The 71,746-nt window shown below is 44.0% G+C and overlaps 2 protein-coding genes across 5 annotated transcripts in view; one reads left to right on the plus strand and one right to left on the minus strand.

The window, feature by feature from the left end:
- Positions 1 to 47,223: 47,223 nt before the first annotated feature.
- C12H17orf67 (chromosome 12 C17orf67 homolog) lies at positions 47,224 to 60,076 on the minus strand. Of its 2 annotated transcripts, none has more exons than XM_050921434.1 (5): positions 59,540 to 60,076; positions 55,653 to 55,732; positions 54,634 to 54,734; positions 49,190 to 49,332; positions 47,224 to 47,611 (listed from the first exon to the last, which is right to left on the minus strand). In XM_050921434.1, the coding sequence occupies exons 2-4, from the start codon at positions 55,675 to 55,677 to the stop codon at positions 49,216 to 49,218; spliced, it is 243 nt and encodes an 80-aa protein (XP_050777391.1). In that variant the 5' UTR covers positions 55,678 to 55,732; positions 59,540 to 60,076; the 3' UTR covers positions 47,224 to 47,611; positions 49,190 to 49,215. The 2 variants fall into 2 exon arrangements, with proteins under 2 accessions (XP_050777391.1, XP_050777390.1); XM_050921433.1 differs by lacking the exon at positions 59,540 to 60,076 and adding an exon at positions 57,643 to 57,706.
- Positions 60,077 to 61,415: 1,339 nt separating this feature from the next.
- DGKE (diacylglycerol kinase epsilon) overlaps positions 61,416 to 71,746 on the plus strand; it is a 25,654-nt gene continuing 15,323 nt past the window's right edge. The window contains exons 1-4 of one of the 3 annotated variants that reach the window (XM_050920728.1): positions 61,416 to 61,488; positions 62,291 to 62,774; positions 69,311 to 69,470; positions 71,695 to 71,746. The exon at positions 71,695 to 71,746 is cut by the window's right edge and continues 68 nt beyond it. In XM_050920728.1, the coding sequence (XP_050776685.1) occupies positions 62,317 to 62,774; positions 69,311 to 69,470; positions 71,695 to 71,746 (670 nt within the window). In that variant the 5' untranslated portion in view covers positions 61,416 to 61,488; positions 62,291 to 62,316. Of the gene's footprint in view, positions 61,518 to 61,826; positions 62,775 to 69,310; positions 69,471 to 71,694 lie in introns of those variants that run through there. The other 2 variants (XM_050920727.1, XM_050920729.1) reach the window with 2 other exon arrangements.

The following is a 71,746-nucleotide window of genomic DNA, read 5'->3' on the forward strand; positions in this document are numbered from 1 at the left end:
CAGCATGAGCCTGAATGCCTACACCGCAATCAAACAGCCCTTGAGCCCTGCAAGCCTGAATCAGCTGTCATGGGCTAGCCATGGGTGTCTAACTGCAGTGTAGACACACCCTAAGAGCTTCCCCCATAGCACAGGGGAATTGCAGACACATTCTCATTATAGCCAAAAACTGCTGAACATCGAGGAAAAGACTCTCAGTTCAGCGTCAGCAATCAGACAGCGCAAACTCCGAGCCCCATGCCATGCCACAGCTCTTTGCCTCTCTAGACCACCCAGCCCTCACTCCTTTCTTCTTTTGCTTCCTCTTTGTAAAGCTATATTTGCACTACTTAGAGCATGCAGTGCTTAGAGAGGTCAGGAGCTAAGGGGAACTGATATGGCCATGGGATACTGGGGGAGGAGGGGAGGTGTAATGGACACACCATTTTACAGGGAGCTCTCCACAACTGTATTGCAGTTGATTTTGCATCTGCAAATATCTCCCAGCCCCTTGCCCAGGAAGGAGGAGACGTTTCACCAAATAGACTTTTCACACTGATACCTTTGAAAAATTAATAGACCACAGATCAGCTCCTCAGCTTGTGCCAACCGTCACAGTGCCACTGAAGTCAATGGACCTGGCCCATCACAGCTTCTGAGGTGAAAACCAATCTCATCCAAGTTCAATTTTACAGTTCAGAAATGTAGAAAATGCTAAGATGTTTTTGCAAAATTATAGGGAAGTTTTTGATTAAAAGGAGCCCATTTCTCTCTCTCGAGAAAAGTTCTATTTTACAGCCTCCCTCGACCCCAAAATTCACTATTTGATAGGGCAACAAAAAGTGAAATCTGCAAATACTGAGGTTTCCAGGTTTTCCCTGTCATGGTTCGGGACAGCGTTAGAAACAGAGCTTTGTCACCCACTCCTCCTCCTTCTCCCCTCCCCTATAGGAGCTGCCCTCTGTCCCTGCTCGTGAAATAAAGCACTAATGTTCCCTTCTAAAGGAGGAGGGGATAATGACCCGGCCTGATCCAAAGTCCATTGAAACCAGTTGATGTCTTTCCATAGACTTCTATGGGCTTTGCATTGGGCCTTAAAATAAGCAAATGGAAAGGAGACACAAATAAAACCTGCAAGGAAAAGAGGGAAAGAGAGTAGGTGATGAGGGGAACTTTGACCCAGCTGGTTAGCCTTCAGCTCAGATGGGGACTGAGGCCTTATAGGAACTCCCCTACTTTGCTCACCGTAGCTGTGTGAAGTGTCTGGAAAGCCATCCCCTCAAGCCCACAGCTTTACTCAACTGCTCTCGTGTCATGTTTAGAATCCAAAAAATTTTTCCAGCGGTGGGGCGGGGGGGCTCTTTGGAAGGGATTTTGACTCTTGTGGGAATGGTGGAGCTGACCTTCGTGGTGCCGTCCTGTGAACTGGCTAGCGCAGACTGGTTGGCACCTCTGCAAAGACTGAAATCATCACCTTTGCCTCCACTGTCTGCCTTTGAGCTCAGCTCTCCCACACGGCAGTGTAATGCGCCTCTTGTCTGCTACCAGGCCAGCCGTGGAAGTTTGGAAAAGGTTTAATTTAGCTCTCTCTTGAAACCCTTCGTCCTGCCAAAAAATCTGAACTTTGGTTCCAAATTGAGCTTAGAAATCCTGATCCCAAGGGGAAGAGGAGGGGAGGACAGGAGAAAATGGGGTGTTGTTTGAAGGCAAAAAAGTGATGCTACCTCACAGTGGTATTTCTTTGCTGATCATTTATTTTTACATTTTTAAAGGGATGGTTGGTTTGTTGTCTTTAATCTGATTTAATGCTGTATCACAAAAGGTTAGCAAATAGGACCCAAATTTGGGGCAACAGTGACACCTTGTGGCCAGATAAATGCATCCTTGGTATGTTTTCCCTAGGGCTCTTCACTTTGTCATCCTCTGTGGCAATGCAGGATCTAATTCTGACCTTGCTTACACCCGTTTTACACCAGTTTAACTCCATTGGGCCAGGCTTTGCTCTGAATTGTACCAGTGTGAATCCAGAATTACACCATTGACCCTAGTGGAGTTGAGACTGGACTCTGGCCTACCAGAGTTCTAGCAGTGCAGAGCAGAAGGGAGCGTATTGTTGCCAAGAAACTAGGAAACTAACCAACGGCCAGAGGCTCAGCTGGTGAAATCAGCATAGCCCCACTGAAGTCAATACATTATTGCCAATATTTGGAATCTTGCTTAAAGCCCCAGGTCATGGAGTCATCTGACTGTGCAAGAATTTCACCTTTTTTGAGTATGTTTCTAGCCCCTGTAGTTGTGGCGAAAAGCTTGAAAATGTGACCCTGGTGCACCTAAAACATTCAAAGATCAGAAGGCAAACAAAAAGAATCCAATAGGTAGTATTATTTTTTAATCTTATGACTTTTAAACTAATCTCATGATTTGGGGAGAACTGACTCATGCTTTTTGGATGCTTGGAAGTGGCAGTAATGAACTGGAGTTACACTGATTTACGCTAGCCTACGATCTGGCCCAAACAATCTATCTAACACAATAGGATGGATCTGATTTAATTTCCCTTCCCTTGGAAATACCTTTTTCCTCTTTGTTCCTTACTTGCTGGAGAAAGACCTGCATTAAAAGCAAAATGCCCTAATTGCCTCTTAATTCCCCCCCGCACACACACACACACACGTTTAGGTGGCCCCTTAATCCAGTGCTTAACAACTGTCCCTTTCCATCTGTGTTGATGGTGCAGCACACAGCAGCAATGAGCTCACTACATGTGAAGGTGATGGGTCAGGGGCTGCTGATCGCCAGCTATTATAAAGCTTTTGATACCTAGGGATTTATAACAAGTGAGGCATGTTTCATCTGGGTATGTAAGGAACAATTATACAACGTGGCATCAACCGGAGAAATTGCACGTGATGCAAGGTATTTCCTTTAATTTCCTTAATCTCTAATTATGTCAGTTGTGACAAGCAGTTTAACCACAAGCTATCCGAGAGGAAGCTCTGAGACTCCTCGGGATATCAGCAATGGGACATCTCTAGCTGACCTAAGATAGAAAACATTATATGGCTAATACACCAAGCAAAGAGCTGCACAGCCCAGTCAGGATATACAAGGACTCAATTCTGTACCTGCTCACCATTCAGTAGGGCTACTGACATGAGCAAAGGGCTGACGGACTGGCCAGTAGGTACAGAAATATAAGCAGCAGGAGTAATTAGATATCTCAGAGGCGGCTACCACCTAAAGTGTTACTAGTCATGAATTCACTAATAGCTGCAGCCAAAGGCTTGGTCGAAGAAGCAGTACAACAGAGATACTCATAGAACTAGAGAGAGAGGCTTTCATCTTGGTTGATACTCAGGTATTAGGGTGATGGGGCACCAGCATAAGAGCGTAGATAGGAAGCTGGAGAATGCTTATGACTGGAAATTTCAAAGGAGCCAAAGGGAGTTAGGCAGCCAATGCAATTGACATGTTAATGGAAGTTGCACACCTAACTAATGCTCTTTTGAGAATCCAATTTGTGCAAAGTTATGGGAGCCTTATATAACCATCTTTCAATGAGTTGTAAAAAGCAGGGGCCAGTCCTCAGGTGGTGTAAATCACCAGGACTCCATTGCCTCCACCAGTTCACATCAGCTGAGAATCTGGGCCACAGGTGCTGACCATTTGTGGTCATTCAGCATTCTAGGTTGTTGGGTTTTTTTGCAAGATGTGTTAGGCCCCTTGCCCTGGCTAACTCCCAGCATGGGTAATTACAATTCACTTTAGTAAATCCAGTTGGGTAACTAGTTATATCCAGCTAAATAAAATCTCCTTATAAGTTCAGTTGGATGCAGTATCCTTTACTTTCTGTCCACTACCAATGTGTGGTATTACTGTGTGCTGTGAAGCACTAGCCAGGTCCCACCCCAGAGGGAGCTGCTTTTCTGTGGCTGTGGATACTATTCCCGTCCATTGTTTATAAGTCCCTAAGGTGAAAGGCATTATACACACAAACGCACACATGGCCTGATTCTGCTCTCACGCCAGCTTTACAAACTGAATTTAAATAAATTACCTCTGATTCAGACCAGTGTAAGCTGAGTTACTGAATGTATCCGATGCCTCCCTGAGGTGCAAAGAGCCTGAAACAATAGCTCCTATGGGATGAGCTGCCCCATTTATCTTGTTCCTGAAACCTACAGCTACCCCAAGGACTGCTGGGGCTTCAGCCAGGAGGCAGAGCCTGCCTTAATTCAGCCCTGGATGTAAGTATGAACAGAATCAAGCCAATGAAGGATAATGTGTTTTCAGAATGTTCAGTTAATGAAATGTTCTAGCAATTCCAAATATACTCACACAGTCTGAAAATAGCACTAGATCACATTCCTCAAGGCTGCTTGGTCTACTCTAGTGGTATCTTTGCTACAGTATTACGCTATGTAGCAGTGGCACCACTTGCAGGGGCTGCCCTCCCCTCCGCCACAGGTTTTTGTACTTGCTCAAAGTTTCAGAGGCTGAATAGCTGGGGTAGGCAGGGCCCAACCACTTTTAAGCAGTGATCCTGTACTAAATCCGAATGTCTCCCCTGGAGCAGTCTGGAGCATTGCTCCAGTTGCCTGGTCTCAATGCCACTGAAATTTGACCTGGCCACCCCTCCATGCAAAAGGAGGGGCAATCAGACCAAATTTCAGTGAGTGTCTTTAGAACCTGGTGCACAGGGTCTCAATACCACTCCAATTTGGCCAGCTGCCCCTCCGTCCAAGTGGAGGGGCAGCTGAGCCAAATGGTGCTGCCATCTGGGAGTCTGTTCCTGTAGGGAGGAGTGCTGGGGAGTCCCACTAAAGCTTGATTCTTGGAGGCACCAGCTCATGCACTCTGTGGGTGAGAGACAGGGGGAGACTCCGCAGGCAATGAAGGCCCAGGGTCCTGTGGGGCAGGAGGAGGAAGGAAGGAAGGGTGGGACGGGAATTGGGTTCCTGCCAGGGAGGGACAGGGACTGGAATTTGCCCCCCCCTCCAAAATTTCTAAATTGGTATCACTGCTATGTAGGAATACTGGGCCTGATTCTGATCTCATGTACAGCAATGTAAATCAGAGAGAATTACATGGGAGACTTGTAGCGAGGTACAACTGGAGTAATCAAACAGAGACTCAGACTCTCTCTGGGCCTTGCTGAAGTGCCAAAAGCAGACAATAATATTTTGCACGGAGATGTCACTTTTCAGCTGAAGTTCTTGCAAGCAGTAATTGAGCCTCAAAATAGCCATTTTACAGATGGACAGAATAAGGCAGAGAGAGGTTAATTCACTTGTCTAAGTTGATAAAGTGAGTGCGTGAATGAACTAGGAAACTAACCCAAGAGGCCTGCTTCCCTCTCCCCATTGGTAATCACTAGAAGTACTGCCACCCCAAAGTCTGTGAAAACCCAGTATTTGTGGAAACAGCCTTCCACACAACAGGGAGACCTGGTATGATTTCTCTGTAACCTACTGTATGCATGAGGTATGGAATCTCAAGCTTCTGAGACTATATTATAATTGGCAAACAAATGAGTGTGCCAAAGTAGCTGTACTCCCAAACCTTAACTATTCCACAGTAAAGGTGTGGTACCCCCTCAACAGCCTCAGACCCTGAGACGTACATCGAGAGCAATGTTTTATAAAGAAGAATAAGAAAATAGCTTTCCTAGAGGGGAGTTCCGAAGTTCTCCCAGCAGTTCTCCATATCTCAGGGGCTTGGCAAACACCACTCACATTGCATGCTTCATTAGCTTCTATTGTAGTTTAATCCAGGCTGACATAGAATGCAGTAAATCCATCCTGCCAACCCCCTGGGTGTGCCAGGCGCTGCATGCTTCAAGGCATAGCTGGTCCAATAAATGGCTATCGTGACACTCCATTACTAAGCCAAATAGTCAGACAGGGAATACACAATTTGTATGTGCTCTCAGTTGACAGAGTGGAACTAATTCTCCATTGGCTTGTACCTGGTGTGTTCATTTACATTTGTGCAAAGAGGGCATAAAGCACTACCATTGCAATCTGGCCCGATTCTCCTTCCATTCTTAGTGGAGTAAATCCACTGACTTCAGCTGGAGTTTCTCTTGACTTACACTAATATAAGAGGGAGGAGAATCAAGATCAAAGTTGGATGAATTTTGCAAATACCCTGGGCCATATTTTCAGATGGTATAAATCAGCATTAGTCCTGTAACAGGGTGATCTGCCTCTTTCAGGCCCCCAGGAAGGAGGGCAGGCAGGGAACAGCGGACCCTGCTCCAGGGAGAAGCCCAGCAGGTGGGAGATGGGAATCAGCTGATGCAACTGAACAACACCTCATGATTGGGCCCTGTGCTCTCAGCTGGACAATTCAGGAGGGCCTGGCTCCAACAGGGAGAGGAGAGGTCCCAAAGAGAGAGTGGGGGTGCTCTCCTGTAACCAAAGTAAGAGGCTATAGGCAGGTGGCCCTGTGGATCTGTCCCGCCACCCCCTGGGCTGGTGAATAAGGTGAACAGATAGCAAGTGTGAAAAAATGGGACGGAGGTGGGGGGTAACAGGCCCCTATATAAGACAAAGCCCCAAATATCAGGACTGCTCCTATACAATTGGGACATCTGGTCCCCCTACTGGGGAAGGCCCTGCACAGTAGCTGCCTGAGGCCAGAAGGTCCCGGTCTGAACCCTTAATCAGCTTGTTGTTTCTTTCTTTCTTTGTGAGGCTTATAAGCAGAGCCCTGACGGAAGGGACAGGAACTAGGCTGGGCTTGGCTGACTATTTGTCCTCAGCTGGTGATTAGGCCTGACAGTTTAAAACTCTATTGGAGCCTGCTAAAATGGCTGGGAATATAATATGCTGTGGACTAGGGATACCTTAGAGATGACTTTTCCATCAGCATTTTGTCATGAAGCTCTCTGCCATGAGGGAAATCTTATTGGCGAAGCCTCCATCCTCTAACATTATCTGATACGTTCAAAAACTGGAACACAAATTATTATATCTGTCCTGCTGTTATTTCAGAAGGAAATCATTCAAATACAAAAGCCCTGCCTGGAGAGTCTCTCTCACTCAGCTGGCCCTACAGACTTTTACTTCAACCACAATCAGTTAAAAGTAGGAACACATTTTAAAAGACCAAAAAACACGAGCTTCAAAACAGCCGAAAAGTCACTTGAAGAGAGAGTCAGCATGCCGCCCATTTTAGACATTAGGCCTAAATTCAAAGTAACTAAATTTAAGTCAGGGAGCTCATTCTGGATTTACTCCAGCGTCACTGAGATCCAATCCTGGCCCTAAAACAAGACCTTCAGCTATCAACGCTAAAACAGCAGCATCTTGTTAGAGTACAAATTATATCCTCCAGCTCTGAAAGGAAGCCGCATGCTCTACCTCAGCTGTGACTTCGGGAGCAAGGACTGTCTTTTCTCCACAACCAAGATTTACAAAAGTGACCAGTGATTTCCAGGTGCTCAGTCTGAGACACTGTTAAGGGGCCCAATTTTTTCAGAAAGTGCACGACACCCACCCTCTAAAAATTAGGCCTTTTTAAGGCTGCCTCAAACTAGACACCCAAAAACTGAGGCATGCAAAATCACTAGTCACTTTTGAAAACATTGATGTCTGTCCATGCAGAATCTAGCCCAACAGAGCCCTGATCCCTGACTACCGGATGTAGGCAAGTAGTGATACTAATGATAGTCGTAATTACAGATGTCAGATTTTGATTGCTGTCTGGCAAAATTAGGCTTATTCAGAAGTAAGTGAAAAACTTCTGAGGTGTAAAAAACCTAAAAACAAGATGCTGGTGCTTCATGCAGAATGCAGGGCTTTTTCTCTGGCTGTCCAGGGGAACACACTGTACTGTAGCTATCATCCCCAGGAAACAGCTGATGAGTCTATAATTATGGATAGTTATTAGGAAAAGCTAACTCTCCTTTGCAACTCTGGGGCCTCGCCAGCCTGCCTGCTTTTTCCCTAACAAAACTGAAGTTGCCCATGACATGCTACTTTTGAAGATGAGTTATGACCGAGGAGGAAACATTTCCGAAAATGGTGCAAACTTTGAAGATGGTTCAGGTTCGGTTTGGAAAGTCAACAGAACTGCGGTTTAGGTTGGTTGGGAAACATCCCAGATCAGTTTGAGCCACTCACACAGATTAGTTTATACACATTGCAAATTTCTCTCCAAAGCAATCTCTTCACAGGGCTCTCCAGCACCAATGGGATAATCTATCAAATACTTGACTTCGCCTTGCACTTTGAGGCCATGAAAAGAGAAGTTCCCCTCAAAATGCTTTAAGCATCTGGCCATGAGATGTTTTAAACTTGATTCAGAGAACATGCAGAAGTGTATTAATAATCCACCACTGGGAATTGAATACACTGTGATACAGTTGTTCAGGGGTTGGGGTTTGTTTTTTTTTTCATCTCCCTCACTCCCTCCCTCTTCTAGTCCTGAATAGCGTCTTGGAATTCTGATCAGGAATGTAAAGAATAAATGAGTGTGTTGGCTTGGAGAAGCGAACCGATGTTGCCCCTCACAGATGATAGTAACGTTTACAAAAAAAAAAATTAATGAAATGGGTGGCATTCTGATGTCAGAAGGATCGGAGCCAGAGGTGGTTTGCTAATGGGCGGCTCTGCATGAATCTCCCCAGACTGCCGAGCAGTCAAGGAGATTATATTCTCAACTGTTAAAGCTGTTTACACATACCAAGCAGCACTGACTGCCTCTTTGTGGTGAGTTGTTTACATGAATTTATTTTGGGAAAATTCCATTAGACGGGACCAAGATTTCTTCATAAATCATTGAATCTAGCTTGTGTACTGATAAAATCTGGTTAGTCATTTATTCTTTTGGGCAGTGTTTAGCTATGTGTGTTCATTATATGGAAGGAGCAACTTACGTGGGTAGTATAAAAATAATGGATTGCCTAGGCTGCTTTGCAGTTGTGGACGTTTTGCTCTTCTGGGAAAAACTGTATTAGAAAATGAGCCTCTTCGCTCATCCATCTAATATAACTGACTAACACAGTCACAGATCTACTGGGTGCTCCACTTCAGGCTAAGTGAGTAAGCAGAACCCCACCACCAGGTAGACACTAGAACCACCTTTGATTTAACGCCTTTAAAAATGGGTCCTTTGCAGATTCTGTGTGGTCTGTTTGTCAGAGTCTGCATTGTCCATGCTGTCTGTTGCCATGGGGACTTGGTTAGGGATATCAGTGCTACTACAAAGCTTGTTTCTTCCTTTGGCAAAGAAGAACCACTGCTGTCAGATCCTAAGTGCATGGCAGCTGGGATGGAGTCTTTGCCACCTGGACTTTACTCCTAGCCCAGGTTTAAGGTTCATAGGTGCTGGGTAGAGATGTGAGCAACTTTCATAATTAAACTCAAACCAGGAGAAAGTCACCTGATTTGTTGTTTGCTTTCTTGCTTAGCCTCAAATCATGGCAGGTTCACAAACCTTTCTACGAAGCTGGCCCAAGTTTTGCGAGGACCCAGATTTCATTCTCTAGTACTGGATAGAAAGAACCATCTCTATATCCCTGCTCTAGAATTCCATAAGATGGCTCAAAAACACCTGCAGGCAGGATCTCATTGGTTGGTTCTACCTTGATTAAATTTTATAGGAATTTTCCACAAACATCATGGCTAAAAGGCTATCAATCTGACCCCTGATTCTCAAAATAATCAATAATAAGCCACATTCCAGAAGGAGGCTCACCAGGAAATGAACTGCTTAATGCCCAGAATGAAGAGATAATGTAGAAAACATAAGCAGTAAGAAAAATGTGTTTACTTCTGACAGAGGTTGTCTCCATCTCTGTAGTGCTATGGGAAATGGAACTTTTTTCCAGCCACTGCTGTCATTTAGCCTGCACCACCCTTCCTTATCCAAAGTAAAACCCCTTTGCCCTTACCCTGAGGTTGGCTTGTGTTGTTACTAACAGGGCTGGCTTTAGGAACTGCAGGGCCCAATTCGAATACCCGGCAGCGGTCCGGGTCTTCGGCGGTACTTTGGTGGTGACGGGTCCTTCACTCACTCTGGACCCCCCACTGCCAAAATGCTGCCAAAGACCTGGAGTGAGTGAAGGACTGCCTCCCGTTGCCGAAGTGCCACCGAAGACCCAAAGCTAGTGAAAGACTCCCCACCACCGAAATGCCGCCAAAGACCCAGACCACCGCCGGGTATGTAAAACAAATTTAAAAATTAAAAAGGCGCCTATGACATGGGGCCCTCCTAGGCATGGACATGGGGTAAAAGGCAGAAATATGCCACAAAACTCAAAAGAGAAACTGTGAGCAAGGCCACCAGCAAAACCTGAGAAGCACCATGGGATCTTTGACATTCCTACAGGTAAACCAGGATCTCAAAGGATCTGAAACACTCACTCACTCAGACTGAAATGCATAGAGCTCAGTTAATCTGCCTCCATGCAATGTTCAGTTGGCCCTGCCAGAATTTGCATCTCTTGTCCCTGCCAGTCCTTGTATTTTTTGTTCAGTGCTTAGAGCCATAAGCACCCATGTAACTTATAGAAGACTGGACTGTCAGCCTCACAAGAATGAAACACCTCGTGGGGAGGCTGAATGGTGGTGGAGATTGGAGTGAAAAAATAACTGGGACGCCATTTGTAAAATGACAATTAATCCCTTCAAGCCATAATCTAGTTTTAGCCCCATGAATGTGTGTAGCTAACCTGAGCATAATTATTTAGAGGAGACAGATTTTGATTGCAGCCCATGCACCCATCCTTAGTTAGAGCAGAGTCATTGCATTGCTTACATACGGTTTAATGAGGATTTATGGCTAACCTCTGTGATATACTTGTGGTACCCACTGAGTTATCCTCTGGATGCAGTTGTGGGGCCTGATTCTGATCTCGCAGACAGCAATGTGAATCAGGAGTGACTCATTGACTCCATTGAATTATACTGATGTGAAGGGAGAGGCCTCCTCTTTATCTCTGCATCATCCTCGGCTGCTGCAGAGAACATTTCTTCACAGAACCTTCCAAAGTCTGACCTATCTGGGGCTCTTCCTGCTCCATAACGCATTATCCTCGGCTCCCCACCCCCAAAATCTGATACGCAAGTCATCACCTCTCGGGCTTTGCTTTTGTGTGTCAGATCTCCTCATTGGCCCAAGCCTTCTGGATAGTTTCTCCATGTGCATATAACTCATTTACAGTGGGGATCTTGGGGGAAGGACATCAAAGATAGGGAAGAAAAACAATAGCCCCTTCTAAACAATAGGCAAAAGATAGGATAACACGAATGATTCATAGGTTAGTCTCAGGACAAACTCAGTCAAATAAACAGTCCCCAGAGTTAACAGGTTTAAAGGATGGCCAGACAAATGTGCTTGGAATGTTCCACCCCAAGCCAAAAGGAAGTCAGAGGAATTGGAGGGACAAACAGAAACGAGACATTAAGACTGGCGGCTGCCCTGCCCCCAAGGTAGATGTCATCAGATCGGTCCAAAGGAGAGAGCAGTTTGAAGGTCCATCGCTGGCACAGGCTGGAAGGGAAGGGCTGGAAGTGCCAACTCAGCACACCCAACCTCTGCCCTGGCTGGAGCCATCAGAAGGAGTTAGGAGGAAGATGGTAATGCTGACTGCTGCCCTGAGAATGCCCTGCCTTGCCAAGGTTTAAAATACCACAGTTCCGGGGGCGTTCTCATCCTCCTGGGCAGCTCGTTTTCTCTGTGGCTTTGGAAAAGCTGTCTGCACTACTGTGTAGGGGGACCAGATCTGGGGGCAGGCTGAGGGAGCTCCGTCACTCTCGGGTTAATAGAAGGGTGTCAGAGAGATGACGTATTCAGTCGAGAGGGAGAACGAATAACCAGAGAGCTCCCAGCTTTACGGGTGGTGCTGTTAGATGCTGACTTCAGCGATGCCGCTCCTCTCTGTAGAGATGGCAGCTGCAGCAAGGAGAAGAGCCAGACTTTGCCAGTGTTCACCCTAGGGGAGGGCAGGCTGCTGAGCCACCACCCCCTAGCAGCAGGACTATCTTACAGCTGGGGCTCTACAGGAGTCTGCTCCCTGGGCGATGCGCTGAATCAGCATAGCTCCCAGCCAGCTTGGCCCTGACCTCTTCTGATTCGTCCCCACCCATTTTGTGTGCTGGACCAGCCAGGTCTGCATGCTTTCCTCCACCTGGAAGCCTTTACTGCTTTTGGGGGCCAGCAGCGTGAGAATGAATTGGACTGGATAAAAGCGCGGTTCCTGTTTTATCTCCACTGGATGCAATGCCCAGAGGAGTTGTGAAGTAGCAACAAACTTTAGGCTACACAGTTAGTTAATTTTCTCTCTCTCTTTATCCTGTGTTTAGAAACTGTTGGCAAATCTAGCGATCATGAAAACACTGGTCAGAGCCAGGTATAGTATGGCCAGGTTCCGTGTGAGTTTCCCCCACGTGGCCCTGCCAGTACATCGCTAACCTGGCCCGCTCCATCTCTGCTATTCTGGTCTTTGGCCTCTCTAAAGCAGACACTAGAAGCTTGTGATGAATTGAGGCATATTAGAAGCTGGTTTTGTGCTGTGGACAGATGCCTGCAGAAGACGTCTCACTCCCTTCTCCCTTGGCTTCAGGCAGAGCTTAACCTGTGTCTCCAGAGGTGGAAGGTGAGGGAAGATTACAGGCGACTTTGTGGACTAATGTGGAAAGCATGGCTGAAAAGTAGGGCCATAATCTCTGTCTCTCACACACACACACCGAATACAATATCGCTTTGATTTCCCCAGCCACATTAGACCTGCTCCATAGGAGTCCTACAGAGAGTACAGTGCCCTTGGCTGGCTGGATGCAGGGGGCCTCCATGGCCTCTATCTCTGTGTAGGCTCTTACACCATGCCCATCCCCATGGTGCCTGAGTTCCAGCCCCTTCCCTTCCCACTGGCAGAAGCTAGAGAATCATCAGAATCCTTCTGTTCCGGGAGTACAAGGATTCCCAGCCCCAGCCAAAGAGACAGTAACCCACTGTGCTCTTTCCCTCCCTTGCACATACATGCAGAGGTAAGCCATACTCAGGCACCAGGAAAGGTACTGAGTGGAGTGTGACCTTGCAGCTAGGGCACTGGACTGAACTGGACAGGAAACTGGGTTTTCTTCCTGGCTCCGCCACTGATCTTCTGCGTGAACTTGTGAAAATCTCTGGCCTCTCTTTCCCCTCCCAACCTTTGTCTGCCTTGTCTGATTAGATTGTGAGCCTTCCAGGGCAGGGACTGTCCCTCCTTATGTGCAGGGGGTGGAGGGGTCCTCTAAATACTACTGCAATAGAAATAACAATAATTAAGGACCAAAGATTAAATTGTCTGGCTGCAGCCAATAGCTGTCGGCCAGAGTGAACACAGAGTGAGGACTTTGGTGTTTGGCCCTTCTGAGAGCAAACTTTTGATATCTCCAAAGTTCAAATCCTCTAAATACAGGGGAGGAAACTTTTTAACTTTGTAAAGAACAACCAGACTAAAGACAAGTTACTGCAAGAGAACTGGCTAGCAAATGAAATACAAAACTTGCAAAAACCCAAATTCTCCCTATTGGCTAACAGTGCACTATAAAATAGATATTTTTTTCTTCACAAATCATTTAAACATAAGTAAAAAAATCTGTAGTTCCCGCTGCAGAAGGCACCCTAAGGAATAAAAAATGCAGTGAATCATGGGTATTTTATTACTAGTTTGTGTGTCTATCTGATGGCAAGCATCAATGGCTTCCCTTACGGAGGGTCCTCTTGGGAATAGAAGAATGTAGGGAATAGTTTACTAGTTTCTGTGTCTGTCTAATGGCAAAAATCCATGTTTTCTTATAGAAGATACTGCAGCAGCAGTAATGCACGGGCAGCATTTTAGCTCCTGTGTTTGACTTTCGGGTGGCAAATTATAAAGCAGGATTGAAATTCCCTCACTGGTGAAACTGCCTGCTGTGCCAACCAGCTCTGCCATGTGGGATGCTAGCCTGGCACAAGAGGGGTGGAACCCTTACCATGCAGGGCAGTAGGGCTGCTTGTTGCCTGAAGTATTTAAGGATGGGGACATGCTTATTTGTAAATAGCCGATGAAGAGGATTAAGAGACAGAGTGTGGGTGCCAGGAAAAAAATCCAGAGTTTAGCCAAAGGAGCAAAACTCAAATAGCCGTTGGAGGCTACGATTCACACCGCCCCGTGGCCTAAGAGTGTGGTGTTCAGGAATCACTCTGGTTCCACGGTGCTTGACAGAGATCCTCTTTATTCCCAGACCAGTTCCAACTGCCTCTGCATAACAGAGCATGGGCTTCTGCCATGCCACTCCCCTGGATTCCCGGGCTGGGAAGTTAGCCCATTTAAAGGTACAGTTCCCAATACCACAGTGAGCCCCGGGAGAAAGAGTCCTCTCAGAATGGATGTTCAATGATATGTGACATAGCAAAGAAGCATTATAGCAAAACACCTCTTATTATTAACATGGCGGTAGTGCTATGGGACCCAACTAATACTGGGGCATGGTTAGGATGTCATGTGCTCCAGCTACACTCAGCTTGTGTGTATCCATCAGCTGGCAGAAGTTGCAGCAGCTTCCTGATCTGCCAGGGCATAGGGCTGTGCATTGCCAAGCTAAGACTTCAGGAGCTGTGATCACTCCGTAACCACTACCCTTCCGCTTCTCAGAGCCAAGAACCTGAGTCATAGCACTGTATAAATGTAATTAGTACTTATGATGATAAGCATCTGTATCATCAGTGCATGTGAATCCGCAGGATTGGGAGCTTTCCAAATCACACACCAGAAAAGGAGCAAAATCGCATTTTGCAACAGCTTAGCAAACTCTACGGGGCAATTTTAGATCCAAGACAAGTCTGTCAACTTGTTATTGGCTACAGCATGGTAAGTGCTCCCACAGGCTCCGACGCTCTTTATCTGCTGGAAAAGGGCACTCGGAGAGATGTAAAATTCTTTCCTAGCGAAGCAGACCTCAAAAGGATCTCAGAGAAAGTCCCTTGCAGATAAGTCCTTCCAACCTTGGAAAAGCTATTTTCCCCAATCCATTCCCTCTGGGTTCTGATGTACTTGTACATTTCTGAGGCTCACAGATCAGGATGTGGAGTGGTGGGAGGTCAAATATAACAGCATCCCTAGGGAATGACTTTTTGGAGAGTAGATTCTTACCCATATTGCCAAATGGATAGTGTGCTTTCTATTTAGCCTGTAGGTGCTACAGAGCCAGAGCTGTCTCTTGCTAACAGCGTCTATTGTAACTTTGCAACCTGCCTGGAGCAAAGGGTGCCAGGAGCAGCCCAAGGAATGAATTGTGATTCAGAGTCTAAATTCCTCCCTTTCTCCCCCATCCCGCATTACTCAGGGGAAGAAATCATTGACTTTGCCCAACATGTGCCTGACCAGAAAATAGGGGGCAGACCCAGGGTTCCTTCCACTCTTCTTATCTCTCAATGCCCCCTTCCCACCCACTTGTTTGCAGTGGGGGGCTTTTGGGCAAGTCACCCCTCTGCTTGTCCCCATGTCGGCAGGATGTAATAACAGCAGAGAAGTTGAGAGGGGTCTTACTCCCTGGAAAGCTGTGACAATCTAATCCTGCAGGTTTGTACTGCACCCAGCACAATGGGACTCCATCTGATTTGGGGGCTTTGGGGCACTACTGTTATCAAAGTGATAAGTAGCACTTGAATTGAACTCCATTGTGTTTGTGCTCAGAATTCAGGGTACTGTAACAGTCCCACTTGAAGCCATTATTATTTATGAAACGTGATCAATGTGCTATGAAAACGATAGCTAAAGGAATAGGACAACCACTGCTGTGCTCATCTCTCTCATGCAAACCCACAGGCAACTATTTTGTGGATTCATAGGTTTCAAGTCCACAAGGGACTAGTATGATCATCAAGTCTGACCTCCTATACAGCACAAGGCAAAGAATCTCACTGTGTAACTGCTGCATCCACCATGCCTGTTTGAGCTAGAGCGTCTTTGTTATACAGAGATCTGATCTTGCCTTAAAAGACTCCAAAGCGGTGGAGAATCCAGCATGTCACTAGGTCAGATGTTCCAGTGGTCAATGACTCTTGTTAAAAATCTGCCCACTATTTATTTATAGACAGATTCTCTCATGTTGACGTTCTAACATTTAGGGATCCCAATAAATGGGTGTTGGGCACCGAAGTACCTTTGAGGATCGGCATGAAAGCCCCACCCCTTTCTTCTACATTTCACTCCTGACTAATTTAGGAAGCTCCTTGCTCAGCTTTCTGACATCTGAGAATCCTCTTCTTTGGTCCTTAACTCTTCCCATACCTGGGTGCCTAACTGAAAATTGCATGAGGCAGAAGGGCATTTAGGGATTAGGTATTGTGACGCTGAGCATTGCACTGCCTAAGTATCTTTGTGAATCTAGCCTATGAATGCCACTGAAAATGAATGGGATATGTGCACCTAAACCCTGAGTTGTTTTTAAAAATATCCCCTTTCCTACACTAGGGCCACGCCATGCACTGAGAACTGTGCAGAAGTACCTGTGTGGTCTTCCATGTCAGATCTGTTTACCATTTCAGAATACCAAAATGGCATTTCAAAAACAATCCATATAATAGCATCGATCCTCCAATGATTTGTTTTATTTATTTTTTTCCTCCTTTCAGGGAGACATGAAGTGCCTCCATGCTGTCATTGTGGTTACTCACATTTTCCCTGGCTGTTTATGTGGAAAAATCATAAAAATATTTGGTGGGTGAAAGAGATGTAAATCACTTTGGTGGTCTGATGTAACGAGAATGGAAAGGCTGGATGTTTCACTTTGAATCAAATAAAATGCACAAACACTTTGTTGATGGGGTGGGGGACACATTGAATGGCACAACAGTTTCACATTTTCCCTGTAATTTTTTTTTTTTAATACATAGGAGTTTGAGTACTGGATGCAGCTGTAACTAGGACAGCCACAGTTTAAAGGCCTCTCACCATTCTGGCAAGGTTCAGTAAGCATCCTGACAAGGCGATCGAGCCAGCCCTGGGCACAGGCATCTGAAATTAACAAGGCTCTGTGAGAGATGAGGGGGCGGGTTCTCCCATGGAAAAGTGTGTGACTTCCTATGTCACACATGGCATATAGACGTGCATAATGGGCCTAATCTACAGGAATGGAACCTGACTTTGCTGAGCTTTGGGTCAGGCACAGTAAGGGAAGAACAGGCCCCCTAAAGATAACAGCTTCCCCAAAGGGGTAGGCTTAAGCATTGTGAGCACTTAGTGACTAAAGAAGAGCTCTGTGTAAGCTCGAAATCTTGTCTCTTTCACTTGCAGAAACTGGTCCACTGAACAATATTACCTCACCCACTTTGTCGCTCCAATATCTTGGGACCAACACAGCTACAACAACACGGCAAGCCTGGTTATAACATGTCTGTCCTGTGAGAACCAAAGCGTTTAATTTAAAAACAGACAAGTGGACTCTGAGGTGAAGCAGCTATTTTATTCAGGCGCTCTGTGATTCAGCCCCAAATGGCTTAGAAAAAGGAAAATGAGTCAGTATTCTTTTTATGAGTTTATTAAAATCAATAAACATGTAAAATTAAAATCAAGAGAACATATTGCCAAGACTAAACTACTACCAAACTGACTAAGAATTTAATACAATTCGGTTGCTTAACTAAAATCAAATTAACAAGACAATGCATTAACAAAGGTATTGAACTAGTGTCAAAGCATCAAATTACTTATATCATTGATTTAATACAGCAGATAATCAATTCTTACCAATCCTAAACAAAAATCCAAGGAGGTGGCAAGAGGGAAAAAAAAGGTTGGCCTACCACAGTGTTATTGTGTAGCGTAGATATGCCTAAGTCACCTGAGCACAATAACTAAGTCCCACATCTCTGACTGACGAACTGGCAAAGATCCCACTGCTTAGAGATCTGAATCACTGCTAGCTGAACCAGTGGTGAAGCACCAGCAATGCAGTGTCTAAGCTAGTCATGTGGTTTTGGGTTAAGGACCATTGCTGTTTTGCCCTGTGTCCATAGACTCATAGACTCATAGATTCTAGGGTCAGAAGGGACCAATGTGATCATCTAGTCCGACCCCCTGCACAAAGCAGGCCACAGAACCCTACCCATCCACTTCTATAACAAACTCCTAACCTATGTTTGAGTTATTGAAGTCTTCATATTGTGGTTTGAAGACCTCAAGCTGCAGAGAATCCACCAGCAAGTGACCCACGCCCCACGCTGCAGAGGAAGGCGAAAAACCTCCAGGGCCTCTGCCAATCTGCCCCGGAGGAAAATTCCTTCCCGACCCCAAATATGGCGATCAGCTAAACCCTGAGCATGCTGATACCAAAGGGAATTGTGGGAGAAGAGGTCAAATTCCCATAATTCCCTGGGAAATACCCAGAAGTACTCTGATGCCTGTGCTGTTTCCAAGTCAACCAGGGGAAGCTGGCTCAGTAGGGTTACCAACCCTCCAGGATTGCTCGGGAGTCTCCAGGAATTAAAAATTAATCTTTCATTAAAGATTATGTCATGTAATGAAACCTCTAGGAATATGTCTAATCACAATTGGCAACCCTAAGTCTTCCAGATACTGAGCAATACAGGTTTAAATCCAGGTTTGACTCAACCCTTCAGGCATCTCCTGTGCTTGAGAGATGCTTTGCTTGTGGGGGGGAACACAGATTTCGGTGACGTTTGAATCCTGATCCAGATCTGTTATCAGACTGTGTAACTAGTTGCTGTCTGTGCTGTGGGCTGATCCAATGGCCTGGATCCAAACGCCCATCAAGTTTAGGAAAATTCAGCTCTGAAGCAGAATCCAGGCACTGATCTGTATTTAGCAATCTGGGCTCATCTCTGAAAATAAATACATTAGATTAAACTGGTTCAAATGAAGCTGGAAAAGACTGAGGCCAGCTATTACCATTGAGAGGGAGACAAAGTGTCCAGGACAGGGACTTCTGTGTGGGAAGCCCACAGAGACAATGTGGAGAAGGGAGTGCAGCTGCAGGACAAACGGCTTAAGGTGAAATGCTGGTGCTGGGGGACTTCCCACTTGATCTCACTCAAAGAAATGCTGAACAATTCTTCTTGGAGCAGCATCTGCCCTTGTCCCTATCTGGCAAGCATTAAAATTACTTCCTCTCCTAAAAGACACTTAACTGAATGGAGAACGAGTTTGGCAACAGATGAATGCTGCGTCTGGCATTGGAAGTGTCGAGAGCTGGAGGGAGTAGCAGCTCGAGTAGCATATTCTGGATGAATAAGGATGGGTATAAAAAAAGCAAAGTAGAAAGCAATAAATGTTTCTCTAATGTCCCACAGAGTGTTTTTCCTCTAAAGGACCTAACTGAATGCAGCTTTGAATGTTTCTCTTCATGGCTGATTTCAAAATAGGTCATGATATCACAAGCCAAGATGTCAACTGGAAATAATGACAAGTGGCAACACGGATAGTGTATTAGTCACAAGTCCTTACATACGAGTTCTGAATTATCCCTTGGTACTTCGTTTAGTTGTCTGGTCTCTATTCCCAACACGAGCTAATTAGGATCAAGGCAGGTCTACACTTAAAATGCTGCATTGGCGCAGCTCTGCTGCTGTCGCACTTTAATGAAGACCTTCTACGCTGCTGGAAGAGAGCTCTCCTGTCGGTGTAGTTAGTCCACCTCAGTGAAAGGCGGTAGCTGTGTTGGCTACGTAGCCCTATCCACACCGGCGCTTCAGTCGCTGTAACTACATCACTCAGGGGGGTGGATTTTTCCAGTGGAATTCTGTAGTGTAGACCTGCCCTCAGTGACACTTGTAAAGCAAATAACTGTATCGCTGCCTGTCTAATCGGTTTAATTTACCTAACCTAGCAGTAAAAATAGTTGTACTTTCCTAAGCACAGAGAAGTCAAATGGTTCAATAACCGATATTCCCTCAGCCGCCTTGTCTCACTAATAAACTCTCAATGCCTTTCTAATGGTCTCTTCACTCTGCCATTTCGGCAATAAGTATAACAGTTTAAAGTCTCCGTTTTGTCCAGATAAGGACCATCTTCTCTGCTCCTTATTCCACAGGTCTACCTAGGCGTTGAGGGTTGGGCGGGTGGAGGCAGGAGTTGCATTTTCCCAAGTTTCTCCCACAAAATAAGCTCCACCCATGTCAGATGTGAAAAATGAGACACCACTCCCAGTAGATTGTACAAAATCTCTGGAACTTGCTTCCCCACAGAGTCCCAAAGAGCCTGAATTTGGTGACCTTCTGGGCACGCTGCAGATGCCATTTATTAGACAGAGGTTTGGAAAGGGCTGAGTGCGTGTTCCTGGAACGATGTGGGGGGTGGAATGGCTGGCCACCTGGCCATGTTGGCTTGGCTGAGCTGAGTTACTGGTTCCTGTTGAAATGTTTGTTTGTTAACGCCGTTGGGAAGATTGATTATGTTGTTGCATCACTAATGAAGTGTCAGAGTGCCTAGAATCTTTGTATAGATGTCTATTTTACTATTTAAAGCAAAAGAAAGAAAATAAACATTTTTAAAAGTGCCTTTGTCTCTGACTTCGAGTGCCCAAGGAGAGACGTCTGTGGCTTGACGTTCAGAGATGCCAAGGACCCGCTGCTCCCATTGACTTCAGTGGGATCTGTGGTTGCTCATCACCTCTGAAAATGAGATGGATGTCTCAAGTTGAATACCCAAAAATGGAGGGACCCCAAATCAGTGAATGTGGACCTCTGTGACATCATATAGTGGCAGAGCTGGGGATAAAACCCAGCTGTCATGACCAAGGATTCTAGTCTCACCACTAGATCTCACTAGCTAATGGGGGAGAGGAGACGCTGACACATCCTTCACTATAGTGGTGCTCTCTTGTAAGGCACATTCTGTATCAAACGCTTTTTCACTACCATCCCCACCTCCCTGCCTCTGACTAATATACCTTTTTATTGGCCACTTCATTTGACTCCTCTGTGCTTAGAAAAATACGAATATTTATTTCAGGATACTGTAAAGCTTTTTTGCTGCAATGACTGCTTTCTGATTCCAGGCGAACACGATCATGTGAAAGAACCTATTCAAAAATCCGTTGCATTCCCGTCCTTGTAATTTATGCAGTCGGGTTTGTACTGTAACTTCACATATCAGCGCTCATATGCCCCCAAATTCATTTGCTTTCAGAGCAGACAGAGCTGCTAAAGTGGCCACATACAGAACACCCATCTCACACTGGAATTATATTGTCCCTAGGTGGGTTTCATTATCATTGCCACTGTTCCAGCTGAAAACACCGTCAAGCAGATTAAAAGCCTTCACAAATGTCTGTACTTCAGAATTTATGGACCTGCTTGTGCATCTTGACTGTTGCTGAGTAGCGCCTTATTCCACCTATAGCCCCATTGATTTCAGTGAAATTACTCAATGAGGCATATCAGAATCTGGCCCTAAGAGAAATTGATCTGTCTGGGCCATACCGTTAACCCCTCACACCTGTCGGGGAGCAGTTACACAGATAATGCTTGTGCAAGGAAGTGCTCACCACTGTGTGCAAGGGGGCCAGCGCTGCATGGAAGAGATTCACAGTCTGGCGCTGGGACACAACACCTTTTTAGCTGCTGGTGCACATGCTGTGTGTGCCAAGAATGTGGGCACAATTCTGAGTGCAGAAGGATGTCCCAGCACGCTGGGCACTAGCCTGGGACTTGGAAGACCTAGGTATAATTCCCTGCTCTGACATGGACTTTCTGTGTTACCTTGGGCAGGTCACTCAGCTTCTTTGTGCCTCAGTTCCCCATCTGTAAAACAGGGTGACTAGCACTGCCCTACCTCCTTGGGGTGCGGTGAGGATAAATACAGTAAAGGGGGTGAGGGGTCCAGATACTATGGTGATAGGGGCCTGATTAGTACCTTAGATAGTTTATCTGGCTTCAGTTTCCCTCTCGTTCCTTTCACAGGATACAGCAGCCTTGGGTTCCAACCTTCTCTAACTATCTTTATAATTACTGTCAACTGCGGCTTCCGGCATCCTGTCAAACATTCTTGAGAGGGATGTTTTATTCTTGCGATGCCCTGCTTCACAGCTAACGGTCGGGGTGTTTTCTGCTCTTCACCATGAGAGCAGACACCTCCTCTGCTCCGTTCTGACAAGCTTCTTGATAGCCACTGCTCTCTTACTGTTTCCAGGCACTGTTTGCCCTGGGAATCCTTTACCCACCTCTGCCACAGTAAACACACAGTTAGCTATGTTGCTTTCTCTCCCAGCTCGCACAGACTTTCCCTTCTGTAGCTCCTGTGCTCCCCCACTCAGCCCTCCTATTCCCAGCATGTCAAATTAATTCAAAGGGCTTGTTTACCCATTCTTCCCCGTTTACCACAATGTGAGTGGCCCACCCTCTAGTTTCCAAAGGCCAGTCACCCAGAGATAAACATTTAGCGTTTTCCAAATGCTCTAGACATTGGCGATTTTAGTCCAGTGGCACGGCCCAAGGATTCATCCCCACTTCAGTGTGCCATTGCCTTAGGACCTGCTTCTGTTGGGATCAATTATGGCTTTGCCATGAGCCCTGAGTAAGGGGCAGCTAGAGCTGTGCTGCCTCAAAAGCAGACCAGGAACCAGACTGTGACCTTTTGACTCCCATTCTGGTTCCTGGGTTTCCCCCTGCTCCAGGGGAAAACAATCTGCTCCAGCCTTATTCCTGGCACAGATTACTCCCCATTCTATCCCCGCCGGCTGGCACATTGTGGATGGGGTGTGCCAAGCCAAAATGCTACCCACTCCCTGCCCACCTGCTGCACTCCCCCAGCGCTGTGACCTGCTACATGAGTAGTCAGGAACTGCTGACCAAAACTGAAGGCAAAACTTTTAGGTGCCTCCAGCACCAGCCCAAATCTTGTGGGCTGAATTTTTCATGCTGGTTTGAGTTTCATCACCAGGATGGTGATAGTTCTCATGGGTTGAACAGACACTTGAGAGCCCACTGCACAAAGCAGAAAGCTTAACAAAACCCACAGGTTTCAACCAGAGTTTTACCCGTGAGTTTAAACAAACCTCAAAGGGGCTCAAAATCACATGAGCCAGAAGCACTCCATAGAGTAGGCAGTCCCACTAGATACATTACAATGACCTCGCCAGAGATCTTGCATTACATCGTTACTCACTGCCACTACCTGGCTTAGAGTGCGCACTTCCAATTTTGCATGCTCACTTTCAGATGCCATCATCTTCCATGGACTGAAACCAACAAAATAAGCCTGTTAAAATCCATGAGAACCAAACCCGCAAGTCACACAGCTCTACTTCTGTTAATCATGGGCCAGATTTTGCCATGCTTATCAATGCTGAGTACCACCTTACTCTACAAGTAGTCCTGTTCATTTCAAGGAAGATCATACATAGTAAAAGAAAGGGTAGCAGAATCCGGCTCCATACTGTTTCGTAGATTTATTTTCCTTGCGGGAGAACTATGATATAACTGGTGTCCATCTCTTTGTACCCTAAGGCTGCAAATTCACTGGTACTGGGAACAAATCATGGATAAATCAATAACAAGTTTTAATTATGGTCCTAGAGTGAAATCTCACATCTTGGTGTGCTACACCAGGACTTGTTCACAGCTGTTATTTCCACTTGACATGATGGTTCGCGATGTTGTGATTGATCCTGGAAATTCTCCAAGACGTGCGCCGTTGGGGGGGGAAAGTGATGTGGGTTTTTTTTTTAAAGCTGTGTAAGACCCCAAATCATTCAAACAAGATATTTGAAAATATTTCTACTTTATTTATCTGCGTTGATCCTACTGATTAAATGGGCAATATTAGGCCTCATCCAGAGTTTCAAAATGCTTCCCTACAGGCCATGGGCCAGATCTTCAGCTGAGGTAAATTGGCATTTGAAGTCAGTGGAGCTACATCAGTTTAAAACAGCTGAGGATCTGGCCCTGCAACATGAAATTCCTGGTTGAAAAAAATATCCATTGAATTCTGGATTTTTAATTCTCATCATAGAGCACCCCTGAAATCAATTTGTCAGATTCAGTCACAGTTATTCAAGCTGTGTAGTACCTATACTCCTAGTAGAGGTGGTACAATCTAGCTCAGTGGGGCTACCTGTGGAATTAAGTAACTAAATGTGGCCAAGGGTGATCTATATTATCTTACACAGGGGCCAATCCTCTCACCCTTAGTCACATTAAGTAGTATCTTGTTTCCATAAGTAGTCATTATTTTAACTGTAACAAGCATCATAAGGTTAATCGCACAGACAACATGATAGAATGGATGTATTTACAAAAGAAAATCAAGATTGCTAAAGAGCATCTTATTCAGGATCTTGAATAGAGGTGGTCAAAAAATGACACATTTTTTGCAAAAAAATTCATCAAAGATGTTTTTAGCATCAAAAACTTTCTAAATTTGACAAGTTTCCAACCCACCTTCTCTGCTTCCCTGAACTACTCTGGTCTCTCAGATTCTCTTACTTCTTTAGGATTTAATTGCTTTTCTTTGTCCCATTTTATTTTCTTTGTATCGTCCACAAACAGGTCAGGCTAGGAACATTTAGTGCACACTGGAGCTGTTATACATCTGTTTCACATCCAGATCCAATATGCCACTTCCCATCTGTTTCGGAAGTTGTATTTTGATGCAGCATTTCTGTACTGTTCTGTTATATCAAAGCACCAAGAAAATGCTGAGGAAAGATGTATGGACAATGTAGTTGAAGATACAGGCCCAAAGCCCAACCTGCTTGAAAAATGCCACCTTGAGTTCCTTGAAACTCTATCAGTAGCAGACTTTCGGGATGAAGAGCCAGGGATGCAAACTTGTTTGCTGGCCAACCTGATGATAACAAACTCCATAAACTGGTTTTATTTGCAACAGCACATTGGCACATGCATACAATCCTGGGGAGTCCATTTTAAACCCTGAAAGACAAAATGTCTGCCTGAGCAGAATTAGTGCTGTATGCCGGTGAGGGGTTCTCAAACTTTTCCATAATGTGAACCACATCTTAATATAGAGAGATTGTCTTGCCAGCCAGCTCTTCAAAGACCTGAGCAACTGCTCCACAGACCAACATTTGGAAACTTTCAGCTTAGGGAATAAGCACTGGGCATAGGACAAACTCCATGGGCGTGTTGCTTCTTAGCACTCCTCAGGAGCTAATCCATTTTCCCTGTCTCTGCCTGCTTGTCTATTCAGAGGTCAAGTTGCTTTCTGGCTTACTAGAATGCAGCAGCTCTACAGGCCAGGTGGAGAGACAGTTCCAATTTAGACTTCGTTCTACAGCAGTAAGATGGGTGTCAGTAGGTCCAACGGAGGCTGGGGAGAGGGGGAAATGAAGATGAAGGTGTGTAATTTACACCACCTGACGCATCACCACTGAATTTGGTCCCAAATGAGCCTGATCCTGAGCAACTCTTGTGTCCAACCAACAGATTCTTGCCTGGCTTCATGGCAACAACATAAATCAGCCTCTGGTTTGTGTGACGGTTTTGCACATTTGAGCTAACCTTTACACAAATCTGGTGGGTGTGCCAGGTCTAGGCAGTGACATGAGTCCAGGAAAGTTTCCTGTGCCTTGCGGGTGGGTGGTGAATATTTCATGTGGCCCTGAGGAGCTCTTCCAGGATATTTCACTCACAGAACATTTTTTCATCTTTGTTTTTTTTTAATTCCCTGTTGTCAGGCTGTTACTACAACTGCAGACTGGCTGCCATAATCTGACACCCTCCTCCCTGATACATACCTGCTAATGTGCTTACAGGCTGGGGAGAATCTGCCTGGGCCAGAAAAGCTGGGATCCGAATATTGTGAAGGTGGCTTAGCATAAAAAGCATTCATTAAGAGTTTTTTACCTCACTTACATTTATATAACCACTAATCCTCTTGCTGTCTAGTTTCATGGCTCGTCCAACAGCTCTGATCTAACATCATCACTGTCCTCTAGCTGGGTGAACTGAACTGGGCTTTCTCCAGAGCTCCCTCCATACAGCCTGTGACTAGTCTGAGTCTCCCATGGGGTTGTGGGATAGCGCCATCTTGTGGTCCCTAAAGTTATCTCAGAGGAAGTAGACTAGGGAGAGACATGGAGAAAGGGTGCTTGAATCAGATACTAAAGCCTTCATCCTTCATCTTAGAATCATAGAATATCAGGACTGGAAGGGACCTCAGGAGATCATCTAGTCCAACGCCCTGCTCAAAGCAGGACCAATCCCCAACTAAATCATCCCAATAGAATCATATCTTATCTCATTGGTAAGTAAAAGCATTTCGCTGACATTTGAGAGCCCTTGTTTTCTTGAGAACGCTGCATCGTCCATCGGTTAGCATGATCAGGAGCATAGAATAAACCCTCTGATAGATAATCATAGAGCTCTCCGGGACATTACAGCTCTGCAGGGTTTACGAAGTGATTCCCCCATTTCATTGTTACACAATTGGCCTGGCTCTTTCCAGCGTGGGGCACTCACTACCCCCGAAGAATCAGACATTGTCCCTTCTCAGAGCAGGGTACCAGAACACCTGGTCGAAAAGAGACCCATCCCGGGCTGGTGAAAATGAACAAGTGAGGGTGGGGGACAGTGAGCAACGGAGGGAGGGGGGATGGAATGAGCAGGGTGTGGCCTCGGAGAAGGAGCGGGGCCAAGATGTTTGGTTTTGTGTGATTAGAAAGTTGGCAACCCTATGACTGACAAGTGGTCTGACCTACTATGGCAAAATATCCCTATAATGCCAGCAAGGCCCACCAGATTTCCCCATGAAGCAGGATGCAATTTCCCTTGAATAAGACAACGTCAGGTGTTCTTTCGCCCTGACTTTTGCCCTTGAATCAGCAGATGTTAACAGCCACAAGTTTCACAAACGTCAATGATTTTATTTAAAAAAAAAAACAGAAATGAAAAAAAAAAAACCTCTCCTCTAGCTACAGCTAGCCTAAAATTAGTTTGGGGTTTACTAGGCGCATCGACTTCATGCTGCGAATGCTGAGTTACTTTCTGTGTTAAAAAAATATTATTGTTTACCTAACTGTTCTTCGGTGAGAAATGAGTGTCTGTTTCTTTAAACGGAGAGAGCTGAAGGCAGACAGAGCGGCTCCCAGCTTGTTTGCTGCCTGGGAGGGAGAGAGATGGAGAAGAGTGCATCCTGTTGTTGAGTAGAAAAGGAGACAGACGGACAGACAGACAGGAGGAAAGGGTCCCCCATGGATGTTTGCAAGAAGCTCTCTCTCCCTGCCCCCACTTGGTCCTCTGCCTTCTCATTTTCAAACCAAAGTCCTGAGTTTTGCCAGTGCAGCCCAAGATAGAACAGGTTTATTAGCGACAAGAGATCTTTCTTCAGCCCAGCTCTGTGGGGAGCTATATTTCTGTGTAATGGAAGGGTCACAACAGACCCAGGCATTTAGAAAGATTTTATCCAGAAGATGGTATTATGACTGATTCATAATTTAAGTCTCTGTTTATTTAAGCACTTGGGGGTTTAAAAACCAAAAAATCCTCTGCATGTCAGATCTGTGCTTTGGGCGCACGTGACTGGGATGAGACAGGACTCAGCAGAGGCTCAGCACCAGAGTTCAGGAAAAGTTGGTGGTTACCATTTGGATGGGGCTGTCATCAGAATCCATCACTGCCACCCCCAACCCAACGCACACGCACAATTTCACCCTAAATTGCTCTATCGTTCCAATGAATCTAAAAAGCCTTAAGCAAAGCTCAACCGAAACTGCTGAGACTCTGTTTCCCACACACACACACCAAAAAAACATAAATCTGCATTGGGCTTCACTCAAAACTCAGCCCAAAGTTCATTCTGGTCTTGGTCCAGGCACGTTCGTTCAAAACTCAGTCTGAGCTTCCCTATTTCGAATCCTGACTCCTTCCTTTCTCAGCCCCACCAGCGTCTGGGTATCTTGGACTCCTTTAGATTGAGCACCTCGTTCTCCAAAATGTTGGAGAACTAGGTTCCAGTTATAGGGTTTGCAATAAAGCCTGAAGCCAAGACACATCTGTCTGGTTTAAGGTTTTATTCCTTTTGGAATTGCACATTTTTACACTAAGGGTCAAACTTTCTGAGGTTTCCTCTAAGACAGCAAGTGCCATTTTCCATATTCAAGCATTGAGCATGCAACTTTTCTGCACCCAAATCATAACAACGATTTCATGTATGATCAATGCAATTGTGCCTGCAAGTCAGGATGCCCGGTCCCAAATTCATGCTTTGATTTGCACATCCAGATAGTTTTCAAGTACAAATCTGAATGTTCGGGTGTATAAAATTGGGCCAGTCATTTGAGAGGTTTGACTAAGATCCCTTTGAAACCACGTCCTTAGGAATATACATTTGTGGGGCTCTTACAGTTGCATTCAAATGCAAAACCTTAGCTCCAACCTTAGCCAGATTAAGATATTTTACCAATTGATAGGCTTATTATTTGTATTACCCATAGTGCCTAGGAGTCGTGGTGATGGACCAGGACCTTATTGTGCTTAGTGTTGTATAATACTCACACTGTTAAAGTCTACTGTGCATTACTGCAATCTAAAAACTTCAGAGATCAGAGTAAAGGTTGAGTGTGACTAAGTTCCATAGACAGATAGATCTGTGTGATTGCATGTGTCAGCCTTTGAGAAGTGTGTGCATGAGTTAGGTATCATGACTGGGTTGTAAGGCATGTGAATTGAGCTGGGTCTGGACACTAGCATTGCAGTAACTGGTGATCTCCTTGATTTTTACCATCTACTACATCTGCTGTATAATTTACCCGTCTCTGTCCCAGCTTGGGTGCATATTACCACTGAAGTATAAATTTAATTGCTGAGTTCGTAGATATGATTATGGGTTTTATAAATGTCAGATTGCACCAGACTGTAAGCTCCTTAGGGCAGGGGCTTTCTTGTTTTGTGTTTGCATAGCTCCTGCCACAACGGGGCCTCTGTAATAAAAATAGGAAGTAACAAAAATCCAAGTACAAAGGAAGGTGAACAAAGAGTGCATAAGCTATTATCTAGTAAACAGCTCCAACTTTCTTTCTCTTTCCCTGAGAAAGCTAGAAATGAGCAAACATTGTCTAGAGGAGAATAAGTTTCTTGCTGTCATTTCATATATTTCCTTTTTTGTTTAATTGGGGGCACTGTGTATTCTAAGCAACTGTATTTAGCCATCTCTCTTGTTTGAGGGGTTTATTTCCCTGCATGTTTAATTTACCACCAGGGCTATGGCCTTGCAATTAATTTCTCTCTTGGCTTAGCTATGACATTCTGTGGGGATGGGCATCCTGCTGCTGGAAGCCGACAGCCACAGGTGGTGTTCTCTTTAGACCTGCTCTCCTGAGAGTGGGGCCCTGTATTTCACCAGCAAAATTATTTGTGCAGATGAAACCGAATTAAAAGCAGGGGAGTAAATTAACTAGGTGTCTTTGAACACTCATCAGATCTGGTCAATAGGAAACAAAGGGGCAATTGCAATGATGGAAATAGCTTCTACCAGCCCTTAGGCAGCCATGCATCTCAACCAGTGAAAGCAGAGAATGCCCTATGGAGTAGAACTGAAGATGCTTGAGAGTTAGGTGTGTACTATGTATAAATAATCCAGGACTCTTTAGTAATCTCAGGAGCCATTTCACTTCTTAGGGAGCTGTTGCCATTCCTCCTAACAGGGGCCTTGCAATGGTCATCCATGACTTTTTCACTCCCAGTCTATGTTCCAGCAATGCCTTCTACCTAGGGCACCATTTGAAATCCGCCCATGCACCAGCTTGCTTCCTGAGTAGGATGAGATGCTATGAGCATGTAGCCTGTGCTGTGGGTAACTTCCAGGTACTGTTAGACCCTATAATGCCTGGAATGGCCTAAGAGCAACTAATATGAAAGACCGATTTATACACCATCCCAACAGTTAAGATCCTCTAGGGAGGTCCTGCTGTCAGTTTCCAAGTTAAAACACGCCAAGGCCGATACATTGCTTAGCAGAGGGCCTCCATCTTCAGAAATGTTTCCTTCTCACTGTTCACCAGAGCTTGAGGTTAAGGCGTATTTACTTGTCCCATCATACATTTCATGGTTTTATTGCATGGTAGAATCATGATTATCTGATATCATCAAGGGTTGTGTACACAGGTGTCAACAGAGAGAAACAGAGACATTAGCAGGTCATTAGGTTGAGTGTGGATAGTGGTTCTCCTGGACCTAAAGGTTGAGATTTTCCGTGATCGAATGATGGGAACTGGGTATCCAAATCCTTAAAGTGGCTTTGAAAATATTAGTCCAAACATAGAGCAAATAGAAGCTCTACCACTGATTTCAATTATCTCAGGGTTTAACCTCCAGCTTTGTAAATAAGCAGCTGTCATGGCACTAGGAGGTATGAGTACCATTGAAATAAATAAATGCCTTTTTAATATCATTCAGCATGAGTTACCAGGCATGCTGGGCATGCTGCAAGCAAAGGAAACCAGAGTTTTCATTCTATGTCCTAAGTCACATATTGCCTGGCAGTAGTACAGGGAATGATTTGCTTAAACTTTACTTGTAAGAAGAGATGGGTTTGACATGAACTTGCAGTTCCAAACATCCCACAACTTCATAGGTTCCCAGATTTAAATCCCAGACCCAGATCTCACAGGCGACCCATCTCTATAACAGACTAAACAAAAAAACCAAAACTCAGGAGGAGATTTCCATTACCAGCTGGAGGATGTAGCCAACAATTGGGAGCTGGCATTGAAATTGTCCACCCCAGATCTTTCCCTACCCTGATCTTACAGGGGTTCAAACTCCTGCTCCAGAGCTAGGTGTAAAGTTTGCATCTCACTCCAAAGGCTGAAGCAGACAAACATGCAAACAGGATGGTTTTCTCTTGGAGGAAATCTCCCACATCTCATTGGTCCTGTTGTGGTCTTTTCAAAGCAGCATCCCCCTAATTCTGATTGCAAATAACCCACTCAATTTAAGAGGAAAGTGGCCTTTTAACAAAAATTAAATAAAACTCAGCAGGGATGGTTTTATACTGTAGTAAGCAAACATTGGGTAAGCCTTGAAAATGCCTCAGGCATTGAAAGAGACCTGATGTCAACACATGCTATAGATGAGCTGTATTAACCTGGTAATGAGAGTTACTGGATAGCATCATCTCTTTCATCAGCCCACATGAGGCTAAACATATGAAAAGCCAAAGAGCACATCTAGCTGGAGGTTTCTAATATTGCATTTCTACTATATTAATTTTACTAATTAAAATAAATCTTTCTTATGTACTGTAGACAAACAGTAATCAGGCCAAAAGGAGAAGGATCCAGAGACTAAAACAGTGAATAAGCTAGAGGGGCCTAACTCCTCAGATGGTGTAAATCAATAGTTATGGGAGTTTTGACTGAGCAAGGACTGAAGGATTTGGCCCATCGTGCCTTTAAAGTGTTTCTCGCATTCTGGTCATTAGCCAGATGTTTCAGTGCAATCGCACTTCCAGTGTCCCACAGAAATGTTTTGTGTGTGTCTGTGACACACTGAAGAGATAAATGGGAACTTCTACAAAAGAACGGCTGAGCTCCAGCCTCAGTTTTGTTTCCTTGTTGTTTATTCAGAACACTTGTTAAAACTCAGTCAAATATTCCCGCAAGGAACAGCAGCTTCCTTTATTTTATTTTGGAGAGAAAATTCCAAGTAGCAGTGGGTGTTGGGGGTTCAGTGTGGGGTTTGTATCTGTCTTATGTTCTCCCCTGGAGTACAGCGTTCAATTTGATCTCAAAAATAACATCACGTAAGTGGAAGGGATTGAGAGAAGGCTATGAAAATGATGCATGGAAAGAGGTCTGTACGAAGAGAGATTGGTTTAGCTGTTTGGTTTAGCAAGGAGACACGTAAAAGGAGATTTGATAGATATATGCAAATTAATAAATGGCATAATGACAATAGGCTAAGTGCTCCTATTTACACATCCTTACAATTAATTAATGCCTAGCTCTTAGTACTTTCCATCCACAGATCTCAAAGCATATAGCAAGGGAGGTAATAGCTCCACTTTACAGATAGGGAAACTGAGGCAGGGGTGGTGAGGCACCTTGCTCAAGGTCATCCTGCAAACCTGTGACAGAGCTAGGAACAGAACCCACGTTTCTTGAGTCCCTGCCTACTGGTCTAGCCACTAAGCCACACTCCCTCTCATAATTAATGAACAAAGGCATATTCAACACAACTGAAAGGCAAAGCACTTTATGCTGATGGAGGGAAAGGCTTTCTTTTTTACACAATGTCAAATTAGCCTGTGGTACTCATTGCCACAAAACACCACTGAAGCCAAGAGCTGAGAAGGATTTTTAAAAGTATTAGATAATTACATGGGAAAGGAGAACATCCACAGTTACATTAAATTATTTATTTTATTTGTTAATGAGAGACATAAACCCTCATGCTTCAGGGCATAAATCAACCTCTGGGGGTAGGAAGGATCTTCCCCTCTAAGCAAGTTAGTCCAAAAACATCCACGGACAGGTTATTTGTTCTTATCACTAATGTGGTGGCCAGCAGAGTCCGGATACTTGCGCTACCCTAGCCCCCTTCACAGTAACACTCTTGTCCAAACTGCACCCAGGCTGCAAAATATCCTGTTAGGGCTCAATCCTGAGAGATGCTGAGCACCGTCTGCACAGAGCCGAGCATCCTCAACTGCCATGAACTTCATTCCCCTTGCATGACTGGGCCTTTCACTACTAGCAAAAGTTTGAGAACTAAAGATGACGGGCCTGCTTCTGCTCCCATTGGCTCAGGAGTGATCCCTGCTATGTGCCCACCCAGGAGAGTTAGGAGGTGTAAGCAGTCCCCTTAAGCCCTGGATATCCTCCCCATATCAGCAGAACCCACATAGCAGGGAGAGCAGCTACTCCCTAACCCAAGCAGATAGAGTGTGGGGAGCAGGAGAAACACTGAAATAAAGAGGAGTCATAGATACAGTAGACAGAGTATTTCTTGTAGCTACATAGAGACATTTAAACAGTACTTTCTCAGCACAAAAAAATTGGCTTCTTGTCCACCTATGGGATTTCAGCCTCCAACTCTGTTTTTGTAGCTATTCACCTTGCAGCAAGCTCAGTACCTTCAAACACTGCCTACGAAACATTTTCAGCCCAGAAGCCGTTTTAATATTTTAAATGCTTTTCTCCAGCACTGTAGCAGCTGTACTATGTAAAATAAAAGACATTTTTCTCTCTGTCCCTGGGCAGCTCTAAAGCACCAAATAGTAAATAGGTAGGAAAAAAGAAAAGAAAAAAGTTTTGTTCCTGCCTTGGAATTTCTCCTAAATATCAAATATTAACCCCCCAAAATTCCCTCCAGGGCTATAGATTTGATGTTAGCAAAACTTCCTGTCTTGCTGAAAGGCTCTAAAACAGTCAGGGTTTAAAAATGAATTACTCCAATGAGAAAGCATGCCTGAATAGCTCTGTTTCTGCAGCTGGACTGCTCCAACTTCAGTTCAGATCCAGTCCCTGTTAAAATATTGACTTGTGTTCTGTAACTTGGAAGAGTTAAAAAAAATTTATTGGGCTTTATTTCTTAATTTATATTTTGCTTTCATGTGGGTTGCTGGGTGTAAGACCAGAGTTTTGATTGTGGAAATTGTAAGGCCAATGCAAATTTATGATCAACAGGTCTGCATTATGGCAAGCTGTGGCCCTAAACACTCCTCCCATGCTGTCCCATGACCCCACCCCTTCTTGGAGCAGTGGCAGGTTTCAGAGTTAAGATGAATGGGACAGTTCACACCTCTTGGAGCTATTGTTTCAGACTATCTACAGATTCAGGCAGGCATCTGTTGTACTCAAATCACTTTTTCAAGCTTTTCTTTGCATCCACCAGGACTAGAATTTTTTTTTATTGACATCTGAGATTCTGATCTCACCACACGACTTCGAGAGCTGGGGTTGGATAGTAGCTATGCTTTAATCCAGACCAGACAGTAGTTTTAATACCCTTTTTCAACAAGTTGGCAACTTCTGTACTAACAAGAAAATGAGGTTCCTGCTTTTTCCAACAGTGCCTTTGGCTGGGTTATTTTAATTTTTATTATGGTTGCACATGGAGCGTTATTGAAGATCAAGGCTCCATTGTATTGGGCACTGTACAGTAAGAGAGAGTCCCTGGCCCAAGTCCAAGTAAACAAAGAAGGATTATCATCTTCATTTCACACATAGGGAACTGAGGCAGAGAGAAGTTAAGTGACTTGTCCTGGGTCACACAGGAAGTCTGTGGCAGAGCTGGGAGCGGAGCCCAGAATTCCTAAACCTCAGCTTAGTGCATGAACCCCAAAAGTCTCCCTCCTCTCCATTTTGAGCTATAAAATGACAAAGATGAACAAAGCCTTTTCAGGCTTTATTAATTTTACCCAAAGAAGCCTCATAGCATTCATGGGAAGCAGGCAAGTGAGGATTATTATCAGCATTTAAAGATGGGGAAAGTGAAGCAGAGCAGTTGATGGACTTGGGAGAGGCAGAGTCTGAGCTGGAATGCTGGAGGCTCTCACCTCCCACAATGACGTAATTCCGTTGGCCAGCTTCTCTGATGCAGTGCAGCCTCTGTATACTATGCTGCCAGCACAATCCGGCCTGAGTCAGTGTAACCAGCTCCGGAAGGATCACCCTAGCCCAGGTGAGCCTCTGGTGGTGCACTTGGGTGTTGAGAGTTTAGCTAAAAAGGGAGGAAGCAGCTCCTGATCCCCAGCTGTGTTTTCTGTTCCTTGAGGGTTGCTAGCGGCCAGGGGCCACCCTAGCTATTGGCAAACTAGGCAGCCGCCTAGGGTGGCTGATTCCTGAGGGAGTAGACTTCTGGATGGTGTTGCAACCTGGCACACGAGGTTGCAGCACCTCTCAGATCCCACCACCCCCACCCCCACCCCCCCCACACACACACACTTTTGCAGTCCTTCCAGCACCCTTGCAGAGCAGTGGCATGCTGAAGTTTTACCTAGGGCAGCAGATTTTCCTGAGCAGCCTCTGCTAGCAGCCAGTTGCTCTAACATGTTGCAGAGGTACTGGGCAACAATAGAATCAGGGGAGCTGTAAGCCAGCTTTGTGTATGTGCAACCTGACTTGCATTGTGTGCAGCTGGGTTGTGCCTGTGGAATGAGGCCCAAGATCTGCTCAGTGAATGCCTGGGGTGGGATGTGATACTTTCATTAAGTGCCATTTTGTTGCGTCTTACCAGAACTCAATCAAGAGATGGCTTCCGTTTGTGGATTCGTCTTAGGCCCAGTCCTGCAATAGGTCCTGAGCAAACCCATTGAATTCCCTGGGACTATGGCACGGGTAGAATTACTCATGTGCTTAAGATCTTGTAGGAGTGGGCCCTAAGCAAGTCGGTTTCTAAATTCCAGATCAGGCTTGAAACATTGATCTAGTTACTTTGAAATCAGTGATGTTTTATTGCTGCGTTGTTTGAGGTTTTTCCTCTACTGTGCCTCGATACATTTGACAGATGCTTCATAAAATCACTAGAGTTATAGCACAAAATAGTATGTATGATGTAGAATAGCAAATATATTAGAGTACTGTACAGAAGAGCACAGTATTATAGCACAGCATAGAATAGATTTCTATGAGCAATTCTCTGTAAGTCTTTTTCTTGACCATGTGGCCCGTCCATATATGGACAAAGGAGAGTGTCATCTGATACCCATAGTTTGTTTTCTGGGCAGCAATCTGTCCTTATTTAACCCTAACTACATGTCAGTGTGCTTCCAGGAACTTCTTGCTTTGCGAACATAACATTTTAAAGGATCTTTTTTTTTTTAAGTCAGTGCAGTTTCATGTTTAGAAGAGTGAGGCACCCAACACATCCTACTCTGAGTAGGGTTCTTTGATCGGTTGTGATGCTGCATGAATGGTAAATATATCCTCAGACTCAGAGTAAATATTCAATGGTATGTAACTCAGGTATAAAGGAGTAAATTTTACACGAGTTGGCCACAGACGCCTTGTCATTTCCCAGTAAATTAAAGGGTCTTCCATTGGACCTATAAATTTATCATACTAGTATTCTTCCATGACTACAGAAACAGACAGACCCTGTTTTGATAGAGTGTTCCATTCCCTACAGATAACAAGAGCTTCATGCTGTTCATGTGTGTGCCACAGCACCTATACATTGAGAACTAAACCTGTTTTGCTGCTGCTCTCATGTTAGTCTTTCTGTTTTACTGACTGGTAGTTTTTTTCCAGACCCTTGATCTGGTCCTCTGCCAGAAAAAAAGCCTTCCCGTGTGCTCTCCCAGCTACTCACAGGTTTGGAAACCATCTCCCTAAGCCAGAAGCACTGCCAGTCCCAAACCAAGCTCCTTTCTCCCATAAAGAAGTACACAGTGGGTTACTCCGCGTTGTGCAAGATGCCTAACTGCTGTTACAAGATTCTCTGTTTTAATACCTACTCTCAGCTATGCTGGTGTGAGCTGAAGTAATTCCACTGAAATCACTAGTGTTACTCTGGCTTTACCTCAGTGTCACTGAATTTGGCCTTCATCTGTTTTTCTTAGAGCTACACTATTTTTTGCTTAGGGCTACACTAGATCTTGTTACATCCTTCCCCTCCTTACAACACTGTGAAGGGCTGATTCCCAGCGTGCCCGCAAAGGGTCTTGTGGCAGCAGAAGCAGGGAGGGGTGGGATGTGGGATGTATTCTGTTAATGGTGCACTGCTCGCACTGAAAAGAGCTCAGTCAGTAATCCCTGCATGCCAGTGCACAAGGGGCAGGTGGGCGTGGGACACAGCTGAGATGGGGCCAGTGGATCTGCTGCTATACAGAACCTCCTGTTTGATGCCACTCCGGTGGGAACATTTAACAGGCCGTGGAGGCTACATCACAGGTTGGGCAGTGGTTGCCTCCAGGGGACAGTTCTGCTATTGCTCTATAGCCTGGGGGGGAGGATTCCTTCTTTCCAAGGCCCTTTCCCATGGATCTGCCCAGTTCCACACGGGGTATTGTCATTCAGAGAAGGTTCACATCCACAGGACATTCCCCACCCCAAACACAGAGCATTACAAATATCACCACGGCAGACATATTAATATAAAAACAGCTGCACAACTGCCATATTCACAAAATTACCGCAGATTCGATTGTGATACAGCACCATTTTTTTTTTTTTGGCAGATTAGCCAAAGTGGGTTAAGTAACTGCAAATCTTGTATGATAACAAGGCCTTTGTATTTTAACATTCCGCTTTTTCTACAGCAAGTTAGCAAACTTCAGCTCTGATTTGTGTGAGCATGCATGTGCCTCTGCGTGTATGTATGTGTGTGTGTAGCACAGTTAGGGGATCATGCTGCAAAAACTGATGGCATAGTGTAGTAACGAATGGTGCCAACCGTTTCAAAATGTGCACACAGATCTCCAGGCCAGGTCCTCAGTTGGTGTAAATAGGTGACGATCCATTACAGTCAGTTTACACCAACTGAACATCTGGCCCTGAACATTAAACATACCCGTCACATTCCTGGTACCACTGCCTAATGCCACCTCTTTGTCCTCTTACCTACAGGGATTTTTAATATCTGTTTAGGTGCTATATGCTGCTAGATTCTTGGGGCAGGAGGGCACACAAAGCATTCTGTCCCCAGAGAACAAAAGCCCAAGCTGTCACTAGGTTATTATAAATCTACATCATTAACAACATTTTCCATTCCTATGGCTCATACAGAATGATTTACTTTCCATCTTGCTTTGGTTCTCATGAGCAACAATAATAATTAATTATAAAATTATACACGTATATAGTGTGTTCCATTTAAACATATGAATAATAAATTAAATCTCACACCCTTATGAGGTAGCCAAGCGTTTTAAAGACAGACATGGAGGCCCAGATCCACAAAGGTATTCAGGCTTCTAACATCCAGTGAAATCAGTTGAAGTTAGGATCCTAAATGCCTTTAGGGATCTGGGCTAGAGAGTTTAAGTGACTTCCCGTGGTCACACAGCCGATCAGTGGCAAACCCAGCATAACCTGCTGGTCAGTTTATATTAGACATCCTCCTCTGTAGCTATTGCACAGAGGATGTGTGTCCATTACAGCGTTAGGCTCTTTAGCTGAATATGTAGATCTTCGCATTTTCAGTTTCTGGGGCCCTTGGTTCCATTTCTGATGTTGGCCAAGAGGGCTGCCATCACACCAGGAAGCGAATACAATCCTCTGATTTAACTACTGGGCAATACTGCCTTATTAAAATACTTGTCATAAGAAATAGGCTGAATAATTGTAATGACCAACACAAGCCCTGATCCTGCAAACACTCAAGTATGTGAGTATTACTTACCTGAGTAGTCCTATTGATTATGGGGCTACTCACATGTTTCCAGGATTATGAGGCTATATGGTAGAATACAGTCCTGGGCTCTGCTTCTGTGATCTTTGTATCATACTGTATTTCATCTGATTAAACACCTCAGTTGCCTCGAGGCACGCATGGTGTCTGTAAAGCATGCGTGCTACACATCTGATTGGCCAGACAAGCTGTAGACCTTGTTCTGATCTCATTTTTACAAGCGCATCTCAGAGTCACTCCAGTGAAGAAATCGGAGCAGTGCTCTGGTTTGGGGGGCACTGCACATTCTATGTAACTGGGCAAGAAGTGCTCTTTATTCTGCAAAATTCAAACCCAGGCAACGATCTACCCTGATTATCTCTATCCTGTGTCTAGACCTCTGTCCTGAAGTCATCCCACTGGGCTTTGACAGAGATCATGTGGGATATCCTGTTCCACGTGTACTGAAGGAGATAGGCACCAGTGAAGCTTTGGATCCTACCACCCCGGAAGTTGGAAAAAGATTGAACCTGACCATTGCCACTGTCCTCCCTTTCTATAATAGATTGATTTAAAACCCTGGGCAGCTCAGACAAGCTTGAGGCTTGGGCCATCCCTAGACCTGCATACTCTTGGCTTGATGCTGGATCAAGACTAGTTACTGGCAAACCCATTTGATAAAATAAGATAATTTACCTTAATTCAAACCTTAATTAACCTTTAGTCATTTTGATTGGTTGCTTGTTTTTTCATCTTAATTAATTAGCCTCTTAGAGCTGGCATGGCATCTTCTCTGTGTGTATATATATACTCTTCTTATATGTTCCATTCTATGCATCTGATAAAGTGGGCTGTAGCCCACGAAAGCTTACGCTCAAATACATTTGTTAGTCTCTAAGGTGCCACAAGTACTCCTGTTTTTTTCATGTTTGTGTTCATCTTCACCTCCTGGACCTGAAAACGGACTAAAACCTCTGCAGAGCTCTCACCATTTCTAACCATGTATCCGACAACTCAAGACATGCTGTTCTCACAAGATTTTCTAGCCCTTTTTCTACACCTTAATGAATTCAGATAACCTTCCAAATTTATAGATGCTTCTTTAGGATGAGACTTAAAACCAAAGTCCACTCCTGATCCCTTTTGGTCATTAAAGGATAACCTCCCCCCCCCCCCACAATATCTTAGCTAGATTCCCACTCATATAAGTACATTCCACCAACCTAAATACCAATTGATGTTATTTTTACATACATAATTTACCAGAGAACAGCAGAACTCTGCATTCAGAATAATCTCTACTCCACAGGCTTTGAACCATTTCAGAGCTGCAAATTCTGAAAAAACTCCTTTCCATGAACACTAATCCCAATTTTTAAATGCATGTGCTTTGGCTGTGTTCATGCCTCTTTTGTGTTTGCTTTTCACAGATGTTCTAGGATGGAATTTTAAGTGAATCTAAGCAACTAACTGACTAACTGGCTTTCAATGGGACTTGACCCTAGCAAGTAAGTATTCCTAGTGCAAATACTCACGAAAGGAGAATAATTTCAAGTAGCCAGAGGATTTGAGGAAATCACAATCTGCTCACAGCCCTTCTATAAACAAACTAAAAAATCAACATTAATTGAATAATTTATTGGTTATGAATTTTGTCTAGCACTAGTCCAAAGAGACATATTAGATCATAACATATAGGTTATGGGGTTCTCAACCTTGGGGTCATGACCAGGTCCGGTAGGATCATGACCGCCCTCATTTTTTATGGCTAAATGGAAGGAGGTGCCAAAAATAATGAACAAAGGTACTGAAACCTTTTTCCCTTATAATATGGGGTCACAGAATGGCAGGTTTGAGAATCAGTGGTCTAGTGCTATATCAGGACTTGTCTACCCGATGCCGCAGTCTGGACTATGGGGGTGTGAATTGTAGTGCACTCTAACTGCCTCATGTTGGCCCTGCAGATGTGAACTAAAAGCTACCTAGTATGCCCACATGTATACGAACACAGACCTGTTGCAACAGGACTACATCAAAACAAATTAGGGTACCTTTGAGTTTGCACCAGCAGGTCTACTCAGGGAAGTTAAAGTACAACATATTAGCATGCTCTAGAGTTCACATCCCCATAGTCCAGACTACAGTGCCATGTTGACAAGTCCTAAATCATCTTCATAGTAATTCACATCACCACAGTTATTCTTTACTTCCTGTCCTAAACCACTGTGTAGTATTGCTGTGCCATGTTAAGCAATTGCTCATTTCAACCCAGAAGTGGCTGGACTTCGCTGTCTGGAAAATTATTGCTATATAACAATGCAGAGTTTGTACAGAGCCCAGACCTACATGACTTTAATACATGCAATTCCTATTTAAACCAATAAAAAGAGGGCTTCCTCGATTAGACCTTAATTTAATGAAGCTACGTCTACACTGCAGCTAGGAGCATGCCTCCCAGCTTGGATAGACAGACTCATGCTAGCTCTGCTCAAACTAATGCACTAAAAATGGCAGAGTGGACATTGCAGCCTGGGCTAGCCTCCTGACTCCATAGGTCTGAGCTCAGGTGGCTCATCTGAACTGCTGCCTGTGTGACAACATCCACGTTGCTATCTTTAGCCCTTTAGCTCAAGCAAAGCTACTGTGCGACTGTCTGCCTTGGCTGGGAGGCAGCTTCAGAGTTCTTCTATCAGGTCAATATGATTGTTGTTGCCAGTAAACCACATAAATTCAGCAGCTGCTGAGCTCTTGACTAGCAAAGATTATGTTGTCCAGTGAGAAGGGCATGGGGCTAGGAGCAAGGAATTCCTGCGTTCTAATCCTACAGCTCCTCCACTGACTCTTTATCTGACTTTTGGACAAGTCATTTCAATTCGGATTTCCTAAGGGAGTTGGCTCCTTTGAAAATTCCAGACGTGATCTTTCGTTTTCCTAGTTTCTTCATGTGTAAATGGAAGTTAGTAATATTTCCCTACCCATTTCACAGAGGCAATGTGACTTTAACTGGAAACTCTTTGGGGCACAGTCAATCGTTTTGATATATGTGTGTATAGCGCCTGGCGCTGCAGAGCCCCAATCTTTGACTGGGACCATCAAATGCTATCAAAATTCAACTGTTATAATAAATAGTAATCATATAATGTTCATAACACACTTGGAAAATGCAAAACACTATCTCCATTCTGGGTTATTCTGCAGCTTATTGTTACTAATGAAGTACTGAAGATAGCACATTGTGAATCCTTCTGGTGGCAAAGATTTTAACAGAAGCACAAAATGGCATCTCTGGAATCTAGTGTCAAAATGCAAAGTAAAAGGTGACAGTAAATAACCAGGAGCTGCTACAGTTCTCGTGCAAAAAATAGAAAAGGAACCATTCAAACATTTTTTATGGCATTGCCACTGGCACCAAGATGTGACCAGAGATAGACCCACAAATAAACCCATATTCACAGGAATCTTGGATCCAAAGGGGGGAAATCTTTAACCACTCTCTCTAGGTTTGGGTTGCTTAAAAAGAGAAGTGACTTTTTATTTCAGTATCTGAACCCTTTAGGAAAAGGGCGCACATGAATACGAAAAAAAAATGTATCAGGCAAGACTGCCCTTTCAATAGCAAGTATATGCTCCAATTTGTATGCAGAAACATTGACATCTAGCGGTCAGTTACTTTACTCACAGCTCTGCGCCAAGCCTCATTCCAGTTTCAAATCAGAGAAGGCAGAATGGGATCAGAAATATTGAATATAAAACAAGTTAAACGATCATAAAACCAAACAAAAACATCATGTTCATTTCTTGCCTAGATGAAAGCTTTCCCAAGTCTTTCCAAGCCTCTCCTGTAAGAGCTTCTGGAAACCATCTATTCTGCTGAACTTTCCATTTTCAGTGTTGACACAGCTACTCTGCATTCACCTTCATAGCCATTCTTCATACTGTGTTTAACTGTGTTTAACTGTATCCCTGTAATGGCTGTAAGTTCCATGGAGGAGGGATCCTGTTCTTTGTCGAGCACATCATGGCTTCTTAAAAATCATTTAGATAGCTTTTTGCACCCCTCTGTGTTGGTGTCTTCACAGCAGTCAGCAATCTGCAGCTATGCCTCACACTTCCTTTGTTAGCCATGCTGAGCAAGCTTCCAAAGGGTCGGAAGTCAGATATGATTTAGGTCCATTCAGTTCTTAGGCCGGATCCTCAGCTGATGTGGGGCCATTGACTTCAGTGGAGCTATACCAATTTACACCAGCTGAGGACCTAGCTTCTTAAATCTGCAGAAGTAGGTTGGAAATCTTGAGAAGTGATTATCTATCATCTAGATAGACTGAGATCATCTCCTTGACTGAGATCATCTTCGCAGCATTTAAGTGTCTTACACAAATTATCAAAGTATCTAAAGACACTGCAATGATCCAGTCTGGTTTCCTCTCTCCTTACCTTTAGGCCATCATGGTTAATTCTCTCTTCTTCCTTCTGTTTTCCCTCCCCTTATTCTACCAGCTCAGATTTCCTGTAAGGTTTCTGGTACTTTGTACCTCTCATCAGGCCAGGAACACCTCCAGAACAGTTCCCCATATCTTTCATCAGTTCAGTGTCCAGCCCCAGTCAGGACCAAGAGTTGCAGATGCATATGATGGTGAGTTTGGTTTAATAAAGTATTTGGAACTTCAGGAAGGGTTACATAGGGTTTGGTTTGCGTTTTAGTGTCAGTGTGGGTTGATTCATCTACACCCTGTTGTCTCATCCCCAGTGTGCATAAAGTTAATGAAAACTCAGGAATCAGAGCACCTATGTATGCAAAAGAAAGCAGCCCAGGATTTCCCCCCTTAGATAATGGTAGAGAGGCAGCATAGCCCCGGGTTGTGTTAGGCACTAAGCTGAGAGTCGGAAGACCAGAGTTCCATTTCTAGCTCTGCCATTGCTTTGCATGTGGCCTTGAGCAACTCACTTCACCTCTCTGTCTCCATTTCTCTGTTTGTAAAAAGAGGTATAATGCTCCTTGACTATTTTTGGAGAGTCTTGAGCTCCTCAGATGAGAATTATTATCTATTCTGTTATATTTCATTCAAATTCAAAGCATGTGAGCAGCCTGATGTCTCCCCTGAAGCATTTGTGCACTAGGACACCAACAAAGCCAGCCAGGCTGTTTTTGAGTCTAAGCATCTTTGGCAGGATGACCAGCCTTGAGTTTGGGCCAGCCTCAAGAAACATGATCTCGCTCATTTGCCAGTTGAGGAGCTGGGAATAAGGAGTTGTGTGACCACACTACCAAACCATGTCAGGGCAGCATAGACATTTTTATTTTTCTCCAGCAGTCAGATTCATGATTGAGGAAACAAGGTGAGAGAGGAAAGGAGGCCAAGGCACAGAGCCATGCACATGATTTGCTGTTAGTCGGCTGCATCTCTGTTCAGAAAACAGAGGTGACGGAAGCCTTTCTAAACTAAGGCCTTTTTCTTTGGCTTAAATTCCAGGCATGGCACTCATAATTATGAGCCTCGGGGCTGCTCTCACTTAAACGTTGATTCCTATGGCCCCGCAGGAAGCAGAGAATAAATGTAGGGCAGTAAACTGTGGCTATGCCTCCAAACTGCTCCCCACGGTATGGTGCTGGGAATAGGGCCAGAGCAGAGCCCTTCTGTCAGCTCGGCACTGGTTGCAGAAGGTTCTCTGTCCAAGGGGTATTCTTGGTGGGCTGTTTTCTCACACTTTAAGGCCTCTGCATGCTATAAAAGAGAGCATGAAAGGGTATTAGCATAAGTGAAAACCCAACCCTGAATGTTGTGAAGTGGACGAGTAAGAGACAAGCCATGAAGGCATGTATGTCTGGTCATAGATCTGTTGTGCAGTCATAGCAAAACCTTTGGCTATGTTCATTCATGTTTTTTCCTTAACATTTCAAAATGTATTCAGGTTATCTTCATTTATAAAGTTTCTGCTTTTGTCTTCATAGCTCAGTGACTTTGCCCAATATTATCCAAACACAGGGCAGTATCATGCCATTGTTTCACATGTAGACCACCCAGTCATGTCATACTTTTTACTCTGCAAGTTTAGCACTGTTATCCATGAGTGCTTGAATGGGTGAGCTTCAGATAGGCTTTCTGAAAATGTTGGTCCAAAAAACCCCCAAACTCAGTCATTTGAATGTTCATGGAGGCATCTGGGACTGGCCATTGACCAGGAGCCCAGTCCTGGAGGGGCTGAGCAAGTTCTCAGATCCCTGTAGGAGATCCTCAGTGCCTCACAGGATCAGGCCCAAAGGCCACTCAAAGTATGTTGCTAGTTGTCCAGGTCTTCAGCTGGTATAAACAGATGTAGCTCCAGTGACTTCAATTAACACAATGGGTGAGATGCAGGCCCTATTAAGGTCAATAGGAGTTTTCACATTGACTTCAGTAAAGTCAGGATTTCACCCAATGACTTCAACTAACTGCAATGGAGCTGTCAAATTTCGGGATCTGGCTCAGTATTTACATAGCATTTTGTTACCATGTTAGATGTGGAGAATGAAGGACAGAGAAGCAGCCCGATTGCATTTTCTTGTTCTTAGAGCTTTAATTGGAGATTATTGACATTGTTTGAGGGTGCTATGAGATTTAAATAATTTCCTCTGAATTATCCAGTAGAACCATCTCAGTGGCAGGAGAATGGTCTAGATGGACCACAGGCCTATTCCAGTATGGCAAACCTTCTGATCATCTGTATCTTCACTGAATTGGCTTTATTTTGTCACCTGTCAGCAGGATTCCAGTGTGAATGCAATGATGGTCTCTGAGAGTTATCTTGGTGTGATATTGAAAGTATTTTAATCTTTGTCACACTATTTTAATTCACTGTTCACAGGCTTTGTTTTGGTGGAGACTAATTATATGTGTGCTACTTATATAAGCAGATCCCTGAAACCCGGGGAAATCTAAATCGGCTTCTGATTAAACAGGGATCTATATTAAGGTCCTGCTCAGCACACAGTACTATGATACAATATACAAATTCAAATGTCATACTGACCTTTAATGATGACATTCTGCACTTAACAGGTCTATTAATTATTTTCTTTTCATGAGTAAAATGTTAACGCATCATAATATATTATATCACGTACACTATTCTGATTGGTGATATAAAATACAATGAGATAATAAAATAATACTCTATTATTATATTTACACAATACTGACGGATAATACTGGTCATATAAGACTGATTTCTTTATGTAAATGTAAATTTGGTAATTCCAATGACTTCAGTGGATTTATGCTGGTGTAAATGAAAGCAGAAATGAGAGCCAGTCTAATGATAGGCCTGTATAATGATATATAGAACAAGATCTCCATTGAGACTTATATTACTATCTTCCTGATTTAAGCCCCTCTTCAAGTATGCAGTAAAGGACAAATACAGCCGTGCCTTCTTAGCTTGGGAGGTTTTCCTTGCACTGGAAGTGGTGCAGATTTGGGGGACAGAGAAGGGGGTGCACAAAGAGGCACAAGACATGTCCCTGTAAGGGGTCTTTAGACAACACCACACAAGAAGAGTTTAGAAGCAGTACGGGGGATGTATGTGTGTTTAGAGCTGGGCATGGCTATAAAAGGAAAGGGAAAGCTGATGCAAATGAAGCTCCCATGGGGTTAGTCTGTGTCCTCTCTCTTCCCAGCGGGCTGAGGCTGGAAAGGCCTCAGGTGGTTATTGCCTGGTAGTCTGAGCTGAGCCCTAAGGAAGATACGTGAAGTGACCAATAGTCGGAACTTTTATTTCTCTTTCTCCAGCCAGTGAGTCTGCACACGGCTTACAGACCCCTTTCCTTGCTTCTGAAAGAGATCACTAGAAGCCATCAGGAGGTTTCTCACAGCACTGGAGCCTCCCATTTGATTCCCCAACCATCCCAAAACAATGTTAGGGAATGAAATGGGTATGATCAGCATTCAGGATCCGAGGATAGGAGAAAGGCACTGCACAAGCAGGTTCACAATCAGCTTCTCCCTGAAAAGCAGCACAAATGCCCGTAGCAGAACAAACAGATGAGTGCCACTAGTCCGGGCCGGCTCCAAGCACCAGAGCAGGAAGCAGGTGCTTGGGGCGGCCAATGGAAAAGAGCGCCACGTCTGGGTCTTTGGCAGCAATTCGGTGGCGGGTCCCTCAGTCCCTCTCTTCCTCTTAGAGCTGCTGCCGAAGAGGAAGAGAGGGAGCAAAGGAGCTGCTGCCGAATTGCCTCCAAAGAATGAAGTGGCACAACTGAGCTCCCACCGAAGTGCCGTCGATCGGCTTTATTGTTTGTTTGTTTTTCTTCCCTCTTCGCCACTTGGGGGAGCAAAAAAGCGGGAGCCGGCCCTGCCACTGATGAAACACTTCCAAGCAGAAACAGCTCCTAGTTGATTCAACTTCTGCCTAAAGCCTGGTTCCCAAGAATGCTCCACAAGAGCAGGTGTTCAGATATTCCTTATGTACGTTCATGTGCCCAAGAGAAGGCGGTACGTACTGTCCGTTCGGCAATAGCACTGCCTTACCTACTTTAAAGTATTCTGAGTGTCAGAACTTCCCACGCATCTAATGGATCTGTCCTTTCCTTCCCCCTTTGAATTACCAAATTCTGCCCTCAGTTCCACTTGTGAAATCCTACAAAAAAATCCATGTGGCTGCATGTATGAAACAGAGGCCTCAAATGTATTATTTTTGTATAGAAAGTTCGCTGAATGGTGGCATTGTCCCCAGCCAAAGACATACACCCAGTCTATACATTTCCTCTGTCATGCTTTGCCCCAGTGAATAACATGCACGGTTCATATGGTAAATATCGAGCCACACCTGACTGATTTTATCAACACACATCGTCTGATTTCAGTGTAACAAAATCAAATGTCAGTGGATTTGATTTGAGCTTTTATTATGACATAGTAGGTGAAATAACTTGCGAGACAACTAACATAAAAGGTTAATGCTGCATAAATGTTGTGCTTACTACAATACTATTAAAACTGCAGAAATTCTATAATCCAAAACCCCAAAGGGTGGCAGCCTCATCATGTTTTTATTTTCCATTCGTATTTATTCCTTTCTCTTAAAGCCTCCTCCTGTTTCAGTATATACTAAGATAGTGCCCCAAATAAACATGTTCTAAGACAAGTTGGTGACTTATTCTGCCCCATTTCTAAAATCTTAGGAGAAGCCCTAGATTCATGCATATAAACCATTCGCTTACCGATGGGTTGAAAAATTATGGTGATCTACATGAGTCAATGAAATTGTTTTAAATATGTCTGATTACAAAAGAAAGCCTTGCTACATGCTAAGTTTGCTCAATATTCCAAAGACATTCAGCTCGATAGTTAGTACATAGCAGATGCTGGATGAACCTCGTCCTGTTTAACATAATCATAGACCGTTTCCTCTTAAACACACCTGGGGAGATCTGGAAAAGGAGTGGGGAAATATTGTTAAAACACAGAAAGACGGGTTGTCAATATTAAGAACGTACATAGCGCTTCACATCTTCTAAGTGATGGACAAACAGTAATCTTCACAATACCCCCACACTGGGAGCAAGGGTAAAATTGGACCAACTGCTACATTTTTTGGATGCTGCCATCTTATGTCCCAGAATCAAAGCTTTCGGGTTTTGTTTTTTTTAAAGGGACAGATCTTCCACTTTTGTAAGTTGGTGTTTTTCCACTGAAGCGCCAGATTTTCAAAGGTATTTAGGCACCTACAGATGCACATGTCCAGCAGCCTAGTGAGATTTTATGGGTTAGGTGGCTAATTCCCACTGAACTCAGCAAGAGTTAGGCACTTTTGAAAATCCCACTAGGTGCTTTTTTAGGCACCTAAATACCTTTGAAAATCTGTTCCTACGGCTGTATCTACACTACAGCCTCTGTCTGCATAACTTATGTCACTCATGGGTGTGAATAAACCACCCCCTGAGCAACATAAGTTACACCAACATAAGCGCTCATAGGCACAGAGCCGTGTCAGTGGGAGAGCACAACTGCTATGAAACTATGGTACCTGAGGCACCACAGAACAAGCCCAACTCTTTGTAGGATCGGGCATATGAAGCAGAATCTCAGACACCACCACGTGCTTGTTGCTAAATGTTGCCTTTTTAATGATGACCACTGTGAGTGTCATACTGCCACAACCCAGGTGCCTAGAACTGTGCAAATAATCACAAGGTATAAACAGATGAGCAGGACAAGGAGTGCAGGGAAGTCAGGAGCTGTATTAATGAGTGCTGCTAGGCAGTCACCAACTTACTCCCAGGTAGAAGGGGATTATGTAGTCAAGTACTTTATTAGCATGACAAGAATCAGGCATAAACTCCTGTTCCCTCAGACATGCGCATTGTCCACTTTTCCCTTCTCCTTTTTGTATCCTGTGCATTTGCAAGGAAGAGAGCAGGTGCACAGAGAACATGAGACTGACTATAGCTCAGCATAGAGTTGTATGAATAGTGAATAACCTTATTTACACCCATGTCTTGTCTCCACTAATACTTGCTGCAGAATGCAACAGCCATACACAGTCTGCTGCTCCCTGCACCAACATCTGTATGATTAGGTGAACTGAAGTCCGTACAACTCTGTGCTATAAGGCAGCAGAGTAGTTGTGGTGTCCAGAAGATTTTAAGTGTATGCTTGATTATTTCAGCTTTAACTTGCACCCTGGATAGTAACCACTGAATAATTTACCAAGGCTTGTGGAGGATTCTCCATCACTGACCACTTTTAAATCCAGATAGGATGTTTTTCTAAATGATTTGCTCTAAAAATTATTTTGGGAAAGTTCTCTGGCCTGTGCAATACAGGAGGTCAGACCAGATGATCACAGTGGTCCCCTCTGGTCTGAGAATCTATGAAAAAATAACATTCTGTGCCAAATTCTCTGCAGGTGTGAACAGACATTACTCATTGACTTCAGTATATACCAGCAGAGAATTCGTCCCTTTATTTTGAAGGAACTATGATGCTTCACAAAGGAGAACACATACCAGTAACTGGGGGGAAAACAAACCCTTTAGACTGGATGAACTAAATTCCTGTTGCAATGTGGGTAGCAGTGTGGATTTAACCAATGCTCAAGGAATTGTTCTTCTGATCTCTGCTCCAAGCGCTGGAGGTAAAGCATGTGTTCCTGTTTTGAGAAAAGAAAACAGCGTTAAACTTGTGTATTCACTCAATTCTGGTGTAAGCCCATTGAATTCAGTGGGATTTCACACCTTACAAAGGGGCTGAATTTAACCCAGAGAGTGAAGCTATGTCACCTTGAAAATAGCCTGCAAATCAGGCTGATCAAATCTCACCATTGTTACTGCATTCCATGAATACTCCTGTTAGTGTTTATTTTTACAGGCAGACATTTGCATTAGTGCTAAGAGAGAAATTTGCATGGACACTATGTTTTTTTTAAAATACACACACTAAAGCTTCTGCTGGCCCAGAGGGTGGACATGGATTTTTGCAGGAACATCTACAGCAGCTTAAAACCACGGAATGATTCTGGATCACTGAGTAGTTCTAAAGGAGATTCTGGTAAGTACCAGTCATTCACTGATCTTCCTTACGAGATCGATAAAATTCTATGTTTTTTCCATGTAAGTAAATCGAATGTATTGGTATGACATTCCCCGACCCTTTAAAAGGGTTCTAGTTCACAAGTGTAATCAGCTTTCCTGCAAACATTAACAATTCTCTCTCTCTGTTTTCATTGTACATTTGAACATTACCATCATACCAACATATATCATGCTGAACTTTTATATTGCACGTTCTCTACTATCACCTGTTGTAACCCCATCTGGATATGGATCACCTAGCTAACAGAGAAATGCCAGCCCATTTTCAGTGTCACTTCTTCCCCATCCTGGGTGATTTTTGAGGTCTGATATCTCACAACCCATCAGGGCTAGAAAGAATTGCCATATATCCCAGGTTTTCAATGGTTTACTATGACTTGTGGTGGTCAATGAGATGTAATTCTTTGGGGTGGGCACTAGTCCCTTGGATGTGTTCAGTATCCTGGGCTAGTTTATCCCTGAAGAGAAAGGTAGTTTGCAGTATCCCTTCCCATCCAAAAACTCCCAAGGTCTATTATGCGTGATGCTTTCCCAGAGTTATCTGATTCTGTTTCTTCCCCAGTTTTATGCTTATAAACTCTATTTACACTGAAATCCCAATTTGTTTTCTGAATGACCTTACATATATATACTGTACATGTACAGTAGCAATGAATTGCATACTTCCTTATTTGACAAAAGCACCATCTGTTATGTCATCAATAATTAGCACAAATCTAATAGTGCTACTTAGACTGTGCTCCCTCAGCCAGCAGGCTGGCCTTCTCTAGAGAGATATATGCTCCAAAACATTGTTTGACCCAAAGTACTTGGCATGTCCCTTTAAGCATATTATGATATAGGCCACTTATCAGTTCTGGTGGTGTTAGTTCTCTGTTTGAACTGAACATTATACCTTAAACCTAGGGCACCAGATTCAGGATGCAAGAGAGATGAGGTAAGTATCAGAATATACTGGCTGAGATTTTTAAAGCTGCCTCCTGGGTTTTCATGCTTCAGTAAGTATCCAAATCCCCTATGCAGAATGGAAAACTCAGCCAACAGCATTATAAGTGGAGAAAGTAGGACCACAGAAGTAAAAAAATAATTCAGGCCTGGTCCAGCATCCTTGAAGTTAATAAGAGTTTTGTCATTGACCTCAATGGGCGCAGGCTCTAAATAAGTAAAGGCAGAGGTGAAATGAGTCACATGGCAATAATCACAGGCACTACCAAAGTCCATTTCAGAAATAGGGGGCTTTTAAAACTACCTTTGGAATTTACTTGCAACTGTCTTGAGAAAAAAAATAGTGGCCAGCAATATCTGTTGTACTTTCTACCACAGTGGAGACTTCCTCAATCTACTGATTCACTAAAGAGCGAATTTATTTATACCACTCCCATTCCTGTGGTATCTGATCTCCGCTGAAGTTAATTAGAAGCCTCCCAGTCGACTTCACTGGGAGCAGGAGCAGACCCCCTCGTTTTCAGTAGTTCCCCAAAATAAAATCTAGCTATGCCCAGTGCATTTTCACCATTCAGAAATGAAAACCCTCAGCAATCATTAGATCTCTCCAAAGGCAGGCAGCCGAGAAATGGGTTCCTTTCACAGCTGAATGTACTACTCTACAGCCACAACTTCAATCAATTTGATGTGAGATACAAAGGCAGTGTCTCACCGGTGGAGTAGCTACTAGTTTCTGTTATGAAATTTTAAATAAAAGGTGTTTGAAAAAAATAGCTTTCGCACAAAATGAAATATGTGTGATTGTTCCCCACCTAAAGCCAGTCTACGCTGGTTATAGTCATTGCATCAGAACATGTTTTCTTACCAGGGGTTCTTAAATTTCATTGCACCACGACCCCCTTCTGACAACAAAAATTAATGCACAACCCCAGGAGGGGGGAACCAAAGCCTGAGCCTGCCTGAGCCCCACTGCCCCAAGGGGGAGGGGAAACCAAAGCCCAAGGGCTTCAGCCTCAGCTCGAGGTTCTGTAGCGTAAGCTCTGCCAGCCAGGGCTGAAGGCCCGGCCTTTGGTCCTGAGTTGGGGGGCTCGGTCTTTGGCTTCGGCCCTGGGCAGTGGGGCTCGGGCTTTGGTCGCAGGCTCCAGCAAGTCTAATGCCAGCCCTGATAGCCCCATTAAACAGGGTCACGACACACTTTGGGGTCCCTATCCACAGTCTGAGAACCAAATCCAATGCTTTTTCCCCAGTAGTAGTAGACAACACCTCAGGTGCTCTGCTTCCCCAGTCCTCAATTGTCCCAACAGTTTCATGCAGGGTGGTAAAATATTTGCCTAGCTTTGATACTAACTCATATGTTCTCGGAGTGGTGAGGAGGGAATACAGACACCTGTCGTTGGCTGCAATTTTTTTTTTTTGGTTAGTTGTGGTGGTGGTGAGGGGGAAGGGCTTGTGTCAAAAAGAAAAAAACTGCTGACAGGTTGAACAATAGCTGTCATTTAAACTAGGCACATTAAACGCCTCTCCTTAGAGAATGTAGTTATAATGGAAATGGCCAATAAACCTTCCCTTTAGCACCCTAAGTAAAACGCACTAATGAAATCAGCTGTCTCATCGAATCCTGGCTGCTTTGGGAGTCAGACGAAATACAGATCTTTTCCTAAGAGTCTATATTAAAGGTAAAATCCTTCCTATTTAATTTGCACTAGGTTTAATCATCCATCAATTTTTAAACCAGCTATATTTTCTCATTAGCACACATGCTCTGCAAAGGGATGGTTGATTAATTGCTCTTCAAAGCTTAGCACAACTAAAAGGACTGTAGAGAGAAAAGATGGGTGACGTTAATAGCGTTTATTGGACCAACTTCTGTTGGTGAGAGAGATGAGCTATTGAGTTTACATAGAGTTCTTCTTCAGCCCTGACTGAGCATGAGCTGGCTTAATACATGTACCATTTACTTAAAATAAATTAACAGAGGTAGTTTAGCAAGTGCGTTCATCCCAGTGTAAATTTCACCCTGGTGCAAAGGACTCCTTAAACTCTGTGGTCAGACTGTGCAAGAGGCTGCTGGAGTTACACAAGGGAATCTCTGCACCTCTTATGTGCAGAGAAGGGGAAATCTCCATTCTCAGCATAGACTGGTATGGTTTTTTTTTTCCTTCTGGAAAATTTAAATTTTTCATCAAAAACCAAAGATGGGGGGACTTTAATGAAACGTTGCCATTTTCTGTGGGAAAGATGGTTTTGTCTAAAACCTAATGTTTCATTGAAAGAAAAAGCTTCAACAGAAAAATTTCAACCAGCCCTAATGGCATGGGAAGTGGCACTGGGGAGAGGGCAAGGCCAGACCAGCAGTGAACAAAGATCCACTGCTGTGTGGCTCCTGTAGCCTTAAAACCCCCCTGCCAGTGAAGACAAGAGGCTGCGGTCATTATTCTTGCTCATTACTGGGACTTGCTGTGAAGGCTGTGTGAATTTCACCTACCTGGATCACAAGTTTTATGTAACATGCTGTTGTGCAGGAATGTATCCAATCCATTTTTTTCTGATCTATTCTATTACATTTAATAGCCATCCTGGTGTTGCTGCATATCATTTTAGGTGGAACCTGGGTTCCTGCTAATGTCCTGCCCCTGAATGAGGCTGCTTTGACCATACTTTGAAACCAGTATAATCCAGGATGTTGAGGTCAGCTGGGGAGCCTATGGCCAGTGGTTTTTGCTGCATTTGGCCATGTAGGGTACGGCTCCCATTGTCTCAGGTCGGTGGGGCACTCTGATGTTGGAAGAGTCATTGTGTCAGGATTGATGTGGTGATGCCAATGTGGTGGACAAAGAGGAGAGTGTGTAAGTGGGCAGAGTTGTAAATTCAGCTCTCCCTGGCTGCCAGATGGGTTATTCCTGGCTAGTATGCACTAACCAGGGGATAGAGGGAACTACCACCCTTCCCCAACCACATGCTCTGTACACACTGGGCTCAAGTCTGCAAGGTGCTGAGCGTCCTCAACTCCCACTAACATGAGGTGTACTCAGCATCTTGTCAGATTGAGCCCATTATGCTCATCATATGTGCACAGTATATTGTCCGCTTTCTGGCTTCTGTGGCTTTTAGCCTCTTTACAACCATATAATTTTAACACCGTATATTTACTTTGGAGAGAAATGTGCAGTAATTTTTAAATGCTGTAAGTAGTTTTTGAGAAGTCTGGGGCTGTATCACACATCCTGTCAAAAGCAAGTAAAACAGAAGGGTCCTCTCTGTCTTTTTTTTTTTTATTTTTCTTTGTATTTTTAATGTGCTAAATAAGTAAATAATAGCAAATATTATGTGAAAAAAACATACAGTTACTTTACTCTAACAATTAAAGAAGTGACTACTCTCATAATATATAAACCTATCCCTAGCACTTGTAGAAAAAATTAATAGATGCAGCTAAATGGCTTTTAAAGTCAGTTCTGAGCTACCTAAATCTCCACACTGACCACTGACACCTGCATCCCTCTGCCAGCTTTCAGTGCAAAATGTAAAGCAAGCAAACTACACTTTGTACTGCAGAGTTTAATTTTTCAGAAATAACGTGATGAACTAAACATTTGTACAGACGAGATGCTATCTTTTGATCAATAATTGATTCTACACTTTAAAATGATGACCGACGTAGATTATAGATAACCCCCACACTTCGCAGGTATGTACAGTCCCAAGATATTCATCATTCAGAGAATGCTATCCAACAGTAGTTTAAAGAGTGGAAAGGGGTTTACAAAATATTTCAGTCCATTGTTTAAAAGAGTCGAGTTTGCAACCAGATACACTGATTGAGTAGAATCCTATCTATGCAAATACAACATTAAGCACAATATACAATGAACTGTTCTAGTGTATTCGTTTTTAAAAGAAAAATTAAAAATCACCCTCATTGGCTCATCAGGGAAACCAGCTTTTCTTGGTCTATCTTCACGACGGGTTCTCAGAATCTGTTTAGCTTCTTTTTCAGTCAAAATTGGTGAAGTATCTAAAGGAGGAGGGAGGAAGAAATAAAGTATGAAATTAACACAAAGTTAATATTTTATCTTTCAGGTCCATGGTGAAATGTTTTCAGGTCTGATTTTTGTCAATACACAAAGTGCTCTTTCATTACAGCCCCTTCCCAGGGGATATTGCATTCCAGAAGAGATGAGTGGAATTTTAAACCATTTTTATAATATACTTGTGTTTTTTATAAGCTAATGCTACTAACAATACGCAAAACCTTCTCAGAACACCATATTATAACAGTCCTTCCCAAAATTAGAAAACTATAACTGCACCTACCTATTTAATATTTGTATTAATCCTGCCAGTTTTTTGTTAAATTGATTTCTATGTTGCACTATTTTTAGGGCTATTTTTCAAACCAAAGCTAACTACTCTGACTTTCGTTGAAATAAGTATTAAGACAAAGAAATTGCATTAAATGGTGAAATAGTCAAGGACATTAAATATGTAGATTTATAAATGAAAACATCTTTCTTTTTAATCAATAAATGACTCCAAGGTTGTGATATAGAGATAAAAATGCCTGTATGGTAGTATGATTGTTAAAAATAAAATTACTGGAAGGCTGCAGTATAACATGATATTTAATATCATTATACTGTAACAGGTAAAAAAAAAAGCAAATATTAAGATACCTAAATACAAGATTAAAACATTAATATTATCATCAAACGCACTCCAGCTCTATGAACATTAGCTGATTTGTTCGATATGAACTCCTACCTGTAAAAATAGTCAAGATGACCAAAATGAAGATAAACACAAGTAACTTCATTTTGATTCTGCTTTCTCTCAGCCTGTTCCAAAATGAATAACACTGACTGAGGTATTAGCCTATTTGAAGCAGCTACGTCAGTCACAGATGTTTGTTTATGCTTTGACTAATTTGACTTACAGTATGATTTGGACTTTGAAGACATCTGGGTCTAAGTTTTGAATACAGCTATTATCAGCTTAAACATTCTCTGTTCCTGACTGAAAGAAAATAGAAAAGCTTACTATTCCACTGCAGTTTTCCAAGTTATACTAGATATTTTAACTCTGTGAAGATAAAACACGTTGCATTACATTCAGCATGGCAAGGTATGGTTTTAATAGTGTGATTCAAGAGAAATAATAATTTAAAAAAAAAACAAACCTAGACTCTTGAGCTTTAATTTGGCAGGCAGCCAGTGAGGGGCCCCTGTGTCAAAGGGTGCTGCATATATGACCTTATTCAAGCATAAAGTTGCATCTTAATATGTTGGTTTAACTCTTGAAAAGCTGAACTACCATAGCTAAAGTATGGAGAGTTTATCGAATGGACAGAATCGTGGAAATTAATACTCAGTTAATTCTACTGTTTGCAAGGAAAGTCAGAAATGGACAAGATTGTAAATATCCTTGCTAGTAAACATAACCTGATAGGAAAAGGACACACCTGGCAGATGCGAGAGAACAACCAGATTTCTAAAGAATTAGCTTACCGGTTTCTGCCTTTTTAAAAACTGAACTTTTGTACTTCCCTCAAAGTGCAATGTGACAGACATTCAGAACCATCCACACAACACCCAGTAGTTTTTAGGATGAGAAATAACTTTTCCCTGTGAAACTCCACTGGGTGTAATGTAGTCAGAAAGCAACAACTCAGTTTAGAGCTCAAGTAGGACTGCAATGATTAGCACCAACTCCAGAGGGAAGAGTACCACCAACTGAATCACCACCACCATGCTTCCAGCAGCACCTGGATTTCACTTGGAGATCTCCCAACCAGGCCCTACACTTCTTAGCTTATAAAATCTGACACTCACAGGCTAGCATGGTGCAGCTGCCACTGTAAAGGTTGACCCCACTCAAAATAGCCAGTGAAGTGAAGCAGTGAAATCTAGTGAACTAAGCATAGAGCCAGGGCTGCCCAGAAGAGGGGGCAAGTGGGGCAATTTGCCCCAGACCCTGCAGAGGCCCCCATATTATAGAATATAGTATTCTATAATATTGCAACTTTTTTATGGAAGGGGCCCCCAAAATTGCTTTTCCCCAGGCCCCCTGAATCCTCTGGGCAGCCCTGCATAGAGCTAGTAGCAAGGAACTCCTGAGTTCCAGTCCCAACTCTGTCACAGACCTGTTGTGTGGCTATGCTCAAAAAGGCCAGGAGTTTTCAAAAGTAGCCACTAATTTTGGGTACCTTGATTTTTCAGTGCACAACTTGAGAGACTTACAGCCTGACTTCCAATGAATGAATTACGTATTGTTAGGGCCCTACCAAATTCCCGGCCATGAGAAATGCGTCACATACCGTGAAATCTGGTCTCCCTCGGTGAAATCTGGTCTTTTGTGTGCTTTTACCCTATGCTATACAAATTTCCTGGGGGGAGACCAACATTTCTCAAACTAGGGGTTCTCACCCAAGAGGGAGTTGCAGGGGGCTAGCGGTATTGCAACCCTTACTTCTTCACTGCCTTCAGAGCTGGGTGGCCAGAGAGTGGAGGTTGTTGGCTGGGTGTCCAGCTCTGAAGGCAGTGCGCCGCCAGCAATACCATGCCATGCCACCCTTACTTCTGTGCTGCTGCCTTCAGAGCTGGGTTCCTGGCCAGCAGCCGCCACTCTCCAGCCACCCAGCTGTGAAGGCAGCCCCCACCAGCAGTAGCAGAAGTAAGGGTAGCAGTACCGCAACCCCCCCCTACAATAACCTGGTGACCCTGCCACAACTCCTATTTGAGTCAGGACCCCTACAATTACACCACCATGAAAATTCAGATTTACATATCTGAAATCATGAAATTTATGATTTTTAAAATCCTATGACCATGAAATTGACCAAAATGGACTGTGAATTTGATAGGACCCTACGTATTGCATAGTGTGAACTTATGTAATTATTAAGATTTTTTTTTCTGGGTACTGACCTTTTTGTTCTCTCTTATTGCCATTTTCCTTCATCTACAATAAAAGTCATTCAGCCTGAACGTTTATGAAAACACATTTGCTTGGGTACAGACTGTTCAAAGAAAATAAGCTCAGATTTATGGAAAGGACAATTCATGTTCAACAAATGTGATTTGGGGAAAAGTTTTGACACAGTACCACCTAAAAGACTCTGAGGGGAGTTAGGCACCAAGATGATATTAAACTTCAGTGGCAGTTAGGAGCCTAACTCCCTTAGGCTTGTTTTAAAATCCCAGCCCAGAGGTGGGCAAACTATGGCCCAGGGGCCGCATCTGGCCCTCCAGACATTTTAATCCAGCTCACGAGCTCCCACCAGGGAGTGGGGTCTGGGGCTTGCCGTGCTCTGGCACTCCAGCTGAGGAGCGGGATCAGGGCTTTGCCTCACTCCACACAGCTCGCAGAAGCATCAGCAGGTCCCTCCTTAAGCTCCTACATGTAGGGGCAGCCAGGGGGCTCTGCGCACTGCTCCTGCCCCAAGCGCTGCCCCCACAACTCCCATTGGCCAAGAATCCTGGCCAACGGGAGCTGCAGGGCGGTGCCTGCAAACAGGGCAGCGCACAGAGTCGCCAGGCCATGCTGCCGCATAGGAGCTGGAGTGAGGACATGCTGCTGCTTCTGGGAGCTACTTGAGGTAAGCACTGCCTGGAGCCTGCACCCCGACCCCATCTCACACCCCAACCCCCCTGCCCCAGCCCTGATCCTGCCCCCACCCGCCAAATCCCTCAGTCCCAGCCTGGAGCACCCTCCTGAGCTCCCAATCCCTCATCCCCAGCCCCATCCCAGAGCCCGCACCCCCAGCCAAAGCCCTCACCCCATCCTGCACGCCAGCCCCCAATTTTGCGAGCATTCATGTCCCACCATACAATTTCCATACCCAGATGTGGCCCTCAAGTCAAAAAGTTTGCCCACCCCTGCTATAAGGGTAGTTTAAGGTTGATGTGGTAAATTTGGTATTAATAGGAATATTCTTGGCTGAATGCAAAATTGGCTTAGTCACCAAAATCAAAGTAGTGAGAGACGGAAACTGATCAGATAGGAGCAGTGAGGAAAACAGGATTTATTCATACAGACATAATCAGGAGAAAGCAGATTGGAACAATGTAAGGAGATGCTGAGTTGGGGTTGGTCCCTTACTGCAAGAAATTTAATTTAAAATGGAAAAAATAGGGACAAGGACAATGTAGATTAGAAAAATGTATCTATGTTCTAGCTATCTGTAAAGGCTACAAACACTAGGATTTCATTTTCTGGAAAATAAGAGATTGAGTCAAATTCAGGCCACCTCTTCTGCAAAGGTGTAAGCGGCAGAAAGATAAACTGGGAGGGAAACAGTAGGGCACCAGTATTTTGCTCTGCTGTTTCAGGCTTTCACAAACCCCAATTACTGGAGGCAGAAAGAGGGCAGAGTGCTGTGGGAGAGGTCATGGTTGGCACATGTTAGTGCAACACTACTTAGCCCAGCATCCCTTATACTTTAGGCTGGTGATTTCTATCCTTGACAGCACAACTCAGCAGAGGAGATGTGCACAGAGCTGCAACTTGGTCAAAGGCTGAGTCCATGGTATTTTTGCTGCTTTTATATACACCCATTTTGTTTCACAAAATTGAATCAGACCTAAAAAGAGAATACCACCAACGTTGTAGTGAGCAGCCTCAGAATACAGAAAGGGTGGGTTCCAGGAAACTGACAGAGGATGACAAGCTCAAGAACAAGAATATAAACTGAAACTAAAAACAGAGGGGAGTCTTGGTGCAGAATTAAATCTTAATTTCTGTTGACAACTATAAAATGGAATTTAGAGATAATTCTTTATACCTGAGGTAATAGAAAGAAAAGTTACAACAGTATAAGCCTACCCACTTAACCTGCAGAAGATACCCTGTGTTTGCTTTGTTCAGGGTCCTGAACTTCTTCTATAGTCTAGCCATTAAATTTGCTCTGGAGTTGATGGACTGCAGTTCTGTGTGAATGGCCGAAAATAAGCCTTTGTTGGGCTCTTGCAAAATCCAACTGGAGCTTAAAAAGGGGAAGCATAAGAATCTTTAATCAGCCAGTACAGTACTTAGGATTTGAGAGATCAGGCCCTGATATTAATGAGTGAAGCCCTGTGCATTGTTTTCAAAACGTGACAGAGCCCTGTGGCAACGTCTGACTGGATTCTGCCTTCAAACGCTAAAAATCTGCAGTGACTCTGCTACGCTCGGCACAGTTACTGCTGAATCACACCCGTGATGCCCAGAGCAGAATCTGCCCTTGTATCTTTAGATGGATGGACGTTCAGAGTGGGGTCTCGCCTCTGTGCCTGAGGGGCCCCTTACTTTGTTTGCAGACCATTCATTTTCAGTCCCTGAACCAGAGGGGCCTTTGCTTTGCCCCTGCCCTGCCTATGAGTACTCAAGCAGCGCTGCCCTGCCTGCTTCCCCTCCTCTTTCGTGTGCCCCTCTGCTCCTCCAGTTGCCTGCTTCCTCTCCTCTCTCCTGATGCCCCTCTGCCCCTCCGCCCACTTGCTTCCCCTCCTTGCTCCTGATGCCTCTCCAGCTACCTGCTTCCCCTTCTCTCTCCTGATGTCCCTCAGTCCCTCCAGCTGCCTCTTCCCCTCCTCTCTGCTGGGCCCCTCCAGCTGCCTGTTCCCCTCCTCTCTGCTGGGCCCCTCCGCCCCTCCAGCTGCCTCTTCCCCTCCTCTCTGCTGGGTCCCTCCGCCCCTCCAGCCGCCTGCTCCCCCTCCTCTCTGCTGGATCCCTCCGCCCCTCCAGCCGCTTGCTCCCCCTCCTCTCTGCTGGGCCCCTCCGCCCCTCCAGCTGCCTCTTCCCCTCCTCTCTGCTGGGCCCCTCCAGCTGCCTGTTCCCCTCCTCTCTGCTGGGCCCCTCCGCCCCTCCAGCCGCCTGCTCCCCCTCCTCTCTGCTGGGCCCCTCCGCCCCTCCAGCTGCCTCTTCCCCTCCTCTCTGCTGGGTCCCTCCGCCCCTCCAGCCGCCTGCTCCCCCTCCTCTCTGCTGGGCCCCTCCGCCCCTCCAGCCGCCTCTTCCCCTCCTCTCTGCTGGATCCCTCCGCCCCTCCAGCCGCCTCTTCCCCTCCTCTCTGCTGGGCCCCTCCGCCCCTCCAGCCGCCAGCTCCCCTCCTCTCTGCTGGATCCCTCCGCCCCTCCAGCCGCCAGCTCCCCTCCTCTCTGCTGGGTCCCTCCGCCCCTCCAGCTGCCTGTTCCCCTCCTCTCTGCTGGATCCCTCCGCCCCTCCAGCCGCCTGCTCCCCCTCCTCTCTGCTGGGCCCCTCCGCCCCTCCAGCCGCCTCTTCCCCTCCTCTCTGCTGGGTCCCTCCGCCCCTCCAGCCGCCAGCTCCCCTCCTCTCTGCTGGGTCCCTCCGCCCCTCCAGCCGCCTGCTCCCCCTCCTCTCTGCTGGGCCCCTCCGCCCCTCCAGCCCTCCGCTCCCCCTCCCCTCTGCTGGATCCCTCCGCCCCTCCAGCCGCCTGCTCCCCCTCCCCTCTGCTGGATCCCTCCGCCCCTCCAGCTGCCTCTTCCCCTCCTCTCGGCTGGATCCCTCCGCCCCTCCAGTGCCTGCGTCCTCTCCTCTCTGCTGGATCCCTCCGCCCCTCCAGCCGCCCGCTTCCCTCCTCTTCCCCTGCCCCCTCCCTCTCTCCTCCTTTCAAGACCATTTCCGGTTGCCGGCCCGTCTCCTAGCAACCCCCATCAGCAGCCACCGCCCCCGATGGGGCCTCGTCTCGGCTCCTTCCGCTTCCGCAGCTTCCCCGGCTCATCCCCGGCCCCGCTGCTGCTGCGGGCCCTTCCCCGACCCGACTCCCCTCCCGCCCACGGGTGAGACCCTCCCCGCGGGGGGACCTCGGGTGAGACCCCGGGGCGCGAGCAGGGCCTGGGGCAGCGGGTGGGGTGAGGGAGGGGAGCCTCCAGGGCTGGGGAGGGAGGAGGTTATAACAAGGTAGGCACCTAATTCCCCCCCCCCAGGCCATCGTCCCTGGGGGAGGGGTAATTACCCTAGGCAGTGGGGGAAGGGTGGCGGGAGGGGGGCGTGGAGAGAAACCCCAAGAAAAGAAGGTTGTTGTATTGGGGGGGAGGGGGTCAGTATAATACCAGGGCTTTCACGGGCAGGGGGATTAAAGCTAGTCTTGATGGAAGCAGAGGCTGGGTGGAGTGTCAGATGTTAGACCAGTTCTTGGCCTGGGGTACTCCGTGAATTAAGAAGAGGGGCGGTTAATTATCATATCCCCTTTTGTGGCGTGGGGGGAAGGGAGTTATTGGAAGAATAAGGCTATTTATATCTGGAAAAGTGAGGCTGATCATTTGTCGGAGCAGGTGTCTCACAAGAAGGGTGGTTCTGATAGTAATTGGTATATCAGGCTGGAAGAGGAAAGAGAGGATTTCAGGATAATACCAGGGTGGAAAGAAAAGCAGAGGTTAATTATCATGATAACAAGTATACGGTTTCCAGTCTGATGAGTTGTGAGTCAGGCTTCAGGAGGGGGAAAGGGAGTATAATAATAATAGGGGAAAAGTTAAAGCATACAATAAAGGATGGTTCCTAAACCCACCCACAGTATCCCTGAATTGGAAAGTGAGCCCCAAGTTAGCCCTGCTTGTCTTGTTTAATTTGACCATTTAGACAGGGAAAGCTAAAATCCATAAGGGATGGAAGGGGAGGAAAACAGCAGTCCTCCCTTCTCAGGAGTGTTTGCGGACTGCAGTTTGGCCTTTTGGACTCTGTGCTCAGTGATTCTGCCGGTAGTGATCACCTTGTGGTGCAGCTTCCAGCGATCCCGGAGGCAGGTGCTGAGGCGAGACATCTTCCGCAAGAGCAAGCATGACTGGCACTACACGGATCTCTTTGGCCAGCCCACCTATTGCTGTGTGTGTGCCCAACACATTCTTCAGGGAGCTTTTTGCAACTGCTGTGGGCTGTGTGTCCACGAAGGGTGTCTCAAGAAGGCCGACCATCATTTCCTCTGCAAGGAGATTATGATGAGGAGTGATGGTGAACCCCACACCTCTATGGCACATCACTGGATCAGAGGCAACGTCCCACTGTGCAGCTATTGTGTCGTATGCAAGCAGCAGTGTGGCACCCAGCCCAAGCTCTGTGACTACAGGTACAGCAGAAGAATGTGCTTGCATGTGCAGGAAGGACAGTATCATGTCATTATTGTAATTGCTGTGGCAATATTTGATCACCTTACTGCTAAATAAAATGCTAGAATAGTTCAAGCAAGTTGTCCAGCATGAAGCTCTGTTAGAATTTCTCACAGGGCCTATCATCAATGAGACTGCTTATGATAAGGTGCTATTCAGCGTGAGTAAAGCTGGGAGATTGTAGTTATAAATTAGGGGTAAAGCATAGCTCACTGTCATCTATTTTATTATTATTGGTATTACTGCAGCACCTAAGGCCTCCAATCAAGAATTAAGGCTGTATTTTGCTAGATGTTGTACAGGCATGTAGTAAGACAGTCCCTGCCCCAGAGAGTTTACAACGTACGGCCTGCTCCTGCAGAAAATTATAATTTGTTTAACTTTACACACTGTGAGTAATCCCATTGATTTAACTTCATGCACTGTGAGTAGTTCTCTTTAAGTAGGTGCAGTAATCTTCGCAGGATTGGGGCTGGATTTACGACAAAACACAATATAAATTAAACAACTATAGGTGCAAATGGGGTTTAGTCCTCCTCAGACTGTATTGCAGGGTTCAGCAACCTCTGGCAAACGGCTCGCCAGGGTAAGTACCCTGACGGGGCGGGCCAGTTTGTTTACCTGTCACATCTACAGGTTTGGCCGATTGCGGCTCCCACTGGCAGCAGTTCAGCATCCCAGGCCAATGGGGGCGGCGGGAACTCGTGGCCAGTACATCCCTCGGCCTGTGCCGCTTCCCGCGACCCCCATTGGCCAGTGGGAGCCACAGTCGGCCGAACCTGCAGATGCGGCAGGTAAACAAATTGGCCCGGCCCGCCAGGGTGCTTTCCCTGGCAAGCCACGTGCCAGAGGTTGCCGATCCCTGCTATATTGTAAGCTCTTTGGGGCAGGGACTCTCTTTTTGTTCTGTGTTTGTACAGCATCTAGAACAACGGAGCCTGGTCCATGTGTAGGTCGCCTAGTGCTACAATACTACAAATAATAATAAGCAGAACTCCCCCTGAAAGTTAATGGGCAATTCTTAAAATGTCACCCATTAGCTTATGATTACTTTATAATATAAATATCTATAATATCAAATCAAAAGTTATCTCAGTACCCTGAAATTAGCTTTTGTTGATTTCAATGGGCTACTTGTAGAGTGAGGTACTAGTCAACATGATGAATGTCATGGAGTTGGTTCTGTAAATATTATCCTCATGGACCAAGTTCTGTTTTCAGTTAATCCACTGTAACTCCATTGACTTCACTGGACATACTCTGGATTTACATCACTGGAACTGAGACAAAAACTTGGCCTCATATATGTACATCCCTCATTCTGCTGTAACTCCATTGACTTCACTGGACATACTCTGGATTTACATCACTGGAACTGAGACAAAAACTTGGCCTCTTATATGTACATCCCTCATTCTGTAGGATAAGTTTCTAAAGTGAAATCCTGACACCCATCGAAGTCTATAGGAGTTCTGACACTGATTTTATTGGAGCTAGGATTTCACCCCAGTGTCATCGTATGTATGTCTGTGTTCAGGTTTTGTCACATGCATGTTGTTGTAAATTATGCATTGAGGATTTGTGGTCCATTTTGTGGCTGTTTTTTGCTATCATGAACAAAATATTATGTATTATACTTTGGGATGGACTGGTGCTTGGTGCTTCATATTTACTTACTCAGGTAGTTTTCATGAGGCAAGCTAATTAGATGAACCACCTTTGAAATCTTTTGCCAGGCTCTGAAGCTGTACAGCAGCATGGACGAATAGTCAATATATCTGTATGTATAAAACTCCTATTCTTCTACTGTCAAACTCTCATTCAGCCTTGGCAATCATATATTTAATACTGGTTGCACTGTTGTGTGATTCATCTGCAGTTTACAACACAAATTGTATCTGTTTCCCATCTTTTCTTCCTGTCTCTTTTCCCTCCAGTTGAATTTTTGTGTTTCTCAAGTTTCATTGTTTCTTTCATGATTTCAGGAAAATAATGTACAGTGTTTTTTAAGATCTCTGCATAGTGCTATAATTGTGCATGGCACTTTGTATAGAGAATGAGGACACAGCATTTTACTCAAGGGTTTACAATTTCAGTGACATACACCTACTGTGACATGGGGAGATTATAGCAAACAAGAGAGAAGGAGAGAGGGATACACACAAAATAAGACTGAGGTTAATTGTCTTCCATGGTATGCATAGTATTCTTTTATTTTTCTAAAAGTAATTAGTGTGGTGGTAATTAAGGAAATAGTGAGTCATTGTTGAAAGGATGGTGGCAAAAAGTTGAGCTGGAGATTTCAAATGGTCTCAAAATGAACAGTAGCCTTCAAAAACATATTTTGGCAGTCAGCTTGTATGATAAAGAAAATAGAGTATTGATCCCAAGCAAAGTATGTACAGATCTGGCATATTTGTTCATTAGTAACTGCATTGTCTGAACTCTTTTAGCGTAAAACCTGCAGATGGATGGATATTCCTTGAGTACCTCCACTGTCTGACTAGCTGTATGTCTGGACATTGGAATTGTCTTGCACATTGTCAGCAGCCGTGCAAGCTTCACACTGAAAGTTTGGAGGTTCAGTACTTACTCTTAAATTAAATCTACAGCTCAGTTGTATTCTTAATTTTCCTAGGCACCTACTCTTAGATAATCTTCTCAGCTACTGCTGATTGCTGAAAACCCATGACTGACTTCCCTCTATTGTTCAATTAAATATCTTTGACACAGATGAGAGTAGGTGCATACGACTGTAGAGAAAGTATAATTGTGTCTATAATGTTACAAAGGAATTACTTCTTTCCTCAATTTTACTTGCTACCTATTTTTACCCAACTCTTATGTGACAGCTTGTAAGCAAGTAGAGCTCCAGAAGAGCAAACAACTAACTCATCTGTAAGGAGCCTCAAGTGTGTTTGGTTGAGGGCAGGATTCATGACCAGCAATGAAAAGAAATGGTCACCCATCGGGAATGTCAGGCCACGTCTACACTACAGCATAAAATCGAAATTATTAAAACCGGTTTTATAAAACTGGTTTTATAAAATCGATTTTACGCGTCCACACTAGGGCACATTAATTCGGTGGTGTGTATCCATGGTCCTAGACTACCATCGATTTCCAGAGCGGTGCACTCTGGGTAGCTCATTAAAAGAATGAGATCAATAACTTCGATTTCCGTCCACACTAACCCTAAATCGATATAGTAATATCAATTTTAGGGTTACTCCTCTAGTTGGGGAGGAATACAGAAATCGATTTTAAGAGCCCTTAAAATTGATCTAAAATGCCTTGTAGTGTGGACGGGTGCAGCGTTAAATCGATTTAACGCTGTTTAAATCGATTTAATGCTGTAGTGTGGACCAAGCCTCAGTGTCCATGGTTATAAGAGCTGGATTAATGGAGGGACTCCAAAAATAGCTTCCACAGCTGCTTAAATCAGGTTTTTGGATGTGGTGAACCAGGATTAGCCTTCTGCAAAGGATGGCATTAGGTATTATAATATTTCCTCCTATATTGTCTCTCATCAGGACAGCTGTAGGAATAGGTTAAATTGCTGAGCAACTATGTGCTGTGGGATTTTGTGCTACAGCTTTGCATAATGCTGTACAACTCTTAGAGTTTAGGATTTAAAGGGATGCTGTCAACCTGGAAAAATGATATTGTTTACAAATTTATTATCTTCTTACTAACACTAAATTGTTAAATTAAAAGGCATTTTTGAAATTCCGTTTATTTTTTACTGTTTGAAATTTCTTTTTTCAGTTGATGAAAATTAATGGAGCTATTTACACGTTCACTTTCAGGTTTTCAATTCGGCAGTGTTTCTGTTGCCAGCTGTTCAAGGGAATATTTATTTGCTTATAACAACTGTTTCCCTTGGAATTACAAAAAATGTTAATGTTTCCATTGGTTTTAAATTTTGTAAACGCTCATTTTTACAACATCCTAAATATTTGGCCAAACTTGAGTTGACAGTGACCTTTCAGTAGTTGATTTGAAGCAGGTCTGTTTTTCTTAAACCTACAGAGAACTTGTTCAGTTTTGTTTTTGTAATGAGTTATGAATATGTTGTGTGTTTTTTAATACTTAATAGCAAAATTATTACTATAAGTATACCTGGAGTAATTTTTTAATGAGTGCACACAAAAAATAGTTTTTTTCTTACTTGGTTAAAGATATAAATATCTGCTCTGTTTTTAGATGGAAGTAAGTATTGTTCCAGGCTGCTGTTTTGTCAAGTTGTCCAAAGGTCTGAAACTCTTCTAGTTATATTTTGATATCTGCTTATTTGAGTCTATTCCCAGTTCCTTGGGAATAAACGTCTTGACTTTCTGCACACTCCATGCAGTCAATGCTTATGTATTTCAGCCCAAGACTCAGTGTACAGTGTAGTGTGCTGTCTACATTCACTTTTTTTAGTATAGAAGTTAGGCAGTGAGAAGAAAGGAGTGAAGAGTTAATTGATAGCATGTCAGCAGTTTTTCTGTATTTGCCTGTTCAATTGTGCTTGCAGTAGCAACAGTAAATGCTAGTTTCAAAAAGTAAGATACAACAGTATAAGTTGTGTTTTCCACCTATTAAATGTTTGTTACTGAATAAGAAACAACTTCATCTCAAGGCAGGTAGTAAATTATCTACTGACAGTTTATGCCAGTTTTGTCTATTTAGGGAATTGCATGTGATGTAGTTACTTGGACTTGATTATCATTATGAGCAATGTAATATTGAGAACCTTAAATATACTTGCTTCCTATCTTATATCATTATGAGTGAATATTTGTTTCATAGCCTACAAAGCTCTGTGTTAGAGTTCAAGAATGCATGACTTCTAAACTTCACAGTTTAAGAAAAGTATTTGGTTTTGTAATGTATCATACGGGGACATTAGAAGTGGAAACAACCTACTTGGCCAGCTAGTCCACATCTCTGTCAGTGTGGAACTCTTCCCTGCAGTACATTTACTGGTGCTTTGTCCAGTCTAGTTTTAATGTGCCAAGCTACTTTGAGGAGGAGCTGGGTTTTTCTTACTATTCAGTCTGAATTTTTTATTTTCTTAATTTCATCCCACCAATACTCTTTTTGTCTGTCTTGAAGATCAGGTCTAATAAGCTCCAATATATTCAAAGTTGTGGTCACTGCACATAAAATCCAAGAGTACCCTCTAATAACTAATTTGTCCCATGGTTCCTCCAAATCTGCTCTGAGTTTTTCTCAGACTTTTTATCAGCTCTGCTGCTCTCTACCAGCTACACATTTTAAAATGAATGGTTGGTTGTGAATTTAAAAATTATGCTATAGTGTACAGCAGTCTCATGCTGCAGCTCCACAATCACCATTATAAACTTTCTCCATCGTTTTCTGGTCTTTCATCTCTCTATTCAGCCCACTTCTCTCCCCTTTCTCCCCCCCCCCCCAAGACCACCCATTAAAATACAAACTTCTCTCTAGTCCTAACTTGTCAAACTTACTGTAATGAGCTATCTTGATTATCAGTACAAAAGGTTTTTTTCCTCTTAATTAGCCTCTTAGAGTTGGTAGGACAACTCCCACCTTTTCATGTTCTCTGTATGTGTATATACATAGTATATATTTGCCATCTCCTTACTGTATGTTCCATTCTATGCATCCGATGAAGTGGGCTGTAGCCCACAAAAGCTTGTGCTCAAATAAATGTGTTAGTTTCTAAGGTGCCACAATTACTCCTGTTCTTTTTGTGGGGATAGATTCATCCACTGCTCCCCTCCTTGCTTGGCTTTGTCCTTTGCTTTCTAACCGTACTATGTTGGCTCTGTTTAGTTTGGTTCCCTGTACTGATGCTGGTGTTCCACAGATGTCAAGGATCTTGGGGCAATAATCAAAAAGAATAAAAAGTAGTTAATTATTTTAGTTAGATGCTCCATTACAACATTAGAAATATTGTATATAAATCACTCCGATTATGCATTTTAGAAACATAATTTTTTCTAAATCTTTTTTTAACACTTAATCTATTTTACGTTGTTTTTTTCAGTTCCAGAATATTACTGTAGGGATTCAAAACCAAAAACATGATTATATATCATTATTTTCTGAAGGATCTTTCCCTGCTCTAGGAGAAGCTGTTATGAAGTTTGATTGTACCAGGATTCCCCCAATAATCAGTCTGATGCCTGCTTTCCCCTAGTTTGATTAATAAAAATATATTTTAGACCATGTTTACTCTCTCCTGTTAATTCTCTAAGTAAAGGACAGCTAGTTTTTCTGAATTCGATCCTGCACATTTCTAAGAGTGTAAGTGCTGTTGATAAACTACCGTATTTTAAGGCAAGTTCTACAGTATTATTTTGTGATCCCATTGCATAACTTGTGCTGTATTAATATACGTTACTTTACAAAGTGTTGTTGCATAGCCCTATATAAGTAAACTCAACCTTGTTTCAATCCAAACGGTTAGAAATCAAGTCAAACCACCAACCACCATTTGGACTCTTTTTTTTTTTTCTATTTTCAGGTGTGTTTGGTGTCAGCACACTGTACATGATGATTGCATGCAGAGTTCTTTAAAGAGTGAGAAGTGTCGTTTTGGAGAATTCAGAAGCTTAATTATTCCACCATATTATTTATCTACCATTAATCAGATACGTAAGGATAAAAGAACTGATTATGGAAAGGTAACTGTATCCTTATTTTTATAATACATAATTCTAAATATGAAATAAGTGCAATGACGTGGTGGTTATACACTGAATCAGTGTTTGAATATGTAAATGCTCAGTGTGTTTGTTTGAATTTATTAGTCATTTTATTAACATCCTGGTTGAGACTGAACAGATTTTTACATTTAATTATTCTGAGGTGATGCTGAGGCTATAGTACCTTGCTTTCTTAAACATCTTAACCACAACTGTTTAAATCCCATAATCATCTTTAGTCAAAAATTCCAAAAGTAATTAATGCTTAATTCTCTGTTATATGTTAGAGAATATTCATTAAATCTTTAGCAAAATCTATAAACAGAGCCGTTTAAAAGAAAAATGTTTCCATGCTCCAAGTCACTACTGTAGATATTGGAGAGAGATCCTATAAAGTCTTTCTTTTTTTAAGGGATACCTGGTAAGAATAAGCCTGTTAAAGAATAAACTTCTATTGTACCCCAAAATTAAAAACTGTGAAAACAAACTGACTCTTCAAAAAGGTAAAGCTGTCAAATAAAAATATTTTCTGTGTACCAAAATAGAGCGTATTGCATAGTGCAGTGTGTCAACACTCACAGTACTACCACGAGTTTCGTGATTGGGGGACTGTACCCTGGAAATTAATGACTCAGAGGATTTAGGGATCATAGTGAGCAAGCAACTCAACTCAACATATTCTCCCCAGAGCGATGCTGTGGCAAAAGGGCTAATGGGATCCTTGTATGTATAAACGGGAGTAGTGAATAAAAGAGGCAAGGTGAATTTATTTCTGCGTATGCCATCGGTGAGGCTGGTACAAGAACACTATGTACAGTTCCAGTGTTTATGGTTTAAAAAGGATGTTGGCAAAAACTGGAGAAAGTGCAGAATAGAGCTGCAAAAAATGATTCAAGGGCTGAAGTAAATGCCTGACAGTGAGAGATTTAAAGAGCTTAAACTAAACAAAGTAACAAAAAGATGATAAGAAGTAACTTGACTAGTGTATAAGTACATTACAAGGAGAAAATACCTGTACAAAAGGGCTATTTGCTCTTGTGGAGAAAGGCAGAACAAGAACTGGTGGCTAAAAGCTGTGCCAGACAAAAATGTGTGCCTTATTTTTACTTTGAATTTAACAGTGAAAGCGATTTAACCATTGGAGCAAACTGCCAAGGAAAGTAGTGGATTCTCCATCTCTTGATGTCTTCAGATCAAACCTGGATGCCGTTCTGGAAGATGGGAATCAGTCAAACAGAAGTTAATGGGCTGGTTACAGGACTAACTGGGTGAAATTTAGTGGCCTATGATATACAGAAGATTAAACTAGATGTTCTAATGGTCCCTTCTGGCCTTAAAATCTATGAATGATTTCTGAACAACTTTAGGGGGATCTTGTGATAAAACTCAAGCAGCTCAGAAATTTTACCTGAGGTGCCTGTACTTCCCCCTTCAGCCTTTATAGGCTATTGTGCTGTTTATGCCACAGGCAGCCAACCCTATATGCTCTGAGCAGGGCAGATTCCAGGACAGCAGAGCCAGCCCCGCTCCAAGCTTAGTAGTCTTAGCCTTGCTATTCCCATGGGCCCAGCGCAGGAAAGGAGAGTTATTGGATAATGGAGCACAGAGCAAACTTCCTCCCTGCAGGCTGAAGACATGGGGTAGCTGCTAGATCTTGCCAGAGGAGAAGTTGGGGAAGTAGGGGCTTACAGGTTGGCAGGGGGTCGGGAGGAGAGCAGGCTATGGGAGCATGCTGGGGAATTGGGATGACTGCAGGAAGGTGCCAGAAGGGAGCCTGGAGGACTGGGCAGCGAAGGTGAGGGGAAAGGGAGTTGGGGCCTGCATTACTGTGTATGATTCAAGGTTGAATTTTCAACCTGTAATTCTCACATGCAAATTAGGCTATTCACAGGGGAGGTCAATCAGAAGACACACAAAAATGAAATGACTTTTAGTAGCTGTATTTTGACATTTCCAACTAAATCTTCATTGACTGGGAACACTACTGGTTGAAATAAGTTGTAAAACTTATCACGTATTTGCAAAGATTGCCTGTTTCTGTACTCACTATAAATAGGGAATTGGCAACTTTTTATTTAAAATAATGGACTAATTCATTTTTCCTGTCTTTGTGTGAATGGGGACTGAAGTTGGAATTCAAAGCCCCTCATGCCTTTCAGGCTTGTCACATTTGTGTACATATGGAATTTTTTTCTTTCTGCAGTTGGCATCCTCCTATGGTAAACACTGGACCCCAATAATAATCCTGGCTAATA

The sequence above is a fragment of the Gopherus flavomarginatus genome, chromosome 12, assembly GCF_025201925.1.
Source record: "Gopherus flavomarginatus isolate rGopFla2 chromosome 12, rGopFla2.mat.asm, whole genome shotgun sequence".
Classification (NCBI taxonomy): Eukaryota; Metazoa; Chordata; order Testudines; family Testudinidae; genus Gopherus; species Gopherus flavomarginatus.

What these genes read in the sequence shown, in the direction of transcription:
- C12H17orf67 (XM_050921434.1), bottom strand. Translation starts at nt 55,677, where the DNA reads ATGTCTTCAAAGTCCAAATCATACT. An exon ending in TTCAAAGTCCAAATCATACT is followed by an intron (nt 54,735 to 55,652) that starts GTAAGTCAAATT and finishes CTCCTCCTTTAG; the next exon opens with ATACTTCACCAATTTTGACT. An exon ending in TCCCTGATGAGCCAATGAGG is followed by an intron (nt 49,333 to 54,633) that starts GTGATTTTTAAT and finishes TTCTCAAAACAG; the next exon opens with GAACACATGCTTTACCTCCA.